Source organism: Periplaneta americana, chromosome 7, assembly GCF_040183065.1.
Source record: "Periplaneta americana isolate PAMFEO1 chromosome 7, P.americana_PAMFEO1_priV1, whole genome shotgun sequence".
NCBI classification, from domain to species: Eukaryota; Metazoa; Arthropoda; class Insecta; order Blattodea; family Blattidae; genus Periplaneta; species Periplaneta americana.
In genome coordinates, this window is record NC_091123.1 from 172,954,362 (window position 1) to 173,026,450 (window position 72,089).

General features: G+C 34.7%; 1 protein-coding gene across 1 annotated transcript; it reads right to left on the reverse strand.

The window, feature by feature from the left end:
* Positions 1–17,900: 17,900 nt before the first annotated feature.
* On the reverse strand, positions 17,901–43,202 carry LOC138702753 (uncharacterized). The gene is made up of 6 exons (XM_069830050.1): positions 43,113–43,202; positions 38,297–38,390; positions 31,819–31,907; positions 26,909–27,020; positions 20,224–20,300; positions 17,901–18,053 (listed from the first exon to the last, which is right to left on the reverse strand). The coding sequence occupies exons 1-6, from the start codon at positions 43,164–43,166 to the stop codon at positions 18,036–18,038; spliced, it is 444 nt and encodes a 147-aa protein (XP_069686151.1). The 5' UTR covers positions 43,167–43,202; the 3' UTR covers positions 17,901–18,035.
* Between the last annotated feature and the right edge of the window lie 28,887 nt (positions 43,203–72,089).

Sequence of the window (72,089 nt, forward strand, 5' to 3'; positions counted from 1 at the left end):
AAATAATGTACGATACACGAGCGGTATGTTTGTTTTCATGTTCTCGGAAATTAAAAAAGCTCAACTACGTTTCGCTTTTTCAATCTTTTCCTCGAACATGAAAACGTCAACATACCGCTCTTGTAACGCATATTAGCCTACTATTCTATTGTTGTAACTCTGGCACGTGTAGACAGACGGCAACACAATCACAGTTTTCAAAATGGTGTCTATGCAGCAGAAAGCGATTTTCGTTTGCAGTTTTTGAATATGAGAAGTCATTTTCCTTTGTTACCGTACAGCGTGCGTTGCGGAGACAATACCCTGGAACTTCACCGCCAGGTCACCAAAGCATTTTGATTACAGTTATTAGTATAAATTGTATAATTTTACTATAAAAGCGACGCTGTTATTCCCGGCATGACTCCCCCTCTTTGCTTACGTCTTAGGAAGTCAAGGCTCTATAAAGGCTAGGTAGGCAGTATCATTCGCCATTTTTGTTCTTTCGTTGCCGAGCTACCAGACGAGGGATCTATTTGCCACACCGTTAAACATTATCATGTCATAGCTCCTATGATAATAAATCAAACGCACTGTAATTCAGCAAATAATTGAACGGCAAATAACGTCCTCGTGTGCTTTCTGCGAACGCCAACGAAAGCGCCAAAATGGCAGGCGATTATATTAAGTATTTATCGAGCCTTAAGAAATGAATAACATCTTCCTCAACGAATCACAAGACGTACACGTTTAAATGTAGCCGACCTGGAACGCGATTGGCTGCCGGAAATTAGAGCGACGGGACTATACTACCCTCATCAACCTAAACTTTGTGACTGTATATACTAGACTGTGGTAGTACATTGTTTTTGTCTTGATTGGACGCGGTGGTCCAGTGCCTTGGCCACCCAGATCACCCGACTTCACCCCATTAGATTTTTACCTTTGGAGTCACTTGAAGGCTGTCGTCTATGCAACACCAGCAAATGATGCAGAGGAGCTATTGCAACGTGTTGAAAATGCATGCCAATTGATCCGTGATGACATGGTGTTTGAGCGAACTCGCTAGTCGTGTGTACTGTACGTCGTGCCCAGGCATGTGTAAAAAATGGAGGGGGGGGCATTGAGCCAGTGGCGTATACTGGTTAAAGGGTTTGGGCTACCGCTGACCCTATTATTACACAAAATATATCTAACAATTACTTTAATTTTAATTACTATGGTAAAACTAATAATACAAAATTATTACATTATGTTATATTATAAACTTTTTCTTTTGTAATTTCCTTGGGCTACCCCCGGTAGCCCGCAAAATACGCCCCTGCATTGAGCACCTTTTGTAAACTTTAACTGACAAGTTTCCAAACATGTAGGCTACTTGTGACAAAAAAAAAAACAAAAACAAAGTATGACAATTTCTCCAATAAATAAGCATTTCCGTCACTCACGCTCACGCGTTTTCCAAACATAGCTCCTTTGATAATAAATCAAACGCACTGTAATTCAGCAAATAATTGAGCGGCAAATAACGTCCTTGTGTCCTTTCTGCGAACGCCAACGAAAGAGCCAAAATGGCGGGCGATTATATATTAAGTATTTATGCAGCCTTAGGAAATGCTTAACATCTTCATCAGCGAATCACAAGACGCACACGTTTAAATGTAGCCGACCTGCAACGTGATTGGCTGCCGGAAATTAGAGCGACGGGACTATAACTCCTTTCATGATATTTTATCAATCTATCTTTGTCAATTAATAATACTCATTGGGACCAATCCTTGCTTTACCTTTACAATATGTTCGTTTTAGTATGACCCTGGACGCATCCCACTAGCATTACTACGAGTACCATCATCTCACTCAAACGCTAGATAACCATAGCAGTTGATGAGGCGTCGTAAAAAGTGCCACTTATATCTTTGCTTATTAATATTTTTCACACGTCCTTGCTTCACACTGTAACCACAGTCTAGCATATACAGTCGCGAAGCTCAATACATAAATATGCAAACATTAGGTAGTTGCTCATCATTAGGGTCGCTAATAACGCCTCATTACAGGCAATGCAAAACTCAAGCATCGTGACTGTATATACCAGTGATTGCCAAAAGCTGTGTCGCGACACATGCCCCTGCCTCCACTCAAGCGTAACCATGGCATCATACCTCCACCCTCTGTTTACAGCTTTCACTTCAATATAAGACAAGACATTTATCAGCAGTGCACGTACACATGTAATGTTACAAGTGTGTAGGATAATATGTTTCAATGTCTTTTCCAAAACAGAAAACAGATAATATGTAAAAACTTAATTTTAAGGAGCATGGGAGCAAAAGTATTTCTTTTGTGCAGATGGTAAAAATATGAGATACTTAATTTGTTGTAAAATTTTAAATGAAGTATAAAAGAACAATGTACGTTGTTACGAAGACTACCACGCCCTTACTTGTAAATTGAATATTTCATTAATAAACTAACAATAAAAAGTATCGGCTTCTATGTCTTAATCGGGGTAAAACACTTCGACGTTTTTTTTTATTTTTTTTAAGTATGTAGTGTAATTTAGAACTTCGTGACCAGCCTAGTACGTGTTTCTAATTTCAAAAATATCTGCTTATGTAGGTCTAAAGTACACATTCTTTTTATGATAATTAAGAAAATATATTTTATTTTATTAATAATACAAAAATAGGAGAATAAAATTTAACACGGAAAAAAAGTGCTTGTAGTTAATAAGTAGAATAATATTATATTGTTCTTGCTTTTTGGTCACAGTCCATTTCTGCACTGTTATTCGCTGCATTACCTGAGGAGATACCCACTCTAACCCTCTCCCTGCTATAGTGGTGTGCGGATTGCATTTCTATTACTTCACAATTTCGTGGTGCTTGGCAACCACTGGAATATACTGTCCATACTTCACGAGATGATCTCTGCGAGGGGGAATGGTCCTTGCGGGGTAAGATACGAGGGTAAGGAAATGTACAGCAACTCAGCGCGTCTGAAAGAGCAGGCAGATGAGGGTGGTGCCATTGACTGGCTGGGACGAAGTTCAGTGACACTCGACCTGAAACTGTGCAAGTATTTTAGTTACTGTTGAGACTATAAAATGTTGATGTTGTGATGTGTGGATAACAAGTGTAGTTTATATTAAAACATTCTTAAGTCAGATTTTAATTTCTTAAGTTACTTAAAGATCGTGCCAGATTGGCTTTAATTAGGCAATTATCTTAATTAATAATTTAGTTAGACAATGAGTTACGAAGTTGTTCAGTCAGTGAAATATTTAGTTAAGTAGTTTTAAAGCGAAGTAGAGTTCTGTTTTATTTCGTGTCACATATCAGTTATCATGTTGTCAAAGCGTAAAAATGGAAAAACTATACATAGTGAAGCACGACAAAGTATAGCGTATGTAATAAAGATGTGTGATGAAGAAGCAAGGCAGAAGAGATTATTGTGTCCTTTGATGAATGGTACAGAAAGGGCTGCTAAATACTAATGTAATGTAATTTAATACTAATACTAATTTCATTTACACTGACTGACTTAATAATATTCTCATAATGTCAACATTAAATTATTGAAACTTACAATAACTTCAGTTAACTACGGGCGTGACTTCGAGAGGGGAACAAATTTAAAACTTTAGTTAGCTCAAAAGTATACATGAAGCTTTAATATTTCATTTAAATAACATGCAGCATTATACTCGTAAAAATTTTAATTTCTATATATTAAAAAAATCTTAATAAATTAAATAATTAAATTAATAAATTTATTATTATTATTATTATTATTATTATTATTAATTACTATATCGTAAAGCAGAAATATAATATTTACATTGACTAGTATAACACTGTCACTGAATAATAACTTTCCGTAATTAACTTAATTATAGATATTAAATGTATAATATGTAGCCTGTATGAATTAATAATCCGGATACAAAGCTAATGTTTTACTGAGGGACAATGTTTTCACTGTAGTTGATAGCGAAAGTTTAGAGCACACAAACCCGGTTCTGTCTCGATGTTTGGTTTGAGAGTGGGGGGAAAACCTTGCATTCCTTGCTCGGATCATCTCATGAAATGTGGACAGTAGTAGCACAGTTTAGAATATACAGTTGCGAAGCTCAATACTTACTAAATATGCAAACATAGACAGTTGAAATATGCATCCATAGATAGTTGCTAGCCACCAGGATCGCTACTATCGCCTCATCACAGACTCTTTCCCTAGCAGACGATAAACTGTATTGTACTTTTGATATCGTGTTCTTTTGAAAAATTAACACCTTCGTTCCACTATTGAAATACGAAATACATAAGGTTTATATATTATTTTCATAAAGTATATATTATATTTTATAAACTCACCTTCCTGGATCTTTCGGAAGGATAACTCTGACCTCTTTTTCTTAGAATTTATAGCGCAACAAACGTTTCCTTGTCCCATATTATTACTCAAATTATTGCATTTTAGCCATTTACAGTTATTACAACCGATAACGAACATTTCACAGTTTACACAACTTTTCACAACAATGCGAAATACGGCATAGTCAATGCCTTTTCGATCTAGACCAGGGTAATATATGTTCGGGTTTTCTATTTCAGTGTATGGAGCTCAGTGAATTATTATATTATAACTTTATTGCGTATCATACATGACATTATGCTTAATTATAATGTATAATTGCGAATTTAGGAATATAAGATATAGTAAACATAACCTATAATATTTCCATATGAATGGTAGGGCATTGGAGACCACTAAAATTAGACAGAAAGGGGCAACTGGAACAGTAAACATAACCTACAATTTCAACATACCTAAATATTCGTGCGGTGCAACTGAACATTATTGAATCGTGTATAATAATTTCGCAATATTTAATCGAAATAAAGGCAGGTAGGTCTATTACACATACGAACAACGTTTCACACCAAAAATAATATTACACCTTAACTCGCAAGGAATTATGTCTGAAGTGTCTCCTAATCATTGTTTTAAATTTTATTAATGCAATTACACTACATTTTAGAGAAATATATGTTACTTTTTATGCGTTCCAACTAATTTATATGATTGAAACGCCGCCCTTCGTGATCGGGTTAAGCGAGTCACATGGTCTGCCTTACGTCCTGTATTAGATCACGATGCCAGTGACAGTCTATTGTTCCTAGTACACACAGCGCTCCAAGCGGCTAGCAACTATCGCGAGAAATGCAAAAAATCACCCCAAGCTTCGCGACTGTATATACTAGACTGTTGTAGTAGACTGTGCTGTAACCTTTTCTCTCCCCTGTCACGATATTTCGCTTACTTTCCTGTCCCCAGCAAACATTTTCATTAACTCATCGAACTGCTTTCTACTCCACCTAGGACTCTCTTCTGAAACTCCCTGAAAGTCTCGGCAAATCTCTATATTGCTCCGCACTCCTTTCTTTTTCTCTTTGTCTGCCCCATTTCAATCCATAGCTCCCTCTTCACTTCTCCCGCCTGCATCAAATCACCCTTCTTATTTACATATTCCATCTCCCTCCCCTAATCTAGTTCCCTTAATTGAGTCTCCATACTCTCCTTATTCCACACATCACAGGTTCAGTCCTTTATACACTGTCCATCTCTACTACAGGGACATCATTTTATTTTTACTTGCATTTTTATTTTACCTGCATTTCTGAATGTACTTCATTCCCACCCCTTCACTAATGTCTTTGCTCCCGTCAGATACACAAACTTACGGCCGCTGTTGCATTCGAAATCCTCAAGCAGTGAAGTAAACACTGCAGTGTACAGTGTGTTTCATAAATATGGTTGCGTTTTCTATAGAAGAAAGAACTTATATTAATAATATCGTACTAAAAAATTATATTCAAGAAACGATAAATTCAATTTCAGAGAATATGCTTCAAAATGTTTTAATAATATGCGTAAAGAATTGAAGCCTGCATTGTAATGAACGGCAACCATTTTCAGCAAATTGTTTAAAAATTCAGATTAGCTTATTTTGAATTGAGGTGGCTAGAAGCAAAGGAATGCTAGTGACATTTGTAATAACATGAGTTAAGTGCATCCAGTGTAAGCAAAAGTATCTAAAATTTTAGTGGCAAAGGGATATTTTAATCGCATCACACATTAAAATTTAAATACAAATTTCACCGATTTTACGAAAGCTTAAATATGTAAACCCCATTTTCTCAAAAGTAACTTAAGTGCACTTACACGCCTTTACTTATGACCCCCTCAATTTAAATGCACTCTCTATATTGTATGTTAACACCAATAATTAATATGCTAAATAAAGTGGACATTACATAACGAACATAGCCGCCTGAAAAGTTGAGTTTAAAAAAAAAAAATGTTACTACTCTACCGTATTTTGATAAATTCCGTAAAAGTGATGATCAAACTGAAAATCGTAATATCGTATTTCCCTACAACATAAATGGATACACTACTTTTCTCTCCTCCTATTCCTAGTTAAATGATTTGTTTACATATTGCACTAGCAACACCAAACTCCTGTAATGGAGGGGGGCAACAGTGTTTCCGAGTATAGCCAGGTTAATGTTAAAAATGTTGGTAAAAATAAAGTGATGTCCCTGTATATTTGTCTTTATTGTTACAACAACATTTGTTTTGTAGTTGACGTCTGCAATAGCCTACACTCTTCTATATTCATCCTCTTCATTTCTCTGGATGTTGCACTCTGATCTACCTTTGCATCACTTCGCACATTTTTCTTTCCTGCTCCTCGTCTGCCTTCCTTTCCACCTGTTCGTGATGTTCTTTTTGTTGATCTCGTCATTCTTTCGCGTTCATTACTCTGCCGGTTTAGTTGTCCAGACGTGTTTTTGAATGAATGAATGTTAGCCATGATGTCCCATGTTGGGCACAGGCCTCCTGTGATGGGATTAGAACCCCCTCGACAGGGATGGCTCAAGTGTACTCGCTTGGTGAGCCAATCCAGGCAAGCTTGTCGCGTATACTACTTTTGTGACATGGTTAATAACCCTGTTCAACTTTAACTAGTCTCAGTACTCTGTTCTTTGTTCATTTTTGTTCTTGCACTACACACATTATACTAACACTGACAGTTTGACAAACACTGATTGCTATTTATACTAATTAACTGACACTTTCTCAACTCTGACTTTACTATTTACAAAACTTATCTTACACTTTCACTAATACTGACTTTACTATTTACAATATCTTAACACTGATTACGTTATCTATTTACAATGACCTTCCCTAGATCTTTCCACAAAACTCTGTTCTTTGCTGTCCTCGACCATTGTTTCCTCGCCTCTCTGGTAAACATGTCAGACCATCTGAGCCGTGGTCTTCCCTGTCCTCTCTTTCCGACGTAGGGGTCCCACATCGTGACTGCATGGGTCCATCTTGCCTGGTGTAGTCTCGCCACATGTCCCCCAGGTCCACTTCGTTACCGTGGCTCGTTCTGCTGCGTCAGTAGTGTTCGTCAGTCGTTGCAGTGTTTCGTTAGTCATTCTGTCTCGTAGCGTGGTGCCCAGTATTTTCCTTTGCATCTTCCTCTGGCATGTTCGTATACTTGAGCGTTGTCCCTCGGTCAGTGTCCAAGCTTGGCAGCCGTATAGCAGACGTGTTTTTATTTATTGCAAATTCCAGGATCTTGACAAAACTCTAGGTCGTAATATTTTCCATTTACTTTCAGTTTGTCTTCATATACTTAAGGCTTTTAAGGAACCCGGAGGTTCATTGCCGCCCTCACATAAGCCCCCCCATGGGTAGCTATCACCTTGGTTTTTTTCTTAAATTACTCAAGATTACTTCTCTAATCTCATTTCTAAATCTCACTAGTAATGGCCTACAAGTCTAATCCTAATAAGTTCATTTCTACATTGAGCAGTATAAAATAAAACAACTTCCTTACTTACTTACAAATGGCTTTTAAGGAACCCGAAGGTTCATTGCCGCTCTCACATAAGCCCGCCATCGGTCCCTATCCTGTACAAGATTAATCCAGTCTCTATCATCACACCCCACCTCCCTCAAATCCATTTTAATATTATCCTCCCATCTACGTCTCGGCCTCCCTAAAGGTCTTTTTCCCTCCGGTCTCCCAACTAACACTCTAGATGCATTTATGGATTCGCCCATACGTGCTACATGCCCTGCCCATCTCAAGCGTCCGGATTTAATGTTCCTAATTATGTCAGGTGAAGAATACAATGCGTGCAGTTCTGTGTTGTGTAACTTTCTCCATTTTCCTGTAACTTCATCCCGCTTAGCCCCAAATATTTTCCTAAGCACCTCATTCTCAAACGCCCTTAACCTATGTTCCTCTCTCAGAGTGAGAGTCCAAGTTTCACAACCATACAGAAGAACCGGTAATATAACTGTTTTATAAATTCTAACTTTCAGATTTTTGGACAGCAGACTGGATGATAAGAGCTTCTCAACCGAATAATAACAGGCATTTCCCATATTTATTCTGCGTTTAATTTCCTCCCGAGTGTCGTTTATATTTGTTACTGTTGCTCCAAGATATTCGAATTTTTCCACCTCTTCGAAGGATAAATCTCCAATTTTTATATTTCCATTTCGTACAATATTCTGGTCACGAGACATAATCATATACTTTGTCTTTTCGGGATTTACTTCCAAACCGATCGCTTTACTTGCTTCAAGTAAAATTTCCGTGTTTTCCCTAATCGTATGTGTATTTTCTCCTAACATATTCACGTCATCTGCATAGACAAGAAGCTGATGTAACCCGTTCAATTCCAAACCCTGCCTGTTATCCTGAAATTTCCTAATGGCATATTCTAGAGCGAAGTTAAAAAGTAAAGGTGATAGTGCATCTCCCTGCTTAGCCCGCAGTGAATTGGAAAAGCATCAGGTAGAAACTGACCTATACGAACTATAAAATAAAACAACAGATAACATAAAATCAGATTTTATTGGATCACTGCAATCTGGTACAAAATGTGTAACTTTTTCCAAAACCAACAGAGGAGGTAGGTGCTACCAACATCTAAGCACAACTTGTTATATGGCTGACTCAGTCCTGCTTCTGACACCCACTTCTATTTGGAGTTATTCTTTGGGTGAGTGCCTTCGCTAGTGGCTGGGAGAGCTGCGTCGTCGACGCCCTCCACTCCTGCGTCTGCGTTCGGAACTAGATTGGCGACGTCTGCGTCTGAGCTGCTTCGGCGTTCTTCGCGCCTGTGCCTGCGTCCAGAACGAGAGCGGCGACGTCTGTGTGACCTCACGTGCATTGTCCCGTCCTCCAGATCCTCGAGCTGGTAGCGGCCCCTGTTGGTCCTCAGGATTCCTTGGGCCACTCCTCGTTTCAAGGCCGTGTCTATCTGCCGCTTCAGCTTGCTGGCATCAGTGGGGTAGAGTGACATGATGTACTTCACTATTTGGTTTCGAGTAGGACCATTGGGCTCCAGTAGATCCTTGATAGCCAATTCCACCAATTGCATTGGCTTTGGAGTTTCCATCTCCAGTAGATCTTTCATCATCTCCATTAGATCTTCTATGGTCGATTCCACCAAATCCGAAATCGTTTGAAGTTTAATCTGCAGCTCTTCCATCTCCGTTGATCGTCTCGTTTTCAATTTTATCACAACATTTATTCTTGACCAAACTTAGACATGCCCTTAAATATGCACAGTTATCTAACAAATAATTTGCCTTATAAGGTTCAAAATTGTGAAGAAAATATGTCAGGTATTTAAGTACTTGTCCCGGACTGTCAAGAAAACACTATATACAATGATTTAAAAAAGTCTTGAACAGTTTGCATTCCTCAAAATCGATGGATGTAGCCTATAAAGAATTATTTTATGACTTTTCTTTTATTTTGCAGGAAATATGAAAACGTGACATAAAAGTCTTGATTTAATGACCCTTGTGCAAGTGACAGGAATCTTATAAAAGACCAAAATATGTTAATAAAATTTATTCCAGACAGTGAGAAAGGAGGATGAAATGCAACACATAATTCTGACGTCATAATAACGTTACTTAGCAACAGCTCAATTTTTAGATTATGTATTTAAAATTTAATTAGGAAAATACATCAAAATGCTGTAATGAATACTGTAACTTTGAAACATTCTGTATTTAATAACAAAGGTTTCATCACATCGAAAAATTATGTTCATGCAACTAAAGTGACATCAGTTTCAAAGACCTATGACTCTATAAGTATCATAACTGAATTATTACGGTTCGATAATTTATTAGTCGGATATTGCGAACAAAATTGTGTGTGAATTTATTTACTTTTATTCTAGATTTGATGCAAAATGTAAATACCTACTGTCTCGTAAAATTTGTACCTATTCTGTGTCATGTTTAAGACACACAAAGTGAAATATAATATTGGAACGTAAAATAGAAAGCATAATCGCTTAAAATCTGATAATTAAGCACTATTTGTCATAACCAGCACATAAATCCATACAGAGTTATGCATGGATTGCACTAGAGACAAATGACTTGATCTGTCTACTGCGTGGTTGTGAATTATTCATAACGTAATCAGAAGTGAAAATTAAACATGATGGAATTGTGTACCTGCAATGTAATTGTAATTATTTAATTACCCTAATCACAAAGGCCGTTTGGTGAGAATCTGAAGTAGTTGGCTGAAAACCTGCTAAACAAAGTCATCGTCCACTAAGAGTTTCAGAGAATCTGTTGGGAATTGAACCCAGTATCCATTACGAGAAATAATTAGCCAGCTGGTTAATTGACTGATTCATATAAATTTATCTGCAACTGTATCCCAATTCTTGAAGGAAATAGTATATGTGTATATTTTTCATCTCTTACGATGCACACTAGATTACATGGTTTTTACATCCAGACTGTAACCACTGTTTTTGGACCATTTTTATGTAGGGATTCCGAATTGATTTAAATTTAGCATTGTATTACATTTTTAAGCATTTCGATTGCCCATTGAAACTCAAAATCACTTCACTGTAAATAGAAAATATAATTTAAAGCATGAATTCGATTTTGTGGACTTCCTAAGTCTTACTGTATATTTCATTTTGTTGAGGTTTTTGACCGATAAACAAAGTATAGTAGGTTAGGATTGAATGGGACCGTCAATGCTTATCTATTATCTGCTAGATAAGCATTGACGGTCTCATTCAATCCTAACCTATTACTGTATATGTGACAGTTGGAGGTTCTACTAAATTTGATTGATCTCTCTTTGGATTATTATGTGAAGTTAATAAAAATAATTTTTCATAGTGGGACAATTCTCTAATAGTCACATTAACACTTATTTAAAACTTTAAACTTTGGACCATTAAAAGTGTTACTACAAATGACGAAGTGCGTAAAAAAATCACATTCTGTTTCATAAATGTCACTATTGATTTTCAGATAAAAGATGTCAGGTCTGACCGGAAATCGAACCTGGAATTCCTGTGTGACAGGCTGATGGTCTAGGTCTGGGATCTCAAAGCGCCTGCACTGCTGCTCTCAAGATCCCGCACAACATTTTCTTAAGAACTACGATAGTATTATATAGTGCTGCTTATGATTAGGTTTTCTCCGGAGCGGTTGTTTGCGCGCTTTCAATCGGAAACCACGAGATTACCTGCGATTGATGCAGCGCAGGTTGTATATGTGCTGTGTCGCAGACATACACTTTCCGCTGAGCATTCCTTTAATCGGATCAGGTAGTGATTCGAGTCCGCTGACGTCCGCGTATCTTTTAAAATAAGTTCTAATTTGTTGTTGTTTATTCTATCTTTTATGTTAATCTCTCTCTCTTTCTTCGGCTCTTTTTTTTCTTGTTTTGCTTGAAGTGCTACGTTAGCTGACAGATATTTTTCTAGTTTTGAAATTCATAGTATATGTGGAAAGACGTATTAGTTTTATGTCATTGATCAAATTAATAACATTCAATCTAACTGCAAAACTAATGCAGAAGTAAAGCTTTTCAGTAGCTAATGTAAACATGTAGGGCCTATACTGTAGTTCTCCTAGAAACTCTCGTTTAATCGCAAACAATGTTTGTCAATTATTATTCTAATCGGTTTAGTTTAACGTAAAATATATTAAGGGAGCTTCAGAATGGAACAAAAGAAACGTGGGCTATCCATGGGTTAAAGTTTGCTGTCCAACATAATTTATTCAGATTCTTCACCGGACAGGATTGTGATTATTGTGTTAAAGGGTGTCAGTATTTGAACTGTCTCGTCTAAAACGCGCCACTCTTTGTCTGTAATAAAAATATAAGCGGATATCAACTTAAGAATAATTGTAATTATATTATTACCACATGTTTCTTTAGTTTCATTCAGAAATATTTTAGGCCAAACAGTAAAATATAACTCAAGTTGTCTAAACAGCAAAATATAACTCAAGTAGTCTTTTAAATATTTCATATATTTTTTATTGCCTCGAAAGTTACGTTTTAGAGAAATTTCAAGACTTTTTCCTATACTGTGAGCCTTTGGGAACAATAGCACTTAAACAATTTAAAAAGAAATCGTATCAAATGTTTTGCGTAATTGTTTTCATCAAGTTTGCGTTTGTGCTAACGCTTCAAATGGTCTAACACATTCGAAGTTCCACCACCCTTAGAGTAAATTCGCCCACAAAGTTTACAGTGTGCGACTTTATTATCACATTCAACTAAATTAAAGAATTTCCATGCGACGGATATCCGATTTGGTGCCATTTTATTCCACTCACAACTACCGTCAGTCCGTACGCGCCGGTCGTCCTTGAGCTAACTGTCGCTTCGCTCCGAACCACCGCATCCCTCCGTATGTCCCCTGTTCCACCTACGGTAGTACCGGAGATCACCGGTGGAGAGCTTTTTTCGTAATATCCGATTCCTCCGCGGTAGTAGTCACTCCGATGAACAGCACTGGTATTATACCTACTTTATCTTGCTAAAAAGTGAACCACGTTGAATTTGTATTGCTTGTAGTATAAGCACGTAATACAGGCGCTTTGACATCCCTGGTCTAGGTCTAGAGTCAAGGCTACGTAACCATTGCAGAGACTAGCTCAACTAACAAGAGGGAAAGCACGGAAAAAGAGACAAGCCTAGGATCCCCAATCGCATAAATTCGCATCTGCATGTACATAACAGGGTGTCATATCTTCCTTTACAGATGTAGAAGTGTACAGAATTAATAGCGGTACGTTATTAAATAAATATTTAAATGTTATTTCCTTGTATCCTTATTTTATAAAACCACATTGACTATTCACTTACATTAATTCCCGATATATTCGCATCAAGATCTAGCAACAATGAACTTGTCAACATTTTTTAAAACCTAACGAAATAAAATCAAGGCCATGACTTCGAGAAACATTATACTACCATTTGTTCCACTTGGTTAAATTACTGACGTACATTTCCTTTCAAAAATAGTAGTATAATAAATAGACTATCTATTAATTTTTTTATCGTACTGAATAATTGTGACAGTGACGATTCTTTTCTATGAAGGTCATCTACACGATCATGATATAAATTATTTACTCGCTGTCAAATACATTTTCGCAATGTCTGACAGCTATATACTGTATTTATATTTCAAAGGACATTCTTGTGACATGAAATATATTTTTTAAAAAGTTGTATGGTACTCTATTCAGCAAATGCACAATATTAAATTTAGTACGCAAGAAACTAAATTTCTTTATTACGTAAAACTGTGAATTGCAGTATAATTACCCAGTGTCAATAATATTTCTTTATAAATATCAGCAGTATTATCCTGGAATAATTATTATTAAAGATTTCATTCTCTCAAAACAAACATAGGCGCATTTCTATCATAGTGTATTGTATGATTATACACTTGATACCTCTAGGTATAACGTATCTCATTTCGAAGAAATATGCAGGTATAACATTTGCAGTCTGAGTAAATTGTTGCAAAGAAATGAAGGTTACAACAACACTGAAAAAGGCACGTAAAACTCATATTAGACGCAATATATTTATTTAAAACATCTGCGAGAAAGTAAGCTTTTAAGTTATATAATTTCAAAACAAATAGAGCCTACACAATTTTTACACATACATAATATACATCAGGACTTATACTGCAACCCATAATTATATCCAACTTTCCATTCATTTAGTATTACACATAAATGATATTACATGAGAGGATCAAATTATAGTCGCGACGCTGTTATTCCCGGCGTCACTCCTACTCTTTGCTTACGTCTTAGGAAGTGAAGGCTCTATAAAGTTTAGGTAGGTGGTATCGTTCGCCATTTTTGTTCTTTCGTTGCCGAACTACCACACGAGGAATCTATTTGCCACATCGTTAAACATTATCATGTCGTAGCTCCTATGATAATAAATCAAACGCACTGTAATTCAGCAAATAATTGAGTGGCAAATAACGTCTTCGTGTGCTTTCTGCGAACGCCAACGAAAGAGCCAAAATGGCGGGCGATTATATTAAGTATTTGTAAACTTCATCTTAAGATGTTGGATGACGTATATACGTCCGTTGATGTGACATATTAATGAATATTTAAATACTTATATAGTCACAATCATGCCATGGACGTATATACGTCATCCAACTTCGTAAGATGAAGTTTACATTTGTAAAGTTTCTTTCAAGCCATAAGCAGTGCTGACTAGATCAGACGCTATGGACAGTACTCTATAACAGAGTCGCCGGTATGAGAGGAGAATTTCAAGCCTTTGGCGTGAAACGAACTCGATAGCTCAGTTGGTAGAGCGCCTGACCGGAGTACAGGAAGTCGTAGGTTCGAATCCCGCTCGAGGTTGTGGAATTTTTCTTTCATGCCATGGCATGATTGTGACTATATAAGCATTTAAATATTAAGTATTTGTCTAGCCTTAAGAAATGAATAACTTCTTCATTAGCTAATCCCAAGACGCACACTTTTAAATGTAGCCGACCTGCAACGTGATTGGCTGCTGGAAATTAGAGCGAAATTAGGGACTATGGAATGAAACAGTAGTACAATTATTAACTTATTATAATTACTTAAAATTCAACGTATTTATTTATTTTATTTGGTATTTTACGACGCTGTATCAACATCTAAGGTTATTTAGCGTCTGAATGAAATGAAGGTGATAATGCCGATGAAATGAGTCCGGGGTCCAGCACCGAATGTTACCAAGCATTTCTTCGTATTGGGTTGAGGGAAAACCCCGGAAAAACCTCAACCAGGTAACTTTCCACGACCGGGATTCAAACCCGGGCCACCTGGTTTCGCGGCCAGACGCGCTGACCGTTACTCCACAGGTGTGGACAATTCAACGTAAGCTGCACATTTTTCCAGACGTGGCTAAACGTTCTGTACTGTTTTTACAAACATATTTGGTACCCGACCACACTCCTCTCAAATTACCGCTTCTAAATTACTAATCACATCCCTAGGCTTACTAGGCACTTGGTCAGTAATTGATTTCTTGTAAATAGTTTCTTTAATCTATCACAAAATATTTCAATATTCAGTAATTTCATCACTATAAAATTTTGTTATTCTAGATTTAATTTGTAATTCAGTAAATATAAAATATTCGTTGTTTCTCTATGATAAATTATCTAGCTTTAATTATTCAGGTAATCTTTTCGTACTTTGATTTTATTCTAATTGTAAATTTAATACTAATTATAATGTTATTTGTAATTGTAATTGTAAATCTAATGCTAATTGTAATTTTATTGTTGATATTGTAGTTGGAATCTCCTGGTAGAGGGGCAGAGAAGGCCTGACGGCCTTATCTCTACCAGGTTAAATAAATAAATACTAAATACTAAATAAATACTAGGCTTCCTGCCGTACCCTTTTCTTTAAGCTATCCCCACAGAAAAAAATCCAACGTTGATAAATCTGGCCTTCTTGCGGGCCACTCGACATTCCCACGACGCCTGATGACCCGTCCAGGAAACGCATTGGTAAGCCAATGAAATGACGAAAAAAGTGGGAAAATGGTTTAATTTTCAGAGGGAAGTTGTTTGGAATGTGAAGAATTTGTATAGGATATCAGTTGACTTGAAAACATTAGAAAATGGATTAAATTGATCGGTGTAGATAACTTAAAAGTGATTATTTAACACGTGAAATAAAGCGGTGGAATACTTAAAAATATAACGCGAAAGGCACATTTCACTTCACTTACTAAGCAAGGCATACTAAAAGCCCAAAGTAATCTAACTTGTCACAGATTCGTATATTCAAAGCATACCAAAAGCCTAAACTAAACTCACCTAACGTAATCTGTTACACATTCCCGCACCGGAGAACTTAGAAAAATTCAAGTTGGAAGATTCAGTGTCGCGTGCTAGGCTATAGAAAAGTCTATTCCTTACTTACTTACAAACGGCTTTTAAGGAACCCGAAGGTTCATTGCCGCCCTCACAATATATTTTATTTTCATTTTTAATTAAATAATTTGTAATAATAATGAAATGAGTGACTGACTAGAGAACTTCTTCTTCTTCTTTGGCACTACGGCCCTTGTAGTCTAGCCTTGGCCTCCCTTAGGATCTTGGTCCATTCCTGTCCAACCAGAGCCTTCTGCCTCCATCTTCTCACGCCTAGAGTCCTTAAATCGTCCTCCACTCCATCCAACCATCTTAGTTTCTGTCTGCCAATATTGCGCCTGCCTTCTGGTTTTGTGTTTAGAATCTTTTTCGGTATTCTCTGATCATTCATCCCGATTACATGTCCTAACCATTCCAACCTACGAGCTTTGATTTCTGCAACAATATCTGGAGATTTATATTGAGTTTTCAGTTCTGTATTATATCTAATCCTCCAGTGCCCATTCTCATATTTAGGACCATAGATTTTCCTTAGAATTATTCTTTCCCATGTCATCAGTTGTTGTTCCATTTTCTTCGACAGAGTCCAAGTTTCACTGCCATAAAGCACAATTGGTCTTACGACTGTTTTATATAATGTAAGTTTTGCTTTTTTACTTATGCATCTTGCTCTCAAGGTTTTGTTAAGGGCTCTCAGGCATCTATTTCCCCTAGTAATTTTTTGCCTCATATCCGCATCTGCAGTGTTTTCTTGGGTAATTAGAACTCCTAAATATTTAAAAGAATCTACTTCCTCATATTTCTGTCCATTTATTATAATATCTTTATTACAAACGCCACTTGGTCTTATGTTTCTCATATATTTAGTTTTCTCTTTATTAATTTTTAACCCCATGTGCTCTGCTTCTATTTCAATTTGGGTTACTATTTCATTTAGCACTCCAAGAGATCTACTCATGACCACAATATCATCCGCATAGGCCATGCACTGTCTGGTCCTATTAAATATGGTACCATTAAAATGACTAATGACTTTTTCAAGGCCGATGTTAAACAGAATTGTAGATAAGGAGTCTCCTTGCCTCACCCCATTTACTGTTAAGAATTTATCAGATAGTTTTGTTTGTATTTTTACCTTATTATATGTTTTGGAGAGGGTTATTTTTGTTAAATTTACCAATTTGGTAGGGATACCAAATTCTCTCTTAGCCTCCAGAATTTTAAATCGATTCATTTTATCAAATGCTTGCTTAAAGTCTCTAAAAAGCACATGTACGGGGATATTATATTCACTTGTCTTCTCTAAACACTGTTTGATTGTGAATATGTGATCGGTTGTACTTCGTCCTTGCCTAAAACCACACTGATATTCACCCAGGAATTCATCGACTAGAGAACTATGTGTGATTATCTTAAAGGCTGCATGACAAGCCAATAGCCCAGACGCTTGCAGCGAAAGTGCCTCTTGAAGATAAGAAAATAAAACGGACATATTGTTACATACAGTATGAATGATGTACCGGTATTATTTATACTCTGTCATAGAAATATATTGGGAATTTCCTAATAGTAATTGTTGAGGACGGAAGAACAATATCCATATGACTCAGCACAGTTTTTATTGCCGACAATACAGGTACTTAACACATCTAGTACTACTGCATAAACGTTTTTAGTCCATGAAGACTAGTGATATACTTTTGGTATAAATCTTCATGTGTTTGAAGTCCAACGGAGTTAGCCCTTCCTCATTGACTGAAAACAACAATAAATGGCAGAATTAACATTCTCGGAATAATACAGTATAATCAGTGAGGGAAGTGAGACGGTATGCGGCGTATGGAATACCGCCACTGGTTGCTATGGCTAGTGAAAAATGACATACCGTCACTGAAAAAATGTGATCGTAAAATTTTGTTTATACATTTCTTCACAGCAAAGAGTACTATCTGTTTGCTTCGTAAATCTAAACCACAGCCTTCTGGAACTGTATCCAGAGTGTATTTGGACACACTTATTTGATAAGCTCAACCCAAAGAGTTCGTAATATATAAGTAAGTATTACAAACTCTTTGGCTCAACCCCTGGAATGCTCACAACGGTAGTACAGCGAATAGGGATTATAAAGAATGGATACTGAGCGAATTTTCCTGTGTTTTGTTTCTCTGTGCGCCAGCGTATAGTTTCACTTTCAAGCGCTAGAGGTTAGTGTAATCGAACATACGCTAAGATAATAATTGAGAATAGAGTTGAGACACAGGATCCAAACATCGCCTACCTTATTGCATAATCCAGTAACGCTTTGCTTCAAATAAATTCAAGTTAACAGCTTTTCCTTATTTCTCAGTGACAAACTAGTTGTAATAATAATATTTTATATTTCAGATATCATAAATTATATTATAAAATAATATAATACATTATAAAATTAAGTATCGAATTCGTTTAATATTTGTATATAATATAATATTTTTTTTAATGCCACCAGGTTGTCTTTCGACATTTCTGGTCTTCTCTCCTGGCCGTGGCTTAGTTGTAACCCACTTCTGAGGTTGGGGCACCTGGAAGGCGAAGTTACATTACCCCGATGATGTGATAGGATGATTATGATAATGTGGTGCCAGGAGAGGTCTTAATCTAAACTTAACCTAAATTCCAGATCATGGACGAACACAGGAATAATCCCCTTTAAGAAACAATTCCTGTGCTCTAACCGGAAATCGAACCCGGGACCTCATGAACTATAGCAGAAGCTCTGATCACTAGACCATGAGGCTGGTCATATATATAATATAATACAGGTATATGGTTTTACTTCTCGTAAGGATTTTGTTTTTCTATTTTCAGCGCTATCAAATCATTACATATTTTAATTGTTGTTGGGGTCAACGTCTCAACTCTCATTATAAAGGAACTCTAGAGTCTAGACATTACAGTTAATGACGGATTTATTATTTTATGGATCCAATTAATTTTATTTGAGTACATAATGTACCTAGATGTATTAATTGTATGTGTTATATTTCCGCTGTGTCGACTGCTAGCTGGTGTGATGTCAGCGCCAACTCTAGGGAGAAAGCAGAATCTCACGCTTTAGCTGGCTTGAAGGTGATTGAAATCAGTCCGGCTACATCAAAGGTACCGACGCGAAGTGTCCATTCTTTATAATCCCTATTCGCTGGGTAGTATTTCAAGTATAGAAGGCTGTGGTCTGTAGCTAGTGGTGGCCATTGTTGCCAATTTAGTAACTGTGTCCTTTTTTGTTGCACTTTTCATTAAGGCACTTTGAAGCTTTAACAATATTTTAAATGATAAGTCTCAAAGAACATTGTAAAATAATCTAGTAAATAACTGAAGTAACTTGACATTATTTTATTAAGAAATTTAATGTGTTGCGTAAGCTTCAAAGATTCGCGTTACTGACTGCACGAAACGATTTATTGTATACATCATGTATGTGTATGTTGTAAGGCAGGGGGTATGCCTTTTTTTTAAATCGAGGTGTGCCAGAGGAAAATCTTGGGGTAGCATACCGCCTCTGGTTTTCCCCCCACTTTCCTCACTGAATATAATACAACAGAAACTTATTTTTAAACCAATTATTTAACAACTGTGAGATAATCGAGCATTGTTGGAATTGTGATTGTGAAACAGCATTTTGACGAGATGAATCTGAGAATTATCTAGTAGGAGATTACCAGATATTTGTCTTACAGTTGGGGAAAAAACACCAGAAATGAACCCAACCAGGTAATCAGCTCAAGCGGAATTCGAACTCACACCCGAGCGCAGCCTCAAAACACGAGTTTCACTCCTTAACCACTACACCACGTCAAGAGCTTAAAGTAAACTTCTGTGTAACTATTTCTAAGCGTTTACAGTAATTTTCAAAACTTATCAAAGTAAAATTAAGACAGTAACTTACAAACACAGTTGAGATCGCATTAGTGGCACAGCATCTCATGGTGTCCACGCAATTCTGGCATTTGTCAGTTCCAGTAACTGCATAAGAAAATATATTTCTATTAGTAAAAACATAAGTTCATGCGTAATTCATATTTAATAAGTTATTTATAGTTATTATGAAAGGAAAATTATTATATTAGATTACAATGAAACCTCTCCTTACGGACACCTCAAAGATATGGACACTTCTCAAATACGGACAGATTTTTATGTCCCAACTGAAATAATATAGAAATAATGATGAATTTAACTCTCGTTTACGGACACTCTCAGACACGGGCACGCACAGCTGTTTCACAGTCCTAAAGCTTGCTTTACCTCTTGACTGCGGACAGAACTTGGATTTCAAGACATAATGTGTTACAAAAATGGAAAATTTAGTTTTGAGAATTGCACAGAAATTCCTTAACATGAAAGAAGACAATAAGGGTCTCGTAGGCTACTATTGTCGGACCATCGGATCTTTGCCCCTTCAGCGCTGTCGTCGTTCTTGGAAAAGTTAACGCCTCTACTCACCCCATTCCACCCGTTTCTCTCCCACTACGTCAAACAGCAGGCCACGAACCTTGCCGAATAGGAATGTTGCCAAATTTCCGTCAAACAGTGTCATGTCTCTTGAATATTGCTTATAATACTGTAAGGTTAATTATTACTTATTCATAATTTAATTTGAGTAGTCTAATGACACTGATTGACTTATGCAAAATGCTATTACTTGCTTAATAATATTTCTTTCACTACTCGTGCTACAGTATTCATGTTGAGTTGACAACACTGGACTGCAAGTGCAAATAAACTGTCCCGCAAGAAGGCTCAAAATTGTGAGTAGTGGGGGAGAGAAAGAGAGAGGGGTAGAAAGGAGAGAAATAGGAATACAAGGGGAGAAATGAATTGCCGAGGCTGAAAAGGAATTAAGGTTCAGTTCGCATATCTTACGGGGGCACAGATCCGATGGTCGGACTATACTAGCCCAGCCGTCTACCCCTTCTTAGTTGGAAGCGAGTGGATAAACAAAGTCATTAAATTTAACCTGTTTGATGGGTCCTAGGTTTCCGCGATCGTGAAATTGTATTCGACACATGATAGGGTTAGTAGGTTTATTCTCTTCACTTCAATCAGTTGTTCTGTTTCGAGGGACATGGCACCTGAACGTAAAGGTTAAGTAGAAAACTGTAAATTACACTACTGCATAACTGTAGACCTAGAATAAAATTGCATGGTACAGTACTGTATTTTCCTTTTTCGGTCTTACCTACTGTAGTTCAAAGTTGCAAAGAATTTGCTGTAGTACAGTAGACTGTATTTAGAATTAAACTACAGTAATACATTTCATTTAAAGCGTGGAGGGATACATAATGCACATTATAAATTTACTGTTAGATTGGGGAGCCTCCCTCCCAATAAAGGACATCTCCCAGATGCGGACAGATTGTTACGTCCCTTTGATGTCCGTAAATGTGAGGTTTCACTGTACATCATTTAAACTATTTTACAATTTATTAAATAAAATTCTGTTTTAATCTGAAGACTAAATTTTAATTCCCAATTCAAAAATATTAAATTTAATATATCAATCAATCTTCTTAATGTATCCAGCTGTTTGCTGACAACATAAAGTCCGCTATAGTCCACTGTAGTTCATTCAGTTGTCGTTTTTCACGAGAAATGAGGGGTATTTTGAATCGGTGTTCATTATAGATGCCAAATTTAATATATAAGGTTATTCAAAAGTAAGTTCTCATTTTGAAATGACAATAAGTTTGTCAAATTTTTAGATTCCAGTAAAATAAAAACAATTTGTTCGTAATTTAATATATAAGGTTATTCAAAAGTAAGTTCCCATTTTGAAATGATAATAAGTTTGTATGATTTGAGGCTTTCTCGGCGTTGGTTCGCTAATATGTTTTCGCGGGATATCAGCCGAGTTAAGATTTTGGAATGCTCCAAGCTTTCGACTGCTATCTCTGCAGCCATCTTCAGGGAAGTGATGTCCGAACAGAAAGTCGAAAGGTTATATAGATGTGGCTGTCTCAGGTGAAACGGGATTGGTTGGCGGATCGGCCAATCCGGGGCCGGGAATTGTCATCGCTCGTAAGCTCCGCCCCTCCCGGGATTACTGCGTGAAGTTTGGCGGGCGGCGAGCCCTGTTCCGCCGGTTGGAATCGGTTGCCGTCCTCGGTCCGTGATCTTCATGACCTTGACTCGGCTGATATCCCGCGAAAACATATTAGCGATAATAAGTTTGTCAAATTTTTAGATTCCACAAAAATAAAAACACAAATTTGTTCATAAAGAAATAAGATTTTATTAAAACACGAAAAAATTAAATACAGTCAACTCTGGATATAGTAAACTCGGTTATAGTGAACATTCAGCTGCAGTGAACATAAATAGTTGGTCCCGACCCGCAAAAATTAAAAAGTACATTAATATTTCCGTTTACAGTGAACCCTCGCTTCGGTTATGGTGAACCTTAAGAATTAAAGTTACAAGAGTTGTATCCGGACAAATTCGTATTTGAAGTCAGACCTCCTTGTATACAATTGTAAGAATGTGTTGAGAAGAACATTCTAAGTTTCTTACGCCTTTAGTCAAAGGACAAAGGTAGGATTAGTGATTCCTAGACAATGAGTTGTTCTGTAAATCCAGGCAACGCGTGACGACCTTGCCTCACTCCACCGTGGATTGGATTATTTTACGACGCTTTATCAACAGCTCAGGTTATTTAGCGTCTGAATGAGATGAAGGTGATAATGCCGGTGAAATGAGTCCGGGGTCCAACACCGAAAGTTACCCAGCATTTGCTCATATTGGGTTGAGGGAAAACCCCGGAAAAAACCTCAACCAGGTAACTTGCCCCTACCGGGAATCGAACCCGGGCCACCTGGTTTCGCGGCCAGACGCACTAACCGTTACTCCACAGGTGTGGACTGTCGACCGTGGAAGGGTTGCCATTCTGTTCTCAGGCTCATCACTGTACTGTTATTTCTAATCCTCCGCCGTCAAAGGGTTGCCTTTTGTTCTCAGAAACATTTGCATTATGACGTATAGCATCGAAACAACGGAAAATGAAATTGCCTTCTTTTATTAAAAGAGAACGGACATTATGTCCAGAGCATAAATGAAGGTAAGATTCCGATGGCTTTCAAATTCCATCAACCCCCTCTGAGTTTACATTAAGTGACCGGGGAAATTCCAAGGCTGAGTATGCATGCACACTATAACAGCGTTTGTTATTTGTACCTGATCAGTAGACACTTCGGATTTAGTGAATCTCGGATACATTGAACGAAGTATGCAAGTCCACAGAGGTTCACTATATCCGGAGTTGACTGTATGACCACCACCGTGTTGTTCAATAAGAAATAGTCTTTCTTCTATGCTATAAACGGCATTAGTAAGCACATTCCTAGGGATGTTTTCAATGATATCCGATACTGACTGTTTCAGTTCCTCACGTGTAGTAGGTCTACTAAGAAATACCTTTTCTTTTAGATAACCCCATTACCAGTAGTCAGCTGGATTTATGTCTGGTGACGTAGAAGGCCAACTTCAGAAAATGCCTACTAATTACACAATCACAAAATGTGTTGCAAAATAATGTTTTTACATTATAACTTGCAACTGTACTTCCATCTAGCGGGCGTCACCAAAACTTTCATTTTCGACAGTGGAGATTCTAGTGATTGTTCTCTTTTATATTTTGCCATTTCATACATGGGAATTACTAATCTGATATATTTATATGATCAGAGCTTGAACGCAATTACGTTATATAGTTACTTAAAACATTGAATGTGAATTACTATCGATTTCCTCACTGACTTTAGAAGGACAAAACGTGTAGAACTCCCTTGAGGACTTGGACGGACATATTATGTAACTCCAGTGACTAAGGTAAACAAGATATTACGCCTAAACATTCTACACCAAGTGGGATTTCAATCCGTAACCATGGGCTCCACATTACTTAAAAACTACACCTTAACCACTCTATAGACAAAAATGATGCGATACTTCAGACCTGTCTCTTAATTTATTAATTGTACTACGTATAAATTTCTCCTATTAATTTTCTTAGATGTTTTATGAGCTACAAGTTTTTAAATTAAGACTACATATTTATATAAAGGCTTGATAATTAATTGTTTAAAACTAATATTCTTAGGAATAGACCTACTAGCACCAATAGCCTACTGCTTTATTTTCCTTCCTTTCTTTCTGATGCAGTTTTAGCTCTCCTTTTATCCGACGTTACGCATTACTAGGAGTAGTGGACCGCAATTCATTAGATCGCACATCAGACATCTCACAAATTTATGCGCGTCTCACCGGCCATAGGATCGGTATGACGCAGAACAACGGACAAACACCCAGTTCCGTGAAGAAAAGTTAAATTTCTTTCATTGCTCACACCGGGAATCGAACCTCGAACCGTTTGACTGGAAAGCGCTCTCGCTATCCTCATAGTCACAGAGGCGGAAGTGATTTATTTTCCGCAAGAAAAAATTAAAAAGGAAAGGAAGGCTGATCTCTTTTTTTTTCCTTTACAATAATAATAATACTTACTTATGGCTTTTAAGGAACCCGAAGGTTCATTGCCGTCCTCACATAAGCCCGCCATCGGTCCCTATCCTGTGCAAGATTAATCCAGTCTCTATCATCATATCCCACTTCCTTCAAATCCATTTTAATATTATCCTCCAATCTACGTCTCGGCCTCCGCAAAGGTCTCCTTACCTCCGGTCTCCCAACTAACACTCTATATGAAATTCTGGATTCTCCCGTACGTGCTACATGCCCTGCCCATCTCAAACGTCTGGATTTAATATTCCTAATTATGTCAGGTGAAGAATACAATGCGTGCAGTTCTGTGTTGTGCAACTTTCTCCATTCTCCTGCAACTTCATCCCTTTTAGCCTCAAATATTTTCCTAAGAACCTCATTATCAAACACTCTTAATAACTGTTCCTCTCTCAAAGTGAGAGTTCAAGTTTCACAACCATACAGAACAACCGGTAATATAACTGTTTTATAAATTCTAACTTTCAGATTTTTTGACAACAGACTGGATGACAAAAGCTTCTCAACCGAATAATAACACGCATTTCCCATATTTCTTCTGCGTTTAATTTCCTCCCGAGTGCCATTTATATTTGTTACCGTTGCTCCAAGATATTTGAATTTTTCAACCTCTTGAAAGGTTAAATTTACAATTTTTATATTTCCATTTCGTACAATATTCTGGTCACGAGACATAATCATATACTTTGTCTTTTCGGGATTTACTTCCAAACCTATCTCTTTACTTGCTTCAAATAAAAGTTCCGTGTCTTCCCTAATCGTTTGTGGATTTTCTCGTAACATATTCACGTCATCCGCATAGACAAGTAGCTGATGTAACCCGTTCAATTGCAAACCCTCTGCGTTATCCTGAACTTTCCTAATGGCATATTCTAGAGAGAAGTTAAAAAGTAAAGGTGAATTGAAAGTGATAAGCAATTTATTTTCAGTATTTGATTCATCAACAAGTATAATAAATTTATCATTGAATTGAATTTTAGTGCATCTCCTTGCTTTAGTCCGCAGTGAATTGGAAAAGCAAATAAATCTATACTAATAATAAATCTGTAGCCGAAATTTTTCTGGTAATTTTCGATTTTCCAAAAATAATTGGTCCTAAAATATATAATTAACCACCCTGAAACCGAAAATCGCTTTTTTGAAATTTTTGTTTGTATGTCTGTCTGTCTGTCTGGATGTTTGTTACCTTTTCACGTGATAATGGCTGAACCGATTTATATGACAATTGGAATATAAATTAATTTCGTTGTAACTTAGAATTTAGGCTATATAGCATTCAAAATATTTTATTTCAAAGGGGGGTTATAAGGGGGCTTGAATTAAATAAATAGAAATATATCCCTTATTATTAATTTTCGTGAAAAATATTACATAACAAAAGTTTCTTTAAAAATAATTTCCAATAAGGTTTATTCCATGCAAAATTTTGATGGGACATATATTTAATGAGATAAATGAGTTTCAAAATTACAATAACAACGCCATCTAAGGCGGTGTAATGAAATAAAAAACAAATGACTTCGTGTATAAGGGGTCTTGGACACAACAATCGATAGCTATGAAACATGGCCTACAGACAATGTTTCTGTGTTTGTATGAAGTAATATTGGAAGTTTAATTAACTGATTTGTATAATTAATTATTAATTCACCATTGGAAAGTGTAGTTTCTCTAGATGGACATAATGCTATAATGTTATTACAGTAACTTCTAAGTGAATCGAGGACAGGTAAGATTAAAATAGCTTCTCATGCACAGAAAACTTGATAGGCAATCGTTTCCTGCATTTCCTAAAATAATTTTTATGACCAAATGAGTGGTCTCTGGATCAAAATGATAGCATTTTAATTTGTTTAATTAAATTTAAATTAAATAACATAATAAACGATTTATCCTTCTATCAAACACGAATGTTCCCTGGATCAAATGTCCTATTTTAGTTATGTAATTACTTTATATTTATTTCTAACGGGTGCAGCGGAGCGCACGGGTACGGCTAGTAACTAAATAAATAAATACATAAATAATAACAATAATAATAATAATAATGTTCATCTTACCTTTATCTACGCATTTGCCCACCATTTCTATTAAGGGCTTAGACACAGTTTCGATTGGAATCATGCCTATAATCGACGTCAACATTTCTTTATCTGGTTTATTATCCGACATCTGAAAGAATGATCATATTATGAACTAAACAACTAACGTTGTGTAAACATACATGGGTTATAAATAAGTAGTGGCAACACTGCCGGGAATGGGTCATGCGCATTCGCTTGCGATACGAGACAAAACCGGTTGCTATGACAACATATGTTGTTATTGTGCGTGGTTAAATGTAGAGCACTATTTTTAATTGGTCTAAAGCATGTTTACTAAACTTGAGCAGCGATCGTGGATAAAAATTGAGGTAGCCCGTGGTAGAAATGCAAGCCGATGTCATCAAGAGTTACTTGAACTTGTAGCAACGATGCACTACTGTATCGGAGGCTGTAAGATGGGTTTCTGCATTTTGGAATAAGACGGCATATGTGGCTCTCACAGGTCGCCCGTCCATTTGTGACGAACAATTGGAGTTCGTACGAGGTCTCCTTGCTGTTGACCATCGCTGGACTGCACGAGAATTATTCATTAAGGTTGGACTCACAAGGAGAGGACATGCTCTGTATATCACCGAATGGAATAAGATTGTATGAGATGAAAGTTCAAGACGTACTGTTTAAAGTCATACCTGGTATGGGTGACCAATGACTCCTCGTTTTGGAAATATTGGCTATTGTTTGTGACATACTTCTGTTAGGCGTTTAATAGGAAAACATTAGACTGTGTAATGGCGTAGCTCATATGGTTGGATGCTGAGTTGTCATCCAGGCAACCTGAGTTCGAATCCTAATGCCTTCTCATTTTTTAAAGCTTGATATTATTATTATGATTATTATGATTATTATTATTATTATTATTATTATTATTATTATTATTATTATTATTATTATTATTATTACTTCTTTTTTATTGTTTTTATTCACTTTCAGTTGTCAGTTCCTATATTCAAAACCATGTTGAAATATGCGTGGTATTCATCAAAATTGATAAACAAACGAGAAGTGCTTGTGAATGTGAAGGATATCTGTTTCGCAGCAGAAGTGCGGAAAAATGTGTGTGACTGTGGACAACCTTCTTTCATTTGCTGTGCATGGTGCAGGAAATACGTATGTTTGTGTGTTTTTATGACATCATAATGAATCGGGTACAAAATGAAATGGAATAGCTGCTACAGAAATAGAACAGACACCAGTGACACATCTTACCTTCCTACGTGAGCACTATTTCATTGTTTATCCTTTACAATACAATGTTAGTTAATTATTAATTTGTTTAAAACATGATGAAGCATTTAATACATTGAGAAATATGATATAGGTATGTATATAGATAACTGTGATCACAATATTAACCATTATTAAAAGAAAAAAAATACAGGACTAGTTAAGATTCGAACTGAGGTTGCCTGGATAACAACTCAGCATCCAACCATATGGACTACGTTCAGTCTAATGATTCCCTATTGAGCACCTAACGGAAGTATGTCACAAACAATAGCCAATATTTCCAAAACGAGGGGTCATTGGCCACCCATACCAGGTATTACTTTAAACAGCACGTCTTGTACTTTCATCTCATACAATCTTATTCCATTCGGTGATATACAGAGCGTGTCCTCTCCTTGTCAGTCATTAAACTGTGTGGCACATCCTGAAGAAAAACCTCCAGCTTTCCGGAGCAAATGTCCACATTTCCTGAGAGACAATCCACATTCCATCTTGCATGATAATGCTCGTTGTTATGTTGCAAGAGCAGTGGCTAAATTGCTACAGAGATGGGATTGGGAAGTATTGGAACATCCTCCGTATTCCCCTGACATGGGTCCTTGTGACTACGACTTGTTTCCACGGTTGAAAGAACCGCTTAGAGGCAAGAGGTTTCCAGATATTGCATCAGAGCTTCATGCAGTAGGACAGTCCATCAGAGAGATCAACAGAAACAACCTCGCTAACGGCGTTAAACGGTTACCACGGATTTTGCTAAAGATACAGGAACACGCTGATGGTTATATTGAAGGGATGTAAATGTATTTCACATGTAAGTTGAATAATATGTTCGTACTGTCTATGTTGCCACTACTTTATTTAAAACCCCCGTAGTTACGGATGCTTCGGTTAAAACTGGTAAGTACTGGCCACTAAAGTTGTTAGGCATATTTATTTTAAAAATAATAAAAACAATCCATTGAAACTAAGAACATAATTTCCCCTCATACTAAATTTCCACTGGTTATGGAATAAGCCTACTGATTTTATTTTCAGTTTTTAATGTGATGAAAGGGGAAAGTAATTTTTTTAATTTCAAAATTCAAATTAGAGTTACATTAGCAAAGTTACAACTTAGCTTATTCAAATGCCCAGATTTCCTTGTACAGTAATTCAAATTTATTTTTATTTATTTTATTGGGTTATTTTAGGACGCTGTATCAACATCTTAGGTTATTTAGCGTCTGAATGAAATGAAGGTGATAATGCCGGTGAAATGAGTCCGGGGTCCAGCACCGAAAGTTACCCAGCATTTGCTCATGTTGGGTTGAGGGAAAACCCCGGAAAAAACCTCAACCAGATAACTTGCCCCGACCGGGATTCGAACCCAGGCCACCTGTTTTCGCAGCCAGACGCGCTGACCGTTACTCCACAGGTGTGGACTCAAATTTATTAGGTACGTACTGTTTATGCCTTCAGAATAAAGAGGAGATATGGTATTTTGTAGGGGCGGACTATGTATCATACAAATTAATCGTACTTGTACATACTTAATTTATTAAATTACTAATATTGAAATTCTTCTACGTTGAAATTAATCACTTTAAATTTAACTTTTAAAATTTAATCCTCTAGATTGTTATTTCCGGGAATCTAACTAAAGGAGTTAAATTGGTCGTTTAAGTTTAAAGTAATTCTGGAAGTATTAACAATAACGAAACAATTTCTCATAACGGTTAGGAGGAGGTAAAAATGTACCAAACAATAACTAAAATACTCAATATACAGTGCATATGTTACTGTAAATGTACGAAGACCGGTAAATCTTAGAATTTAACGGTATAACCTAACATTTACCGTTATAATGCGGTAAAACCCCAAAATATCTTATTAGATGCATACATTTTGAACTTTTACCAGGAAATGTTGGTAAATTTCAGGATTTACCGATGCGAGCTCGTAAAAGCTAGATCGAAGAATCCAGAACGAAGAATCTCGCCTTCGTTGTGCAGATTCAGACATGTTTGCAGGGGTTAAGCGGTTCCGACAGGCTCCCAAAGAAGGTCTTGAAATGCAAGCGAAGAAAATGGAAGAAGCTACTTAAAAAAAATCCAAAATTTTTAGTCGGATAGAATGTGAGAATCAAAGTACCGGATGCAAAAAATTGACGCAAAATCAATAATAACAGTGATCATAAATATTTAAGATGGGTTTTATCAACTTGATACCAAAGCTGGCAAACTGAAGTCATTGTACTCTAGGAACCAATTTATATTGTGTAAAGAAAATTTTATCAGCATTCAAGAATTAGAAAAAGAAGGAATTAGTGTACAGCAAGTGGTTGGCCAACTATCTTTCGTTGGAGGACAAGGGTTCAAAAGTGTAAATGTTTAAAAACTGTTCAACAAAAAAGTACTTCATAATGTTTGTTTTACTTTATTTGTGGACCTAGACTCTTTGAGGAGATAAAAAGGCTTTGTTAATTTCTATATGAAATACTATAACAGACAATGGTTAAAATTATAATATTTTTCACTATTTTTAATATAAAATATTGTTTATTATAGTCACAATAGAATGTATGAATATTTAAATAACTTAAATTAAAAATAAATACAAATTATTTCAGTCATTTTTTATTTATTTTATTAGGTTTTTTTACGACGCTTTATCAACATCTTTGGTTATTTAGCGACTGAATGAGATGAAGGTGATAATGCCGGTGAAATGAGTCCGGGGTCCAGCACCGAAAGTTACCCAGCATTTTCTCATATTAGGTTGAGGGAAAACCCCGGAAAAAACCTCAACCAGGTTGCTTGCCCCGACCGGGAATCGAACCCGGGCTACCTGGTTTCGCAGCCAGACGCGCTGACCGTTACTCCACAGGTGTGGACTATTTCAGTCATTGCTGAGGTGATTTTTATTTATGTTTTTAAATATATCCTAAAACAACAATAAAAGATGAATTGGAAATGAATATGTAGAAGTGCGAAGAACGGCAAATCTTAGTAAAGATTCTTTTTACTTCTTTAATACGATTTTACCACAGCTGATCGGTAAGTCCTGAGATTTACCAACATCTCTTGGTAAAAGTTCAAAATGTATACATCTAATAAGATATTTGGGGGTTTTACCGCATTGTAATGGTAAATGTTAGGTTATGCCGGTAAATTCTAAGATTTACCGGTCTTCGTACATTTACAGTAGCACATACACTTTATCTTTCCACGCTCGCATCTGGGCAGTTACGCTGTGCATTGTCGCTTCCGCTATACCTCCGCGAGCGTGTAAAGATAAAACGTGATTATATTACATAGAATGAAATTAGCATACTTTTGGACATTAAAATATGCAAGAAGAGAGAAGTGTAGTATAAAAAATACCATTAGGGGAGAGTCGGGTAGTATCGGACATCGGGTAATATCGGACAGTGAGTTTCTTTCATCTACCACACGATGATAGTACCTGATTGACTTGGTTACGTTTCTGTGATGTCGCATAGAGAAACGTAACCATGTCATTCAGGTATTACCATATGGTGGTAGATGAAAGAAACGCACTGTCCGATACTACCCGATGTCCGATACTACCCGACTCTCCCCTATTTGTTGTTAGACACGTTATGAGAAACTCTTGATATCATGAAAAATATAACTTACCATACCAAAATTCTCAAGAACGCAAGCTAATGTACATTTAGCTTCTTTAGGCAAAGTACGTGACGTTACCATTGAGGTCACACACTTCACTGTAATTAATAAATCAGACACAATATTAAACTCTTTCCATTACCCATCTTCTGTAGCCACATAGCTGTCAACCTTTTATAGTTAAAATAAATGGTGAAGAAGTGGAGAGATATCCTAGACCTATAGGGCTATTCCATATGAAATCGATCAATAAAAAATCTCACATTTTTTATACCCTAATTTTTTCCCTATTTATACAAAGTGTTGAGGAGAATCTATTTACAAAAGTATACTATCGAAAGTCAAACGGTTTTCGTATTGTTGAGAGACAAATTTAGCGTATTTTAGAAAAACAAGCCTCTTTCAGCGCTCAGAACTCTGGAACCATTTACTGCAGAACATTGAACATTTTGAAGCTGACATTTGGTAGGTTATGATAAGAAGTAATCCTTATTTTTATTGTATAAAGAGAGAGAGAGATAATCTGATTTACTTACTTTTAGGCTTTTTGCCCATTTGTAAAAATTAAAAAAAAAATTGAGGAAAAACCTTGCATTATTAAGAGGGATTCGGCATTGTTTGCTTAGTGTCACGGCAATAAGTTTCGAGGGCATTAAATAAATTATATTCACATGCCTGCACTTGAACGGCGCAGTACCACTCGCACTGGCCGAGAGATGAAGATAAGCGAGCATTGGGCTTCATTTTACTCCTGTGTTTATGAAAAACTTGTGATAAAGCTAGCCCAGCTATGCGCTACTAGATGAAACATCACGTGTTTGTCTCCTGGCCTTGCTTCCCTCGGGTAGATCCCGCCTCATAGTCAGCTGGTTAGCTCACGCGCGTACTATTTATTTTCTTTATTTGATATTTTCAATATTTTCTTATCAACGGTGCACCAGTAAAAAATATGTGTTTATTTGTACTTTCAATGCAGAATCTAACCATATATTTTTAAAATATTTTTTAGTGGGCAAAGATGTCTTAATGAAGAAAAATCTAAATTTCTCCATTTCATAAAAAGTAAGAAAAACTGTTTACATGTCAATATAAACTTTAACTTTTCAGCATCAAAATAAACCATGATTTTGATCATTGGGTGAAAGGGTTTCGGAGCCACAACAGTTTAAAGTTACTAATTTTATGAAAATACGATAAATTTAAATATTTTAAATTTAAACACTATGAAGTTCTGATGTCTCAAACTTTGCACAAAGCATTGTATCACAGTTGTCTACGGACAGAAAAAGTTTCATTGTATTTAAAAATTGCAAGGTCAATTTTCTCTATATTTCGGTCGATTTGAGATGGAATAGCCCTATAAAGTATTCCAGCTTACGAAAAAAAGCATTGGTATTACAGGCCTTGGCTAGTACACTGTTGCCGCAAGATGCCTCCGTTAAAAGAAAGAGTGGGGTATAGTATCTCTGTCTCATTCTCTTCCTAACACGTACAGCGTTCTAGCAAGTTTATCGCACAAGAGTCCGTTCAAATGATAAAAAAAACTATTAATGCCATAATGATGCCTGCAAAAACATAGGTACAGTATATTTTATATACATTATAACTAGACTTCGGACATTAAGGCCAGTGGCGGTTCCTCGGAGGAGGGAAGGGAGGAACGTCCTCCTCATATTTTTCTTCTTTTGAAAGTAAATACCAAATAAAATATGTGCCTTGAAATTCGAGAAAGATTCGATAATTTTTAAGTTCCCAGCTATAAGAAAACCTCGGTTGATCGAGTTTTAAACGACGCGCGCTCATGTGCTGCTAGAAAACTGTGAGAAAGATGCGAGATTGTTTGTGAGGAGGAAAGCGAATCCTTTCCTCTTTTACTGCAGTTAATACATACAGACAACAGCGCACTAGCGGCCAGAGAAAGAAGTAGAGTTTTAAAGCAAGTAAATGGACGGATAGGGAGGAGATCCTCCTCTGAATCAGCTTATGGGCGGGAAATAGAAACCGACTGGTCGTGCAGCAAGCTGGCTACCGCTGCCATCTAACGATGCTGCATTCAACCAGACTATAACACATCTAGGAGGAGGCACAATAAAAACAGTTTTAACGCAAAGCTATGAAAAACATCATATAAACTTTTTTTTAATTATAAAACAAAATATATTATTCATTGCACTTTATATAAGCTATTATCCATGGTTTGAAACTTTCGAGGATATCTGAAAGTTGAAGTTAGATTTATATAAAACAAAGAGGAAGTAGTTAGTTCTACGTTAGTATCGCAGATCTTTTTGGCCCCTGAAATTCACTTCCATTCATTGTCTACTAGACAGGACAACAGCAAAGTTGTCTGTTTGTACAAATATGTTTGAAATTGAAAGTACTCCAAACTACATTATTTTGAATATAAAAAAAAAATGATCGGTCACCTGCAGCTTTGAACAATAATGGTAGTATGACTACAAGAATTGACATTCTTCAAAAGCATGTGATACTGAAGTTGTAAAATGTACATGTGGCAACACAGACTACGTGGGTGGGTGCAGGGTTCTCGCTTTCCTCAGATTATTTCCCATTCCCATTTCCGTAAAACGGTTCCGATTACGTGTTAGTAGCTATAATCTCTTCCAACACGTGTGATGCTGTAGTGTGCTCGAAAAATGCCGCTAGGTTGTGAATTTCATTGTGATTGTTAACTTGTGCAATTATTGAACAATGAATGGAAGTGAAAACATAATATATCTTGAAAAATTTAGGAGCCTTAGCTTATGAGGACAGATTATTGATATACAGAAGAGAAGGCAACCCCAATACTATCTGGTCTTACATGTATGCATGTAGGCTAATTTATAGCATGTTTCATTCAAGAAGATGTCATTCCGTGCTTTTAACTTCTTTCCTCCTCTTAAGAAATACGCAAGAGCCGCCACTGATTAAGGCCATTAACAAACTTTTAGACACCTCAACTAGGCTCCATAATGATCGAAAGTAGGCATTAAATTCAGTTTTAGGCACCTAAAAAGTTACTGCAATTACAATAATAATAATAATAATAATAATAATAATAATAATAATAATAATAATAATAATAATAATAATAATAATAATAATAATAATTTAAGACGTGCTTATAATACATATTTAAAATTATATGCAGCACATATTTTCCGTTATGAAACAATAGGCTAATACAAATTTAGGATTATGAAGAGCACACGTTTTCCGTCATTAAATGTTAAGAAGTGCTTATAATACAAATTTAGGATTATGTACAGCATACTTTTTCTATAATTAAACAAGAACCTAAGTTACATACCTAATGCCTTTGTTGTTTTGCTGACAGTTAAATTTTGTGTAGCCCTCTGGACTACGTAATAAGAGCAGACTATGTTGTACGTGTTTTAACAATCAAAAGGTCCGCTCCCACTTAGCGGAATCGAATCGAACAGAACAGAATTCGTGAGCATTCCATTGTCGGAGTAGAATTTCTTGTTTCGGGTATGATCGGGGAATCGAAACGAAACGAAAAGTATGCTGCTGCTCACATCTAGTGGAATCGAACCGAACAGTACTTTTTGTGTTTTGTCATACAAAAGAGGATAATTATAGACAAGATATATATTAATTTTTTTTCGTTCATATTAAATTCTGATTTTTGTATATGTACTATTCCAGCAATAACTTTCAATAGTAAATGAATTAAGCTGCCGAGAATGGATATGGTTCATTGTGGCCGTGTGCACCATTCTCGATCATCTAGCCCGTTTATCAGAAATCACGGAAACATGGTTAATTCTTGACAATGATCAAGTTACAGATGCGGTGCACCGACATTTTCCCTCGATCAACTCAGTCCCGTCAGCTGACGGTACGCTCGCTTGAGAAGAATCATCTGAGCGCTAGGTTACCGCGTATAAAACAGCGAACGAACGCACTCTGTCAATTATCGCTTCGTTTTTGTTTGTCGGAGTGCTTTCAAATATCCTCGCAGTTTCCAAATAACAAGTTTCAATAATTATGGAAGAAAAAAGAAAATAGCACCGAACTTCTCACAGTTCGAAGTGGAAATTCCTTTAGAACTCGTCAGCAATTGTGCATCCATATTACAGAATAAAAGTACTGACGGAAGTTCTCTAAGAGAAAAGCAGGCTACCTGGAACCTCACAATTCACATGAGTTATACGTGTTTACATAATTCCACATAATTTGTAACGTAATTTATACAGTGGTTATTTCATATTATTGATATTAATTTGGAAAATTTCAGTATACGGATACCGCACTGACAATTATCTTGAAATAGGCTACTAAAAAGAGCAGATTTGTATGTGTTTGTCGAATGCTCATCATCTTGCTTAGGAAAAGACACATTTCAGTGCCAATAATTTATTTGGGAAAATTTCAGTATACGGATACCTCGCTAACAATTATTTTAAAATTAAAAAAAAAAAAAAACAAACAAACAATTCGTCTGTGTATGTCGAATACGCATCATCATGCATACGAAAAGGAAGTTTTTAGTGCCAATTTATTTTGTGTGCACAAGGTTGGAATTTTGGAGTAAGAGGGAAAGGAAAGTATCCTTGTTCTGAAATTTATCCATTTATTTTGTGTTCACAAGGTTGGAATTTTGGAGTCAGAGGGAAAGGAAGGTATCCGTGTAATTTCTCTTAATTCAAGCGTAAATAGCCTAATTGTCCAAAACGTCATTAGGTCCTAATAGTTTCAAACGACAAATCTATAGCTAATAAGTGATAATCTCGCATTCTACAAAATGGTCATTTAGTTTTGCTATATTATTACCGGCACAGAATAACTACTTTATTATTATGTTAACAAAATTGTATAATTAGGCTATATAATATTTTGTCCTCAAGTAAAGTCCCGATCTTCCAAAGCAGAAACATATATAAAACATTAGTCTATTTTGAGAAAAAAAAACATTTCTATTATTCATCTACAAACTTACTCTTTCTACAATAACACCAATTCTGTTATTTCCGCAGTGATTTGCGTGTTCAAGATGCATCATTTCATCTTCAATTCATCAAGTACGTCAAATCGTGCCGCCATTTTGGTTTTCTCGACTTGACCATGTTCAATTCAAGATAATCAGTGCCACACCCGTGATCAAATTTGATCATCATCAACTCGCTTGTTTAACTTTGATCGAGATTGATACTCCGCAAATTGGCGTTGAAGATGGTCAACTGCCGACTTAACTATGGTCAAATTTTAATCGAGAATGGTGCACACGGGTAACAGACTTTTCGTTTCGATTCCGCTAAGTGAGAGTGGGCCTTTAGCCCCAACTGTACCACCCCTACTTGTCTGTTAAATTTATCAGCGGAGATGTTTGGCAAAAAAGCGAAAGGCTATTCCACCAAATTAGCTGTTATCCCGTTATTCGTAAATCAAATAGACTATAGGCCTATGGTAATTTTAAAGGTGTAACACAACATTAGTCTCTTTCATTTTAATTTAGATTCGTCTCGATATAAACTGATATAAGATTAAAATGAAATATAAGTAACTACATAGCAATATAAATGAACTCATTTTTTTCAGGGATGAGTTTTTAATTTCAACTTAGGGTCAGGTCATTTAAGTCGTCTTAATTGTTGAAAAAAAGAAGCTCAGAAAAATAATATTAATTATAGAAACGCGTAATATGAAAATAATTTACTATCACGGATTATCAAGTTCTGAATGGAGAGAAATGCTGAAAATGATTGCAATGGTGGTACCAGTACGTTCTCTCACTGGTCGCTCTACTGGCACAACCCACTGCAGGCACTGCAGTGAGTATGAAACTTTATCACATGTGCTTGGGAGTTGCCCACAGGGAGAAGTACTCAGAATAAAACGTCACAACACCATACGTTCTATGATCGCAGATGCACTTCGATCCAAAAATCTAGACGTTCACGAGGAAGTTTATTGTATTGCTGATGGTGGAAGCAATCGTAGGATCGATATCATAGCTATAAATAGGGATAAACAGACAGCCGAAATAATTGATCCTATCATCAGATTTAAAATCTCAGCCACTCAACCATCTGAAGTGAACGAAGAGAAAAAGAAAATCTACGAGCTCACGATTCAGTACCTATCAGCGAAATACAACATAGAAAAAAATCACAGTTGCCGGTCTCTTCTTCGGAGCGAGAGGCACCATCCCGAAAGCCTTTGTAAAGTGGAGGGAAAAATACAAGCTGACGAGAGATCTTCAAGATGCCATCGTCACCACCATAATAAAATTTTCTGTAGCGATATTTCGCCAGCATCTTTATGGTGTACATTCAATTTAAATTACATTTGGTTCTTTTTTTTTTTCTTATGTCTTATTCACTTTTGTCTGAAACCTGTTTATATAATTTTTCATTTTAAATTTTATTGTGAGATATTCTGTGTCGCAGGGTAAACCCAAAATATTGGGTCAGACCAATAAATAAAAATAAAATAATAACAATTACATTATCCAACTTACTAAATGACAAGTTGGTTTCCTCCATACATCCAGAAACTACATTCCAGCCCATTCCCACAAGAGACCTCATCAATTGTAATTGATCCACATCAATCTAAACAGACAGAATGTAGTGTCAATGTTCAAGTAATAAAACATTATACAAAATATTACAATATATCTAATATCACTTTTTACCTCGGACACAACTTAAAATATTGGGAAAACTTATCACAAATAAATTCATATTTCATGTGATTTAAAACCAACAATAGTCTGGACGCGAACTTATGGAGATTTGTCTCATTGCTGTTTCCGAGTTGCAACATAGTTAATTTTAATCTAGTGTAGTGATTAATATCCGTGGTCTGTTGGTCAGCATGCTGGCTTCCAGATCCGGAAGTCCCGGGTTCGGCTCCCGGTGAATTTTTCTTGAAGAAGAAAAATTACCTGGGTGCCTAGAGTCTAGAAATTTCAATGGCGTATTTGTATCTGTGAGTGTGCCGGGTTAATATTAATTAACCAATCATCATACTGGGTGTTCAGTTCAAAATGTGTCATGGCTCGCTGTATGCCGTCATGTGGCTAGCCGATGAGCCTAGAGAATTCAATCTTCCTACACTTCCGCAGAGGTGTATAACCTAAGAGGCAGAGAAGTTGCCCAGCAAGTACGGCGTTCATTCCGAAGAGTACGTACCGATACGTACGGTAACGCCGGTAGTGGCAGGAATGTGAACTGTTTGGAAATACGTACTGTCGGGATATGGGGAGAGGGTTAAGACGATTACTTACGTATTTGTTGACATTAACTTCGACTGTCAACATGGACACGGAGCATTTGATTTGTGTTGTGGAATGTTACCGTACGCAACCGATGATAACAAATACCCTGCGTACGACTTACCGGCGCAAAACACAGTTCGAAAGAGGTTATGGTAGCACACAGACCGTACAGACCGCCATCTGTTGCTACGATGTTCAAGTTATACCGTACACGTTCTCAAGTTCAGATTGAAGAACGCCTTAAATAATAGGCAACTTCTCTAACATATAAACTGAAACTCGCTTCAAATCGGTGACCCAGCAACAGTGACGTCATGACACACTTTGAAATGAACACCCAGTATATCAGCAATCATCAGCATATCGGATCCTTACAGATTAGAACATATTAAGACACTGGAAAAGATTCAAAAACGGGCTCTTAAGTGTTGTCGGAAAAATTCACCATTAAAATGGGACACACTCACGGACAGGAGAACGCGAATTCGATTAGGCGCACTGTTCAAAACATACAGAGGTGAGCCTGCCTGGAGAGAAATAAAAAATAGGTTGCAGCCGCCAAATTACTCTTCAAGGAACGATCACTCATATAAATTGAGAGAAAGAAGGCAGAGGACGGTAATTATACACAGTATTTAAAGGGTGTAAATGATATGTTGTTACTGAAGTGTTGTATCAGTAAAGAATTATGTTGTGTCAGTGAAGTGTGTTGTATCAGTGAAGAAGTATCTCGTGTCAGTGAAGTGTGCTGTGTAAGTGAAACGTGTTCCTGTCAGTGAAGCTTTATAGTTTATAGTGGCAGTGCATAGTATTTGAACAGTGAAATGTTTTTGAAGTGTTAGTGAAATCAGGATAGAATCAGTGAAATGTGTCGTAGTTCCAGTGCAGTGAGTGAGTTGACAGCGAAATGAGTGTAATTTGAAAGGTACTTGCGCAGATATGAACATATACTCGTGGGTTTTAGTTCGATCTTAGTTTTAAGATACAAATTAGATTTATTTCAAATGTTATTTTAAGTGATCGTTTCGTTTAATTTAGTATATTCCCTGTTGTTGTTGTTGTTGTTGTTATTAATTATTGTTAGTTTTAATTATTAGTATTATTATTGATTGTATTTTTAATTAATAAGTTTATTATTGTCATTATTGAGTGTAATTACTTTCCACTGCCACCGGGTATATACCCACGCAGTGTGAATAAATACATACACATACATACATACATACATACATACATACATACATACATACATACATACATACATACATACATACATACATACATACATACATACATACATACATACATACATACATAAAAATATAAAATACATCATGACTGTCGCTGGGCAGTAATCTGAACACACGTTTCAGCATCACATTGTTGACAAATAACTCAATCTGTTAGCACAATCATAATAGTATGCAACGAGCCTATAATGATAGTAATTAAGACGCGAGTATGTTTGTTTATGGAACGAGCGAGTTTCATAATTTTCATACGAGCGTCTTAATTACCATTACAAGCAAGTTTCATACGACTTTTTATGCTCGACCATATTTCTAACTTGAAATTATTCAGAAGTATTCATTTTATTTGTATCTGACTGAAGATCGGAAGTGACCTTGTTCATAGCTCGAAAATTGTGAGATGTGCGCAGACGCGAAAGTGTTGATTTTTTCCGAGGAGCAATAATGTCACTGACCTTGATGTAATGTAGAGAATAATATGAACTAATTTTGATATAACCTGGAAATTGATTTAGAATTGAAAAACGAGATGACAAATTGAATTTATTTGAATATTATTTACAATAAACGCTAATTATTATACTAACAGAACATAACCTTCTGCGACAGTATTGGATTTCCAGCCTCCGTGACGTTTCCCTCGTTGTCTTTCGATTGCATATCCGAGAATAATCGAAAACCTGAAGTTTAATGAATAGGTGTACTTTAATGACATGCATTAAAGGACTGCTACTAGGTGTATAATTACTACATTTCGGCTTGGTCGAGCATAAAGCATTAATAGATGGTATAGAGTTACCAATAACGAAAAAAAAAATATCCACAAATACAGCAACAATGAGATCGATTGACTGGGTAAGAGATGAATCACAGCCGGAGCTATTAAAATAGGTAATTGAATACCAAATTTAAAAAGTATGGATTTAATCAATTGATGATTAAGAGGGAATATCAAGTTGTTCAATTGCCTTTCTATTACTTCCGGCATAATTCGAATTAATTTCGCATGAAATAAAAGAGAAAAATATGGCTCAGAAATAATTTCAGAATGAATGATTTCCAGAGTTTGACTGACAGAGAACTGGACAGATTAAAAGTACGGCGTGGGTTGAGAATGCGCCTATCTGGACGGTAAATGCATAGATCTACTAAGTTACAGTGTTGCGTCATAATGACGCACATACATGCACACGTACTACACACGTACTGATAAGGAAATAAAATTTGGAGCTCGCTTATTGTGCAAGTTGCGCTTAGAACACACTGCGCATGTGCAGTACACAAAAGCCCCTGTATATATATATATATATATATATATATATATATATATATATATATATATATATATGCTTCTTGTGGACAATCGTGCGAAATTATTGCTTACATACAGGTGGACTCCCATCAAGACCCGCTCCAAATTTTAACTGCGTATCTGTACATATTACCCGACCATTCTGTTTGTAGAACGGCAGTTGCTTATATTAATACACAGCGTGTCGCTGTTACGTCACATGAGCAGTGCGATCGCTCTCTTATTCTAGTCATAGACCACGTCTTTCTCTTTCCCACAGAGTAACAACGTAAGATCACAGTCTACTATATACAGTCACGAAGCTTGAGTTTTGAGGGTGCTACAAACAATAGACTGTGACGGTACTATTTTGCATTGTCTGTAATGAGGCGATATCAGCGATCCTAGTGGTGAGCAACTATCTAATGTTTGCATATTTACTACGTATTGAGCTTCGCGACTGTATATACTAGACTGTGGTAAGATCGCAGCGCTGCTATTTACGTTCCACATAGAAAATGGTCACCTAGTACGTATGTACGTACATACATACATACATACATACATACATACATACATACATACATACATACATACATACATACATACATACATACATACATACATACATACATACATACATACATACATACATACATACATACAGTGGGCCTGATTGGAGCAATTGGTACAGCGTTGGCCTTCTATGGCTAAGGTTGCGGGTTCGAACCCGGGCCAAGTCGATGGCATATAAGTGTGCTTAAATGCGACAGACTCATGTCAGTTGATTTACTGGCATGTAAAAGAACTCCTGTGGGACAAAATTCCGGCACACCGGCGACGCTGCATACATGCATACATACATACATACATACATACATACATACATACATACATACATACATACACAGTCGACCTGGTTGGCGAGTTGGTATAGCTCTGGCCTTCTATGCCCAAGGTTGCGGGTTCGATCCCGGGCCAGGTCGATGGCATTGTGTGCTTAAATGCGACAGGCTCATGTCAGTAGATTTACTGGCATGTAAAGAACTCCTGCGGGATAAAATTCCGGCACATCCGGCGACGCTGATATATTTTTTTATTGGGTTATTTTACGACGCTCTATCAACATCTTGGTTATTTAGCGTCTGAATGATACGAAGGTGATAATGCCGGTGAAATGAGTCCGGGGTCCAACACCGTAAGTTACCCAGCATTTGCTCGTATTGGGTTGAGGGAAAACCCCGGGAAAAACCTCAACCAGGTAACTTTCCCCGACCGGGATTCGAACCCGGGCCACCTGGTTTCGCGGCCAGACGCGCTGACCGTTACTCCACAGGTGTGGACACTCTGATATAACCACTGCAGTTGCGAGCGTCGTTAAATAAACCATAACATTTTTAACATTTACATACATACATACATACATACATACATACATACATACATACATACATACATACATACATACATACATATACATATATATACAAAGTTAGTCACAGTATAAACTTACTTGGGATGATAGGTGGAAGCTGGCAAACAGAATTATTACAAGTGTCGCTTTCATTTTTCTGCCCTTACGTCTGCAAATCAATCTGACGAGTAAAACTACTCCACGAATAACTTATATTTATACCGGCACCAAATTTTAAATGAATGAAGAAGTGGTAAATGACATTTTAATAATAATATCAGTTTGTACCTAATGAAGTCATCGAGTTAATTTTTCATATAACCAAAATACTATATCAAAAACCATTTGCATTTCCCTTCCGTCCACTAGAAATCGTTAAATTAAGCAGAACATCACACAAAAATTGCAATGATTATATAAATAACCTTGATATTTTGTACTTTACGCCCTTATAACGAAAACGACATGCCACACTTTTATAATAAGCGTATACCTACCTAATCACATCCTGGGACACGTAATATCTGTTTGTGGGGAAGGCCACCTGTCACCTTAAATTTTTTTGCTTCATAAATTTTCAACTGTTCATCTCTTTCAGTTCTACGTTCTCTTTTGACGCATTCAATATATTAGTTGCAATATTTTTATGGCCATGACAGAAGCCTCAGTGACGTTTGTTTTCAGTCTGCAGCAATAAAATCATTTTGCATTATATACTAAAAGTAAACTTACACATTTACCTTGCAAATACGTCCATATAAGTGTGGAAATCGAAGAGTTCCTTTATAATGAGAGTTGAAACGCTGACCACATCAACAATTAAAATATGTAATGATTTGATAGCGCTGAAAATGGAAGTAAAACCATATATCTATATTATATTATGCAAATCTAGTCTTTCAGGTAAAACTCCCTGTAAAGCTGATTTGAATAATTTCAAGGGAAAAATTGTTCCGGGGCCGGGTATCGATCCCGGGACCTCTGGTTGAACGTACCAGCGCTCTGCCAACTGAGCTACCCGGGAACTCCACCCGACACGGTCTCAACTTTTCCCTTTTATATCCCCACAACTCGCGTGGGCTGACGAAACGCCAGAGACCCACATCGAGTGCACACAATCTCTGTGTGACTTGGAATTGTGGTTTTCTGATAACGTACACAGTGACGTATATATTATGCAAATCTAGTCTTTCAGGTAAAACTCCCTGTAAAGCTGATTTGAATAATTTCAAGGGAAAAATTGTTCCGGCCTCGGAACAATTTTTCCCTTGAAATTATTCTATATTATATTGTATACAAATATTAAACGAATTTAATACATAATTTTATAATGTATTATATTATTTTATAATATAATTAATATTGTATAAATTATATAAAAATTATTATTACAACTAGTTTCTCACTGAGAAGTAAGGAAAAGCTACTAACTTGAATTTATTTGAAGCAAAGCGTTACTGGATTATGCAATAAGATAGGCGATATTTGGATCCTGTGTCTCAACACTGCCTGCTGGATCGCATCCTTAGCTGCATAAACTGCCTGCTCAATCAAAATTATTTTACCGTTAGATGGCAGGCAGTACTCACCTCTATTAACATTATCAGTATATGCAAAGTCACTATCTGCCACCTAGTGGCTACTCGCGCATAACCGTTGATTGGGCAGGCAGTGTAAACAGCCAAAGGGTGTAATCCAGCAGGCAGTGGTCTCAACTCTATATTCAATTATTATTTAGCGGGTGCTCGATTACACTAACCTCTAGCGGTTAAAAGTGGAACTAAACGCCGGCGCACAGGAAAACAAAACACAGGAAAATTCCACTCAATGTTCATTCTTTGTAATCCATATTCGCTGTAACTACTTTCACATTTAAGTTGTTCATAAATGGGTCGTTTATTAAGTATAGCGACGCAGTAAAAAATCTTGAATTATTAACCCAGATTTTCCCACCGTCCTTTTTTAAGGACAGTTGCAGTGCCTTCGGATATTATGTCATTGTTGGTGTTAGGGACATTTTATAAGTTGTGCGATAATGTTGGTAGTATTTGTTAGCTTTAGAAAATATACGTTCCTTGTTTCAGTTTATTTCAACATCATTTAACCGATTTTTGAGAGTAACTAATGTTCTATTGTATTTTTATCACAAAAAATGTTTGGGCTTATCTGGGTTAATCGACAGAGATGTATGCCCACGTGCATCAACGTCGGTTAGTGTAACCATCGGTTAAAATTGTGACCTAATCCCCGATTAAGCATTTTTACGGTGGATCGACCTCGGTTACGACTTAAATAGGAAGTTAACCACAGTAATCTCTAACCGGCCAAATATGAGCGGTTAAAGGAGATAACCAGCGATTAGTAGAGCAAGTAAAGCAAAATGGCGGCCATAACCACAGGTGATTATTTCGAAGACGATTATTATTGTGCAGTACTTGAATTACTTGGATAGAGCATCAGCGTGAAGGTTCTTTAGTGGAAAGAGAGAATTCTTGCGAGCAATTAGGTGACAGAAAATTTCAGGAGGGATTTCGTTTATCAAAATCTACAAATGGATCAATTGAAATAACACAAGAACAATCATATTTCTCCTACGGATCGGCTGCTTATATTACGATTCTATGTAACTATTATTTTCTGTATTTTAAGAGGGAATACTCGAATACCAGTATCTCTTTCTCTATGTCACTGGCTGAACAAAGAGAGGTTATGGATGGATCTTAGGATAATGCACAATTCCCTGGTGTAAATGGGGTCCAACATCGTACACACACATTCCTACCAATCTTCTGCATCCTTTTCCTTTATGGATATTCCATCTTTTTTATATAATACATTTAAATCTAGTAATTAAGTCTATCGATACTTCAACCTAACATTGGGATATAATCATTTTTGGATTCAATTTTCCATTTTGTACGATTTTAACCTAAAAGTACTGAAAAACAAAGAAATGGAACTCACAAATATAACAGCGCCCAAAGGCAAACAAATGCAACGCGAAAATGTAGGATACGTTCATTTCGATGTAGAACATAGTGAGCGCAGTCGTTTTTAGACGTTGACTATTATCTTTGCAGCGGTATGGATGCTTTCCTTTAGTCATTTTGTAGAAACAATGTACCATCATAGACTTTACTCTGGTTAAATGAGGTGTCAGCTAGCCAAGTTTTAGTAATCGGTGATTATGAATGGTGCACATAAATTACATTTTAACCACGGCTACTGTTTAACCATCGTTTCGTAATCTATGATTACTGCGTTTTTAATCAATGTTGATGCACTTCGCCAGTAAACTGGAATAGTCAAGTAACTCACATTTTTAATAAAATATTTTCATTGCTCCATTCTCTAAATCACTAGCGAAACTGTCTGCCTCTTTCCACAAAAAGAAACATTATTCAATCGCTAGTGATGCACCATTTTGATTATTGCGATTCTCTCTTGACAAATATAACTGTCAATTTAGCTGAAAGACTACAACGTGTTCATAATGTGTGTGTCCGCTTCATCTGCAATACCCGTAAATTTGACCATATAACGCCATCTTTTGAAGTTCTTGCATGGGTCCGCCTAAAGGAACGTAGAATAGCACATTCTTTATCTTTTCTGTTTAGAATATTGTTCACTTCTACTCCAAAATATCTGAGAACTCGCTTTGAATATCTTGCAACGTTACGTAATCAACATCAGGTCTTATTATCCATTCCTCGTCACCGTACCTCTTTCTATTCATCCTCTTTCACAGTGTCAGTTTGTCGCCTATGGAACTCCTTACCTCGTCATGTCAGGGATTGTCGAACGGTTAATCAATTTAAATTAAGAATTACATACTTTTTCATGAAATTGATTTGTGAGTGTTAGCCGGTTTTTAGAGGTTATTCTGTGCATATAAATTGTCATTTAGGACTATCACATGGTAGAATTAGGATATGAATTGTAAATAACTTAATTATGTATCACGTTTAGTTAATATTTCATTATAGCCCGTGTAAGCATGTTAATGTGTATGAAATAGTAATATACGTTACAAGCGCAATTATGAATTTTTAGAGAAAAAATTAAAAGTATTTTACATCTTATATAAGCCGTAAATTCTACGAGATTAATCCATATTCCTATTCATTTATTGCCTCCAACTGATTATATACGTGATATAGGACATATCAAAAGTAACAAATAATTATTAGGGTACAACATACAGTGTTACATTAACTAAAATACAACATACAAAATTTCAACATTAATTACAAATAATTTCAACATTAACAAATAACAACCACGAGAATAGATGTAACACTTTACAAGACAAATCACATTTCATTTAACAGCCTGGAGTCAATTTCGGCCAACGTGTTCTTAATGAGAATACACCCCTTCTCGAAGTCAGGATCTGGAAAAAATGTAGTTGTGGAAATTTATTTAAAGATTAATATTTTTATTCATGATTGGTTCACAGCAGTGAATTAATAGTAATATACGTTACAAGAGCGGTATGTTGACGTTTTCATGTTCGAGGAAAAGATTGAAAAAGCGAAACGTAGTTGAGCTTTTTTAATTTCCGAGAACATGAAAACAAACATACCTCTCGTGTATCGTACATTATTTTGTGCGAAGATCGTTTATTACATACCTGAAAGACGAATTTCTAATTAGTTGCAATGAAATCTCCATCTTGGTTTCTGGTCAATGACGGCAACTTCGGAAAACCAAAATATCTTTCTTCAACATTGTTGCTATAAAATGTTTTCTGTGTTTACTATACTCCAGCAGGCCGTGATATACGTCTGTCTTTTTTTCCCCCCAAGTCTATAAATGCGAACTTAAAACAAACGGTAAGGTTATGTAATGATTTATTTTTCGCTTTAATATTTTAACAATATTATTTATATAACATATTGCAGTAATAACATCGGCATCTGGAATCTTGTTGATTTTTTCACGGCTTCCTTAATGTTACTTGTATCAAGAATGCAATAAGTTTCGTGGAATAGTAGACTTTACTTAATTTTTGCAAATATTTAAAAACAATAATTAACAGTGCAATTTAGGTGAAATTGCAGTGGTAAGTTTCCAATTTATAATTATTACTATGTTAAACGTCTCTAAAAATAATATGTTAAAAGCCTAAAGCAGTAAAATGAATGTCGCGCTTAAGCGGTAAGAAGAGGGAAATTGTTGTGTGTGTTACGTTGGGAATACTGAATGTGGTATTTCACACTTACCGCGTATTGGTTCTGTGCGGAAAACAAGCAAATACGCACGATCTCGCACAAATGAGTTTTATACTTAAATATGACTTTACAATTTTTGTCATTGTTTCATTATGTATTTCACTTCATTTCACTTCTGGTAGTGTGGAAGAGAAGGCCTCATGGCCTTAACTCTACCAGAATAAATAAATACATAAATTAATCAATTAATTAATAGATAAATAAGTAAATAATTAAATAAATAAATAAGTAATCAAATAATTAAATAAGTAAATAAATAAATAGTTAAATAAATAATTAAATAGATAAATAAAATAGCTGTCAAATTATGTGTTCACATTTAAATATAGCAAAAAATGATTATTTGTACTGTGATTTGTGTAAATCTAAAAGTTCCACAACAGCTAAGCGGAGCCTGTATAGGAGTATCTTTGTTACATAGTACAATTCAGAGACCTTCACAAACCGAAAAATGATCGCTACGACGGTAACAGACTCATGTTTATTTAGAGTTGTTCTCTTCTACGTGGTACAGTCATTAAGTTCTGACACTGACGCCTGAAGGGTAGGCACCCACAAGAATCTGGATGTCTCAGAAGATGCCGCGTGATACGGCGTACACTTAAACAGATCGACATCCTCCCTCAATACAGTCGCCGTTGGCCGCTATGCACGTCTGCCAACGTTGGTGTAGCTGCTGGAAGCACTGCTGAAAAATGTTGGCAGGAAGATGCCGTATGGCTTCTCTTGTGGCAGTCATGACCTTTTCGGCCGCATAAAAATTACGTCCACGTAGGATTGATTTCTTGAGGGGAAAGAGAAAAAAAAATCGCATGGTGCGAGATCAGGTGAGTCCGGAGGGTGTGGCAAAACAGAGACCTGTTGCCTTGCAAGTTCCTCTTGGACAAGGATGGAGCGATGTGCAGGGGCGTTGTCGTGTAGCAACAGCCAATTCTTCCTATGCCAAAGCTGAGGACGCTTACGACGAATTGAATTGCGTAAACGGCCAAGAATCTTTTTGTAGAGGATCTTGTCTACAGTTGCACCTTGTGGGATGAATTCTATGTGAACAATTCCATTTGAATAAAAAAAAAACTGTTAAAGCATCACCTTGCCTTTTGACCTGTCTTGTTGCGGATTTTTCTGTCGTGGAAATAATGGCGTTTTCCAGGTGGCGGATTGTCGCTTCAGTTGCGGATCGTAAAGGAAACACCATGTTTCGTCTCCAGTTATGATCGGTTATAGCAGTTTCGCCTAATTTCTGACAGAACGTGACGTTTGCCCGTTGCTCAAACTGCAACATACTCGAGTTCCGACGCGCGCATTCAAATCACCGTCACAACAATGACCGTAGTTCTGCTTACACTATATGCACGTAACTGTATGATGCTGGGACGAGAGACTAACTGACAAGGTACCATATCACGGCGCCACCTATCCGTTCTAGTGCACCACACCGCCACTATGCCCTCAGTCTCAGAACTTAATGAATGTACCACGTATTACCCTGAATGCACTGGCGATATCATTTACTGCTCTTCCTGGTTGTACCTCAGTTCAGAGAGCACAGTGAACTTGTCTGATTGTTGACAAAATAGCTGTCAAAATTATATGTCTTCAGTTTTTTCCCTATCAAAGAATGAACTTATGTCTGCCCTAGGACAGGCAATCACGTTCTGTAAATGAAAGCTTAATAAAGGTATTGTTTATTCTTTTCTGTCGCTATCTCTTTCAGCTCGACATACTCGAGCTCTTCAAATTCTATTTTCTCTGCTTCGGTTGTGATGCCTTGACTCTCCGAAATCTGTAACTTCCTGAGTCATTTGTTGGTTTATTTTTAAAGTTCAATTCAATTCTACATTTCAAGGAAAAAAAGTCACTGAAATGAGGAAAAATGCTGGAAAAAATTCTGCAGGTTACAGTTAGGCACAAATGAAAGTATATTATATTATACTTTAGTATAATATACTATACTCTCACGACTCAAGAGAGTATGCGAGTGGTATGTTGTATGCCTTTTGTAATAAATGTAAGAAGTTGAAATTTCTGACATTTTCTTAACCCGTTTTCTCCGTTTAATTATTTTATTCCTGTGAAAAATTAACATATTTAACGTAAAAATGTAATATGTCAAAGTTGCAAATAATGAAATAATGTCCCCATACTACCATTGCAGAGGATGGTAAACAAGTCGTTACCATGTATTAATCTTGTTAAGTGTAACAAGGTTCTAAGAGCACATAGAACCATGTCAACTTATGATTCTGCGTTATCATGAGTAGACAAGTTCCAACTGCATTTTTAAGCTTTCAGTTTACGGTATAATCGAAATGATATTGATGTTCTGACATCATACCTTTGTGTCTATCTAGTCTCTCAGGTAATTCAGAAAATTTGTATGGTTTTCGTTGAAACTGGAAAAAAGTATGGTGGTTTGAATATTCAAACGCAGTTTTCTCCAAATAATAGAAATGGCAGATAGAACTTTGACATTCTAAGGTCGCGAATTGTAATAATGACCCCCCCTTGACAAAATTCTGCGTATTTCGTATTCTCTTGGAATTCAAACGGTCTTTTTCATTTCTCACTTCAGTCTGCTATTCGAAATCTTCAATATGTGAGTAAATTAATGTTTTTCGTTAATCATTCGGCTCCAGAATTCTTAATTGTAAATTTCTTACCTTAGTCATGTAGGGCCATATTCATAGACATTCTTAGCGCGGGCTTCCGGTGGATGATCAGCGAACCAACTTTTTCGTATTCATAAACTAGTGTTAGCGATATGATATGATATGAATCCTGTACAAGTAATCAGTCGATAGCTGGGGTTAGTTTAGCTCGCTCATAGCCCGGGCTAGCGAAATGTCTATGAATAGTACCCGTACACTCTCCCGACAGATATATTATATTATTTGAGCCGTTCAGAGCAGAAGTGGTGTAAGTCAATTTTGACTTACACCACTTTTGCTCTGAACTGCTCATATAAACTAGGCTAATGATTAGGTCGTTATTATACAAATTTAAATGACATGAATATATATATATATATATATATATATATATATATTGCCTGTAAATGTATATACGAAGAACAGAGAGATTGAGAGAGAGAGAAAAAAACAAAGAGAAAGTAGGAATTGTATTTTGTATATTATTTATTTGAGCCGTTCAGAGCAAAAGTGGTGCAAGTCAAAATTGATTTACACCACTTCTGCTCTGAACGGCTCATTTGTATAGCACTTCATAGGCTATTTAGTTGTATTCCATATTTTTACATATCTATTTAAAGATAAAGAGCCACCACTGGCATAGCTCAGATGATAGCGTACTTGCTTTCTGATTCAGAACTGCGCTCGAGTACGGGTTCGATTCCAGCTTGGACTTATTACCTGGTTGGGATTTTCCGAGGTTTTCCCTAACCGTGAGGCGAATGTCAGGTAATCTATGATGAATTTTCGGCCTCATTTCGCTATCATCAATTCCGTCGACGCTAAAAAACTAATAGTTGATACAGCGTCATTAAATAACCAACTAAAAATAGTCTAAATAAATTGAAATATAGTACCCTTTGACGCTGTGCGGAATATGAAGGGTATGGGTATAGATCTGACACGTTTTATTGATCTTTGCATGAGAAGTTGATATGGTCAGTATCACGCTCTGGCCACATTTAACCGATGAGAAATTAAGTGCAGCCGGATCCGTTCGGGAAATTACGTTGACGGGCCGATAATTTCGCCGTCACGCGGGCGCTGATCCCGGGTCTTCCAGTTCACAGGTCGTTACTCTACCAACTGAGCTATTACAGCTCCCACACACGTTTCATCTAAACCTATTATTTTGATAAATTACATTGTGTACCACACCTATGGCACACTTATTTTATTTGTCTATTTTTGCTGGCAATTATTGTTTGTTATTTCCTTCATTCATTGTGCTTGCAGAAGATTTATTTTTTCCTGTTATTTGTTGTAGGTTGAACCACTTGTATTTAACTTTAGTTCATTCAAAACAACAGCTGCAAGCTGCAAGCTGCATAGACTCCCTCACATCATTCAGCTACCTATCCTTTCATTATAGAGTACAATGTTCGAATTCTTAGTCGTTCACGGTTGGAAAAATGAGGCGCAGCCCTTCGAGGCCAGAGTATGTCTCAAATTATTATTATTATTATTATTATTATTATTATTATTATTATTATTATTATTATTATTATTATTATCATCATCGTCGTCATCGTCATCATCATCATCATTATTATTATTCTTATTCTTATTATTATTATTATTATTATTATTATTATTATTATTATTATTATTATTATTATTATTATTATATATAGGGTGTAACAACTTTAATGTTTAGAATTTCTGGAACATGTTCCCTGACACGTTCTACGTTGATTAAACCTAACATACCTATATCCGAAATTGAGAGGTTACAGAGATAACAGAGCTGGAAAAAATAGAACCTCTTGCAGCTCCAAGCATTATACCGTTTATACAAGGCCTATTTTATGGCATTACTAAGTAGAGATACATAAGAAACATTTGAAAAGCATTGAATGAAGAAAATTTTACTTTTAAGAGAAATTAAATTAAAATTGTTTAGGTTGCTAAGGAAACGAAACAGACAACAGCTTAAAATAACAGTTGTGAGAAAAATAAACCGTATTGTGACTAGTCTTTTTATTGAGTTTTGACCATTAAAACATGCCTTTTGTGTACACACATCAGGAATACGCCGACATGGTTTATGTGTATGGACTGTGTGATGGCAATGCAACAGCAGCTGTTTTGGCATATCAAGCACGGTTCCCAAATCGTAGGATTCCTAGTGCACAGGTATTTTCACGTGCCTATTGGCAAATTTCAAGAAGTACAGTGTTTGGAATCTTAAGGACATTTTTTTTTCAACTTTGCACTGCTTCTTTCATACTCACAAGTAGTTGATATTAAAATGTAATATGGTATTAATAAAAATAATGACATAGACATGTCACTTTCGGAAATTGGTGTTACTTCTTTCAGTATACAGCGATAAAATTAAACTCAAAAATTTAACTTTGGGGTACAAATATTCCAAACCTATAGAACTTTGGATATAGGTATGTTAGGTTCAATCGACGTAGAACGTGTCAGGGAACATGTTCCAGGAATTCTAAACATTAAAGTTGTTACACTCTGTATATATATATATATATATATATATATATATATATATATATATATATATATATATAATTTGAACTGGTAATGGAAATTACGGGAAAACGGCTGAACAGATTTTAATGAATGACCCGTCATTTTGAAGCTTGGCATCCAAGGATTTTCAGAAAAATAGTAACTTTCAGTGAAGCGTTAGTTTTCCTACATATTTTTATATTTTCCAAAATCCATCTTTCGTCAGTTTTGAGAACTAATTGCATTTCAGAATAAAACAAAACACACACTACAATAAACAAAAGGCTATTACACGAAGGCCATGACCTGCAGGATTGCGGACATATTTAGCATACAAATTCAATTGGCTATTAAAAACTTCAAGACTTACTAAAAATGATTTACAGGTCTGATTCTGCGATGTGTAATTTTCCGGGTACAGCTGTGTATTGGATATTAAAATGTACAAAACTTAAGGTGGTTTGATGACATTATTACCATTAGAAATGAAATATTATTATTGTTAAAGTCATTATGTGACTATTTTTCATTAATTATAGCTACATATTAATGCTATATTGATGATTACAGCTTGTTTCGCGAGTATCGCCACACCGGCCGCCTACGTAGCAGCACCAGTATTGTTCGCGCGCAGAACTGCTAGCTGTCCGGTATTATTATAGTAAGTTGGTTCTAGTGCGTTCCGCAAAAAAAAAAAAAAATGATAACAACTTATATGTAGTATCGGACGTCCAGTGTTGTAGATAAATCGATGTTAACACGCATATCGAAAATTGTTATATAAAAAAAAAGCAGCAACTTGAGTGGCATTAGAAAAAAACAAATATATGTGTCAAAAATCCCAACCTATCTATGCTGGATGTCCGATAAAAGATTTTTATTATCGTTTTTAAAACTCGTCTATTTAAATGAATGTGAAGTCTGCGCTTGGTGGGTCGCACAGAGTTTCTCTGTACTACGTGGCCTTATGATTGACAAGTCAAGACATAAATCATCTTCAAGATGCAGCAGTCTGTTCCTTTGTTTAGATTTCACTATTTCCATGGTGGAAAATTTTGATTCACACAAGTATTACGTTGAAAACGGCGGTTCCAAATGTCTTTTCAGTTTATTCGGCACCATCAACTTATTTGACAAAACATTTCCGCATATAAGACACTCGGGATCTTATTTATATTCATCGCCACGCCATATAAAACCATATTGCAAGTATTCATCACTATTTTACAAAACGCAGTACGTTTTTGTGAATCCGGAAGGGAATTTCCGCTCACATTATTTGAATTAGCATTGCTGTCATCTAACTCTGGAGTTGATTCAGATTGTCTTTTTCGAATTAAAAATTTTATCATGACTATTATACTCTTACTACGTCATACTACTTTTGACCAATAAAACGGTACGAAAGGACGTATTTCAACCAATCATGGCTGCTTATCGCACAATTTTATCGCGTCCCTAGCATTTGTTTAATTTTATCGCGTCCCTAGCATTTGTTCAATTTTATCGCGTCCCTAGCATTTGTTTCTTTGTTTTGCCAATATTTGAAACTGCGCTGGTCTGGACGTCAAAAAATATATATATATATATATATATATATATATATATATAATTACAAACCACTCCGGTCGATGCACAGCAGTTTCAAATATGACTCGCATTGGCATTCAAGAACAAGAATTAATAAAAATCACTGATCATACCTATGCATCTTCTGAAATCCTATTTACAAATAAATGAAGAGCACCATTCGGAAATACTGAATAAGTTGAATACATCATGTAGGCTTAAATAAACGAGTTCCACTTCTATTACGCACACGTCCAATATAACATCAATTGAACCACCAACCACATTCAAATTTGAAAAGAAAATTGTATATTCAATAATTATTCCTTTTAAAATTATTCATTCGGAAATCCTGAATAAGTTGATTACACCATGTAGGCCTAAATCAACGAGTTCCACTTCTATTACGCACACGTCCAATATAACATCAATTGAACCACCAACCACATTCAAATTTGAAAATTGTACATTCAATAATTATTCCTTTTAAAATTATTCATGTTTATTTTTTATGCCATCGTCGTTAATAAAAACATTTCTAACACTTGTGTATATTAGTTAGGTTATGTTATAGCTCTGCTATATGATATTATGGATAGTCACGTATCAGTGATTGTTTAATATTAAGATTTATTGAAAATCATCTGTTAAGTGACGTTGGGATTCGGATAATTGAAGTGGAATGCAACTGTTTTAATAAAAATGAAACTGAATCAACAAAGCCTTCTTGACTAGTAACATTGCCATCGTGTATAGATCGAGAACTTATCGACGAGAAGGCATTGCTAGTAATAACTCACTACTGCCATCTAGCATGCATCTAGCGTAATATTTGTAATGTTGAGATGGTACAATAATACATTTGAAGACAGTTGTATTTTCGTAAGTCAATTAATATTTTATTGTATTGGAGTACTTCGTTACTTCTAATCTTTATATACTTTCTTCTAATCGTGTAATAGTCAATTAAATCCCACTCGAGTTTTGATTTTCTCTAGATAAATCAAAACGTCTAGTGAGATTACTGTTGATAAAATCTAAATAAAGAATTTTTGATAAAACAGTCACACTATCACCCGCTCACTCTATTTATACTGAAACTGACCAATAATGACGATTCTAAATCTGTTTATGACGAGTGGGAAGAGTAAACGAGTTACTAAGCATTGTTGCAGGTTTCAAAGGCATGTTGGGTCCGATAAGTATAATTAATGCAATTTTAAATATGTATGGGTTTATTACCGTCAAAGTTACTTATCAAGAACAATCATTCAAGTCATTAAATTATGACATAAGGTAATAAATACATAGTGAAAGACGAACGTTTTCGTCATAAGTAGGCCTATGGCACCTTCAGGTCTCATGGCGACGGAAACAAAAGATGAACACTTATATCTCTGGTATGTATACAATGATTGGACCAAGTTAAAATGGCAACCTATACAAACATACTGTATATGGTTATAAACGCATGCGTAACAACAAAATCTAAAATAACTAAGTACACAGCAGTAAAAAAGATGAACAATGTAGTGGTGGTTAAAATGTTCAACAAGATAAAATAATTTGGCAGTCTACAAATGCGTGGTCATGGATTGCAATGTAGTGGAACATGATGTAGTATACACCTCGCTTGTGTTGCTATGTAATAAACGGTGTATCAATTAAAAGTACTGTCATCATAATATGGGAAAATGTAACTTTAAAAATTGAAAGTTAAAAAGTGAATGTTGAATATGAAATGGTGAATTTTAATACTTACACGAAATTAGTTGTGAGGAGTGTTGACCTAGCCGCAATCTCGTAGCAACACAACTGAGCTTTACAGAAGGCGTTGACTTTAAAGAAAACTAAACACCAGGCCTAATGGATCATCAAGAATTTATTTCTTTATAATTTTGTAAAGCGGGTTATTTGAGTTAAGAAATTGTTCATTAAGTAAATGCGTAAAGTAAAATACTGCAACTGCCTAATGACCTTCCTACAGATATGTTGTATACAGACACAAAATTCAAGGGATTAGGTTTATTCTGTTCAGCATGGGAATTATACTTACAAAATATAAACGCATGTAAGATATTGCTTAAATCCAATAATTCCTTCCTACATGCTACAAGGAAATTATCCCAAGAAATTACAACCAGTCTCACAGCACTCAATATCACCGAATCAGCAAATATTTTGGACAAGTACGGCACTGTAGATACGCGAAAGGTACGGCAAGTATTAAGAGAAAAAGCGTTTGAGAACTGGAGCCAGAAAAAACATAAAGGCAAAGGCGTGCTCTTATACCAACAATATACCCCGGCCAATAAGTGGATCCGGAATCACAAGGGTCTTTCCTGTAGTGAGTGGAGGGAAGCAATCAAGATGAATGCGAACGTGTCAGCTGTGCGTAGTGTACCTGGCAGGTCTTCGGGCAGTAACCTCTGTCGATGTTGCGACAGGGAGGTTGAAACCCTTGCCCATGTCCTGGGGGCCTGTCCACACGATGAACTTCTACGAAATACGCGGCATCATACAGTAAGATCTATAATAGCAACTGCCTTAAGGAACAAAGGTTATTCAGTATATGAAGAAGTACACGGCATATCCAGTGAGGGCAGTAATCGAAGAATTGACATAATTGCATTTAAACCTCCCTCTCTTGAGGGTTACATCATAGACCCTACTGTGAGATTCGAATCGCAGGAACACCAGCCAGAAGAAGTACACGAGGAAAAAAGGAATATATATGAACCTTCCATCAGTTTTTATAAGGACAAATACCATCTGGAATCCATCGTCATTACGGGTCTAATGATAGGAGCCCGTGGGACCATACCCCGGTTCCTAGTCGACTTCTGTAAATCTTTTGGCCTGCATAAAAGTATTTTAAGAGATCTAACAATCGCAGCACTCAAAGGCTCAATAGCTATTTTGAGGCATCATACATATGGACAATGACTAATTCGCATCTCCTTGACGTTACTTCGTTTAACATCATGTGTTTCATTATAATTCAAATTGTTTCTTTTTCACTCTAACAACAATTTATCACTAAGACTCAAGGCATTTACTCTATTGTATCATGGTACTCTTTGTCGATGGCAACCTGTAGTGGTTACAGGAAGAAATTAAATTAAATTATTAGAATGCGTGGCTATATAGTAATCCTCAGTAGTGTTCATGTATTTTTATTATTAACTGTTTTTAAAATTTGCAATAAAAGAAATTTTCGGACACGTTATAGTGAGCATGTAGCAGACTTTGAGCACAATAGGAACAAATCTAAGTTTGCTACACATTTAATTATTAATAATAACCATGAAATCACAAATATAGGTGACACGCTGCAAATTCCCTGCAATTTTTTAATTTCTTTTCAGAACGAAAAGTTACATTTGTTCAGTTCAAATTTCTGCACATTTAAATGACAAACTAAAATTCTTTAAATCGTTTATTATCATAATACCACATTATAATATATACAGTCACGAAGCTTGAGTTGTTGAGGGTCCTAGGAACAATAGGCTGTGCCGGTGCTATTTTGCATTGTCTGTGATGAGGCGATAGTAACGATCCTCGTGGTTAGCAACTATCTATGGTTGCATATTCCCTACGTATTGAACTTCGTGACTGTATATACTAGACGGTGATAATACACCCTTCGCGTCGACCTGGTTGGCGAGTTGGTATAGCGCTGGCCTTCTATGCCCAAGGTTGCGGGTTCGATCCCGGGCCAGGTCGATGGCATTTAAGTGTGCTTAAATGCGACAGGCTCATTTCAGTAGATTTACTGGCATGTAAAAGAACTCCTGCGGGACAAAATTCCGGCACATCCGGCGACGCTGATATAACCTCTGCAGTTGCGAGCGTCGTTAAATAAAACATAACATTTTTTTTAATACTCTTCGCTTAAGTTGACTGAGCATATTCGGAATTAATTCAGTAACTTTCCCAAAATACGCTATGAAATGTTTCATATATTTTTTTCTCGAAAAGGAAGCAAAAACGTTTTTGTTTCAAACATCTCAAAGAATAGCCCCTGAAATAAATGACATTACGGTTAAGCTTGTAGGCCTATATCTATTTCAGATGATAAATGAAGTGAGAAGGAGGTGGAAAGTGTTGATGAAATGAAAGGGGAAACGGGAGTACCTCTAGAAAACCCCTCTACAACTGCTCTGTCCATCACAAATTCCATTACGTCCTGGATGGAAGGCCAGAGCGTTAACGCTGAGATACAGACGCTGCAGTTGCTTGCTTGTAAGCTTTTTCGCTCCTAACTGTATTATACAAACTCATAGCCGCAAGAATTCAAATTCCGAAAGTTTATAATGCCATGCCAAATAATATTTCAGATGTGAATATCAGAGCAATTGGCATTGCTAGTAGAAACGCTTACAAATTACATTCCACTGCATAAAAATGGCTTTGCTATTTCAAAACTGTCTATTTTTATTTAATAGAATTTTAGTAAAAAGTGCGGATGATGTGAATATGTTACGAGAAAATCCACAAACAATTAGGGAGAACACGGAAATTTTACTTGAAGCTAGTAATGAGAAGTAAACCACGATACGAAAAAATATATAATTATGCCTCGTGACCGGAACATAGTACGAAATGGAAATATAAAAACTGAAAATTTTTCCTTTGAAGAGGTGGAAAAATCCATATATCTTTGAGCAACAGTAACAAATATAAATGACAATCGGGAGGAAATTAAACGCAGAATAAATACGGGAAATGCCTGTTATTATTCGACTGAGAAGCTTTTGTCATCCAGTCTGCTCTCATAAAAGCTGAAAGTTAGAATTTATAAAACAATTATATTACCGGTTGTTCTTTATGGTTGTGAAACTTGGACTCTCACTTTGAGAGAGGAACACAGATTAAGGATGTCTGAGAATAAGGTGCTTAGGAAAACATTTGGGCTAAGAGGGATGAAGTTACAGGAGAATGGAGAAAGAAAAATTACACAACGCAAAACTACACGCATTGTATTCTTCATCTTACATAATTAGGAACATTAAATCCAGACGTTTGAGATAGGTAGGGCATGTAAGCACGTATGGGCTAATCCAGAAATGCATATAGAGTGTCAGTTGGGATGCCGGAGGGAAAAAGACCTTTGGGAAGGTCAAGACGTAGATGGGAAGATAATATTAAACTAGATTTGAAAGAGGTGGGATATGATGGTAGAGACTGGATTAATCTTGCTCAGGATAGGGACCGATAGCGGGTTTATGTGAGGGCGGCAATGAACCCCCGGGTTCTCTAAAAGCCATTTGTAAGTAAGTTATATTACCGGTTGTTCTTTATGGTTGTGAAACTTGGACTCTCACTTTGAGAGAGGAACACAGATTAAGGTTGTTTGAGAATAAGATGCTTAGGAAAACATTTGGGCTAAGAGGGATGAAGTTACAGGAGAATGGATAAAGAAAAATTACACAACGCAAAACTGCACGCATTGTATTCTTCATCTTACAGAATTAGGAACATTAACTCCAGATGTTTGAGAAGGTAGGCCATGTAGCAAGTATGGGATAATCCAGAAATGCATATAGAGTGTCAGTTGGGATGCCGGAGGGAAAAAGACCTTTGGGAAGGTCAAGACGTAGATGGGAAGATAATAGATTTGAAAGAGGTGGGATATGATGGTAGAGACTGGATTAATCTTGCTCAGGATAGGAACCGATAGCGGGTTTATGTGAGGGCGGCAATGAACCCCCGGGTTCTCTAAAAGCCATTTGGAAGTAAGTTATATTACCGGTTGTTCAGTATGGTTGTGAAACTTGGACTCTCGCTTTGAGAGAGGAATAGAGGTTTAAGTGTGTTCGAGAATAAGGTGCGTAGGAAATGGAGAAAGCTACACAACGCAGAACTGCACTCATTGTATCCTTCACCTAACATAGGAATAATTAGGAACAGTAAATCCAGACGTTTGAGATGGGCAGAGCATGTAGCATGTATGGGTGAATCCAGAAATGCATATAGAGTGTTAGTTGGGATACCTGAGAGAAAACGACCTTTGGGGAGGCCAAGGCATATGGGAGGATAATATTAAAATGGGTTTGAGGGAGGTAGGATATGATGGTAGAGACTGGATTAATCTTGCTCAGGAAAGAGACCGATGGCGGGCTTATGTGAGGGCGGCAATGAACCTCCGGATTCTCTAAAAGTAATTTGTACTTACTTACTGACTTTTAAGGAACCCGGAGGTTCATTGCCGCCCTCACATAAGCCCGCCATTGGTCCCTATCCTGAGCAAGATTCATCCATTCTCTATCATCATATCCCACCTCCCTCAAATCCATTTTAATATTATCTTCCTATCTACGTCTTGGCCTCCTAAAGGTCTTTTTCCCTCCGGCCTCCCAACTAACACTCTATATACATTTCTGCATTCGCCCATACGTGCTACATGCCCTACCCATCTCAAATATATGGATTTAATGTTCCTAATTATGTCAGGTGAAGAATACAATGCGTGCAGTTCTGTGTTGTGTAACTTTCTCCATTCTCCTGTAACTTCATCCCTCTTAGCCCCAAATATTTTCCTAAGCACCTTATTCTCAAACACCTTTAATCTCTGTTCCTCTCTCAAAGTGAGAGTCCAAGTTTCACAACCATACAGAACAACCAGTAATGTAACTGTTTTATAAATTCTAACTTTCAGATTATTCGACAGCAGACTGGATGATAAAAGTTTCTCAATCGAATAATAACAGGCATTTCCCATATTTATTCTGCGTTTAATTTCCTCCCCAGTGTCATTTATATTTGTTACTGTCGCTCCAAGATATTTGAATTTTTCCACTTCTTCGAAAGATAAATCTCCAACTTTTATAGTTCCATTTCGTACAATATTCTTATCACGAGACATATTCATATACTTAGCCTTTTCAGGATTTACTTCCAACCCTATCCCTTTACTTCCTTCAAGTAGGATTTCCGCGTTTTTCCTAATCGTTTGTGGATTTTCTCCTAACATATTCACGTCATCCGCATAGACAAGAAGCTGATGTAACCCGTTCAATTCTAAACCCTCTGTCATATCCTAATGGCATATTCTAGAGCGAAGTTAAAAAGTAAAGGTGATAGTGCATCTCCCTGCTTTAGCCCGCAGTGAATTGGAAAAGCATCAGATAGAATCTGGCCTATACGGACTCTGCTGTAAGTTTCACTAAGACCATTTTGATTAATCGAACTAGTTTCTTGGGAATACCAAATTCAGTAAGAATATTATATAAAACTTCTCTCTTAACCGAGTCATACGCCTTTTTGAATAATAATAATAATAATAATAATAATAATAATAATAATAATAATCAAATAACAGAGAGTCTAAGAATGAAAAAAAAATGTATTTATGAGAAACTGCCATGTTCCACACAACGAAGGACAACGTGTAAATTAGTCAGTGCCTAACAGCTTCTACGTCACAGCCATGGTAATAAATTACACCAGTGCCCAAGCATATATCGCTCGCAAACTCATCACATTATACATTCATTACCCCTGTTCTTCATTTATACGAAAAACTCTAAAACGACTGCAGTTTCTATACTTGCATTCTTTTTTTCAAAATAATAATTCCATGTACCCATTGTACTAGTACAGAGGAAGTACTTATTGTACTACACATCCCCTGCTTAATAACAACTATCACCAAGGACTTAGATTGCATAACACTGAAGTCTTATATGGTAATATCATACTGCATACAGCCAGAATGATGGGTTGGGATAGCTGTTTTCATGCTGTAGAAAGAACTTACTCCGACTAACGGAAAAAGCAGGAAATTAAAAATATTTATCTCAAATTTCAATCGAGTTTTAGACCTGGTTCTAATAGAGGTGGATCCAAGAACATACGAGGGATTTCAAAAATGAAAAACCGGGATAGGGTCATCAGAATTAATGTGAGGTACGGATAAAGAGGAGACAGTCGTTAACTTAAAATGCCAATATTATTTAATACTCAAGACTCTATGGGGCCGTATTCATAGACATTCTTAGCGCGGGCTTCCGGTGGATGATCAGCGAACTAACGTTTTCCGTATTCATAAACCAGTGTTAGCGATATGATATGATATGATATGATATGATATGATATGATATGATATGATATGATATGATATGATATGATATGATATGATATGATATGATATAATATGATATGATATGATATGATATGATATGATATGATATGATATGATATGATATGACATATGATATGATATGATATGATATGATATGATATGATATGATATGATATGATATGATATGATATGATATGATATGATATGATATATTTTTTTTTTTACAGCCTGCATGCTCCATTACTGTGGAGTAATACTACATGCATTGGTTTAACTTAAACTATGTTCATATAATTACTTTGTATTGTTCTAAAAGTTTCTTTATAGGCAATATAGATGTATGAATTTTGTACTTTTCTTTCATTGTAATTTGTCAAACTGTATATTGTTAGTAAATTTGATCAAGTTCTTCTGGTATTTGTGCACTAGTTTGTCTTTATTCACCGGCCAGTTTTCAGACTTTAGAACTGCCGCTTTCAGAATGTCTCTTTCTCTCTCAAGTAATTTACAATTGTATAACAAATGATCTATCGTTTGTTCGTCATTGTTGCATGGACATAATGGGCTATCTATAATTTTATATTTATGTAGATAAGATTTTATATTTCCGTGTCCTGTTATTATAGTTGTGAAGTCTGGGGTTATGTTAAGTTTCAATTTTAACCGATCGTTTATATTTGGGAAGAAAGATTTTGTGATTTGTCCTTTTACTGTGTTGTCCCATTCGTTTTGCCACTTCACTAAACTGAGAGTGTGTATTTCACCTTTCACTGCACTTTTTGGTGTCTTGCTGTAGCTCTCTGGAATATCCTCGGAGCGTGCTGCCTCCTTTGCAAGTTGATCTGCTAATTCATTCCCCTCGTGTCCAGCGTGGGCCTTAATCCAGTTGAATTCTATTTTCCACTTCTTCCTCTCCGCTTCCTTTACTTCTCTTCTGATTTCTTCTATAAGATGCGTATGATATGATATGATATGATATGATATGATATGATATGATATGATATGATATGATATGATATGATATGATATGATATGATATGATATGATATGATATGATATGATATGATATGATATGATATGATATGATATGATATGATATGATATGATATGATATGATATGATATGATATGATATGATATATGATATGATATGATATATGATATGATATGATATATGATATGATATGATATATGATATGATATGATATGATATGATATATATGATATGATATGATATGATATGATATGATATGATATGATATGATATGATATGATATGATATGATATGATATGATATGATATGATATGATATATGATATGATATGATATATGATATGATATGATATATGATATGATATGATATATGATATGATATGATATGATATGATATGATATGATATGATATGATATGATATGATATGATATGATATGATATGATATGATATGATATGATATGATATATGATATGATATGATATATGATATGATATATGATATGATATGATATGATATGATATGATATGATATGATATGATATGATATGATATGATATGATATGATATATGATATGATATGATATATGATATGATATGATATATGATATGATATGATATATGATATGATATGATATATGATATGATATGATATGATATGATATGATATGATATATGATATGATATGATATGATATGATATGATATGATATATGATATGATATGATATATGATATGATATGATATGATATATGATATGATATGATATGATATGATATGATATAGGATATGATATGATATGATATATGATATGATATGATATGATATGATATGATATGATATGATATGATATATGATATGATATGATATGATATGATATGATATGATATGATATGATATGATATGATATGATATGATATATGATATGATATGATATGATATGATATGATATGATATATGTTATGATATGATATATGATATGATATATGATATGATATGATATGATATGATATGATATGATATGATATGATATGATATGATATGATATGATATGATATGATATGATATGATATGATATATGATATGATATGATATGATATGATATATGATATGATATATGATATGATATGATATGATATGATATATGATATGATATATGATATGATATGATATGATATGATATGATATGATATGATATGATATATGATATGATATGATAGATGATATGATATGATATGATATATGATATGATATGATATGATATGATATGATATGATATGATATGATATGATATATAATATGATATGATATATGATATGATATGATATGATATGATATGATATGATATGATATATGATATGATATGATATGATAGAATATGATATGATATGATATGATATGATATGATATATGATATGATATGATATGATATATGATATGATATGATATGATATGATATATGATATGATATGATATATGATATGATATGGTATGATATATGATATGATATGATATGATATGATATGATATATGATATGATATGATATGATATATGATATGATATGATATGATATGATATGATATGATATGATATGATATATGATATGATATGATATGATATATGATATGATATGATATGATATATGATATGATATGATATGATATATGATATGATATGATATGATATGATATGATATATGATATGATATGATATATGATATGATATGATATGATATATGATATGATATGATATATGATATGATATGATATGATATATGATATATGATATGATATGATATGATATATGATATGATATGATATAGGATATGATATGATATGATATGATATGATATATGATATGATATGATATATGATATGATATGATATGATATAGTATGATATGATATATGATATGATATATGATATGATATATGATATGATATGATATGATATCATATGATATGATATGATATGATATGATATATGATATGATATGATATGATATGATATGATATGATATGATATGATATGATATGATATATGATATGATATGATATGATATGATATATGATATGATATGATATGATATGATATGATATGATATGATATGATATGATATGATATGATATGATATGATATGATATGATATATGATATGATATATGATATGATATGATATGATATGATATGATATGATATATGATATGATATGATATGATATATGATATGATATGATATGATATATGATATGATATATGATATGATATGATATGATATATGATATGATATGATATGATATGATATATGATATGATATGATATGATATGATATATGATATGATATGATATGATATGATATGATATGATATGATAGATGATATGATATGATATGATATGATATGATATATGATATGATATGATATGATATGATATGATATGATATGATATGATATGATATGATATGATATATGATATGATATGATATGATATATGATATGATATGATATGATATGATATGATATGATATGATATGATATGATATGATATGATATATGATATATGATATGATATGATATGATATGATATGATATGATATGATATATGATATGATATATGATATGATATATGATATGATATGATATGATATGATATATGATATGATATGATATGATATGATATATGATATGATATGATATGATATGATATGATATATGATATGATATGATATGATATGATATGATATGATATGATATGATATGATATGATATGATATGATATATGATATGATATATGATATGATATATGATATGATATATGATATGATATATGATATGATATGATATGATATGATATGATATGATATATGATATGATATGATATGATATGATATATGATATGATATGATATATGATATGATATGATATGATATGATATGATATATGATATGATATGATATATGATATGATATATGATATGATATGATATGATATGATATGATATGATATGATATATGATATGATATGATATGATATATGATATGATATATGATATGATATATGATATGATATGATATGATATATGATATGATATGATATATGATATGATATGATATATGATATGATATGATATGATATGATATGATATGATATGATATGATATGATATGATATGATATGATATATGATATGATATGATATGATATATGATATGATATGATATATGATATGATATGATATGATATGATATGATATATATGATATATGATATGATATATGATATGATATGATATGATATATGATATGATATGATATGATATGATATATTATATGAGATGTGATATGATATGATATATGATATGATATGATATGATATGATATGATATGATATGATATATGATATGATATGATATATGATATGATATGATATGATATATATGATATATGATATGATATATGATATGATATATGATATGATATGATATGATATGATATGATATGATATGATATGATATATGATATGATATGATATGATATGATATGATATGATATGATATGATATATGATATGATATGATATGATATGATATATGATATGATATGATATGATATATGATATGATATGATATGATATATGATATGATATGATATGATATATGATATGATATATGATATGATATGATATGATATGATATGATATGATATGATATGATATGATATGATATGATATGATATGATATAATATATGATATGATATGATATGATATATGATATGATATGATATATGATATGATATGATATGATATATGATATGATATGATATGATATGATATATGATATGATATGATATGATATATGATATGATATGATATGATATGATATGATATGATATGATATGATATGATATGATATGATATATGATATGATATGATATGATATATGATATGATATGGTATGATATATGATATGATATGATATGATATGATATATGATATGATATGATATGATATATGATATGATATGATATGATATGATATGATATATGATATATGATATGATATGATATGATATATGATATGATATGATATATGATATGATATGATATGATATGATATATGATATGATATGATATATGATATGATATGATACATGATATGATATGATATGATATGATATGATATGATATATGATATGATATGATATGATATATGATATGATATGATATGATATATGATATGATATGATATGATATATGATATGATATGATATATGATATGATATGATATGATATATGATATATGATATGATATGATATATGATATGATATGATATGATATATGATATGATATGATATGATATGATATGATATGATATGATATGATATGATATGATATGATATGATATATGATATGATATGATATGATATGGTATGATATGATATATGATATGATATGATATGATATGATATGATATGATATGATATGATATATGATATGATATGATATATGATATGATATGATATGATATCATATGATATGATATGATATGATATGATATATGATATGATATGATATGATATGATATGATATGATATGATATATGATATGATATGATATGATATGATATGATATGATATATGATATGATATGATATGATATGATATATGATATGATATGATATGATATGATATGATATGATATGATATGATATATGATATGATATGATATGATATGATATGATATGATATGATATGATATGATATGATATGATATGATATGATATGATATATGATATGATATGATATGATATGATATGATATGATATATATGATATGATATGATATGATATATGATATGATATGATATGATATGATATGATATGATATATGATATGATATGATATATGATATGATATGATATGATATATGATATGATATGATATGATATGATATGATATGATATATGATATGATATGATATGATATGATATGATATGATATGATATGATATGATATGATATGATAGATGATATGATATGATATGATATGATATATGATATGATATGATATGATATGATATGATATGATATGATATGATATATGATATGATATGATATGATATGATATGATATGATATGATATGATATATGATATGATATGATATGATATGATATATGATATGATATGATATGATATGATATATGATATGATATGATATATGATATGATATGATATGATATGATATATGATATGATATGATATGATATATGATATGATATGATATGATATGATATGATATATGATATGATATGATATGATATGATATGATATGATATGATATGATATATGATATGATATATGATATATGATATGATATATGATATGATATATGATATGATATGATATGATATGATATGATATGATATGATATATGATATGATATGATATGATATGATATGATATGATATATGATATGATATATGATATGATATGATATGATATGATATGATATGATATATGATATGATATATGATATGATATGATATGATATGATATGATATATGATATGATATGATATGATATATGATATGATATGATATATGATATGATATATGATATGATATATGATATGATATGATATATGATATGATATGATATGATATGATATGATATGATATGATATGATATGATATGATATGATATGATATATGATATGATATGATATGATATATGATATGATATGATATATGATATGATATGATATGATATATGATATGATATGATATGATATGATATGATATATATGATATATGATATGATATGATATGATATGATATATGATATGATATGATATGATATATTATATGAGATGTGATATGATATGATATGATATGATATGATATATGATATGATATGATATATGATATGATATGATATATGATATGATATGATATGATATGATATGATATGATATGATATGATATATGATATGATATATGATATGATATGATATGATATGATATATGATATGATATATGATATGATATATGATATGATATATGATATGATATGATATGATATGATATGATATGATATGATATGATATGATATGATATGATATGATATATGATATGATATGATATGATATGATATGATATGATATGATATGATATATGATATGATATATGATATGATATGATATGATATATGATATGATATGATATGATATGATATGATATGATATGATATGATATGATATGATATGATATGATAAGATATGATATGATATGATATGATATGATATGATATGATATGATATATGATATGATATGATATGATATGATATGATATGATATGATATGATATGATATGATATATGATGTGATATGATATGATATGATATGATATGATATGATATGATATGATATGATATGATATGATATGATATGAATCCTGTACAAGTAACCAGTCGATAGCCGGGGCTAGTTTAGCACGCTCGTAGCACGGGCTAGCGAAATGTCTATGAATAGCACCCTAGATCTTTAGGCCAATACGGTAAGTCAAGTGTCTGAAGCAGTGTCTCAAAGCTCAAATCCATATTACACCTAGTGACTAGCAACTAGGTAACTTGTAGGGAGCTTTGGATATGTATGCTGGAACCATGACCATCTTCATAGAGTATGTTTCTAAAAGCCATGATATTACGATATAGTACACTAAATTAAGGAGGCAGAGTCCTAATGCAGTTTCATCACGAGTTATCAGCCGTTATTTTTTGGAAATTTTATTTCTGCGATTATGAACAGTTTACTAGTGAACAGTTCATGAAACTTGATTCTCAAGTTTAGGAACTGAATGATAATTTCCTCAGACTCTACAAAAGAAAGGTAGAAAGATGTACTAATGTAAAAGATATTCAAAAGATATATATATATTACAAATTTTTACAATATTTTGCAATTTTTAGTTTTACAATTTAGTAATTTTCTACAATTTTTACAATTTTGTGCAATTTTTTTTTATAATATTTCGGGCGAGATGTAGTGAGATGAGGTGAGGTCCGAGGATTCGCCAAAAGATTACCCGGCATTTGCCTTTTGGTTGGGGAAAACCTCGGAAAAACCCAACCAGGTAATCAAAACAAAGGGGTGAAATGAAGTGATGCCGAGACTCGCCATAGACCATCCGGCCACTCGCACTAGCTTCTACGCTAGGCTAGGCTTACGGGTAAGGTGTCCCATCCCCTTAATTTGTGCAGTGCTCTCCCCACCCCTCAACTTGTACAGTACTCTAACAGACAAACCACACATTACACAAACAAATGCTTTCGGGAGCTTTACAGAGATGTAAAGATGGGCCTGTATACAAATTTTGCATACGAAATTCCTGTTCGAGCCCAAACCCTTCCCTTGTTAGAAGGCAGTTTCCGAACTAAGTGATGCGAAAGTGAAAGAAGGAATATCCTCAAATTAGACAATTTCTGCAACTTAAAGACTTTGAGAAAAAGTTAAATGCTAAGGAACTAGCGGCTTCGACGGCCTTTTGTGCAGTAGCTAATGGTTTTCTTGGCAATAATAAAGATGAAAATTATTAACAATTCGTACAAGAACTGAAGTTAGATATCAAAAACTAGATTTTGAGTAGAGCTAGAAATGTATTTCCTTCATTCTCACCTTGATTTTTTTTTCACTCAAAATGTTGGAGCTGTTTAGCGATGAAGTAGGGGAGAGATTACATCGAATATTAAAAAAATGGAGCAGAGATGCTAAGGAAGATGGGATCCTCACATGATGGACGACTAGACTACTTTTGTTAAGTGACACGGTCCACAAGACGAAAAAGTAACTGTACCTAAGTGTTCCATTTTATACACGATGAAAAATAATAAAGGACTACGTTTTATACTTCAGTTTAAAACACTTGGGCTATTCCTAGAAGGAAAACTTAAGAATGATCTGAGAAATGAGCAAAATTGTCAGGTACGTAGGCCTACTACAAAAATTCCAACAAATATAGGCTACTGAAGGAAATGTTAATAAAATTT

Coding starts and splice junctions, on each gene's coding strand:
- LOC138702753 (XM_069830050.1), bottom strand. CDS start 43,166: ATGAAAGCGACACTTGTAATAATTCTGTTTGCCAGCTTCCACCTATCA. Junction 27,021..31,818: donor TTCTTGAGAATTTTGGTATG/GTAAGTTATATT, acceptor TCATTCTTTCAG/ATGTCGGATAATAAACCAGA. Junction 20,301..26,908: donor GGGCAAATGCGTAGATAAAG/GTAAGATGAACA, acceptor TTTCTTATGCAG/TTACTGGAACTGACAAATGC.